The 72,089-nt window shown below is 46.8% G+C and overlaps 1 protein-coding gene across 1 annotated transcript; it reads right to left on the bottom strand.

Annotated features, from left to right (window-relative positions):
* Positions 1-30,718: 30,718 nt before the first annotated feature.
* On the bottom strand, positions 30,719-44,756 carry LOC136465499 (uncharacterized). Its single transcript, XM_066464206.1, has 7 exons — positions 44,680-44,756; positions 41,254-41,810; positions 36,603-36,932; positions 34,041-34,196; positions 32,730-33,034; positions 32,081-32,648; positions 30,719-31,525 (listed from the first exon to the last, which is right to left on the bottom strand). Exons 1-7 carry the CDS (start codon positions 44,754-44,756, stop codon positions 31,008-31,010), a joined length of 2,511 nt encoding a protein of 836 aa, XP_066320303.1. The 3' UTR covers positions 30,719-31,007.
* Between the last annotated feature and the right edge of the window lie 27,333 nt (positions 44,757-72,089).

Below are 72,089 nucleotides of genomic sequence, written 5' to 3'. Positions count from 1 at the left end.
GCCAGCCCTTGCTGTGCGTACGTCAAGGCCTCAATTTGCCACACAGCTGGCGTCAACTGATGACCACTCGATCAGTCTGCCAGTGTCTCCCACTCAGTTTAACGTCGGACAACGAAATGAATCCGTTAGTCGGCCGTCAAGCCTACGGAAAGTAGCGAGAATATATATGCAAAGTTATTGGTTGACGACCAAAAACTGACAAAGACTGATGTTTCTGGGAAAGCTGGACCATTCGGTTTTACAGACTGGGCCATCATCCTGTTGGCAGCGGCAGTCCAAGATGAAAGTCCGATCGAGTTTGGTATTGAATTTGTACAAGTTTTTACTCCTAATGAGGCAGAACATCATCACCAACCATGTAAATATAAAGAACCACAGCCAATTAAGGATATCAAATCGAACAAAAGATTCATTATTAGCACATTTCTTTTTTACCTCTTGCTAGTGGTGAGCACATAAGCCCACTCTCTCCACCAAAGGGGGTGCTCACACAAGAGCTCTAGCACTTCGATCCGACCGGACCACTTGGTGCTCTCACACCTCATTTCTACTAGAGTTGCTCTTCACGTCGCCTGCGGGGTGAGCACGGTACCCCTCACAATGCCTTCTCCGCAGCCACGCACAATCTCCTTGCGGGCTTCACAATGGAGATCACAAGCCAACAAGTCGTCTAGAAGGTGGCAACCTTCAAGAGTAACAAGCAACCCGGCTTGCAACTCAATCACCTAGTGTCACTCGATGCAATCACTCAATACAACGCACTAGGAATCGCTCACTCCACTATCGGAGATGAACTCTATTGATCACAAGTGAGTTAGAGGCCCAAGAGTAAGCACAACACTCGGGCAACATATCACCAAGGTGCTGAACCACTCAAATGGCCAGCCACGCCTCTATGTATAGAGGAGGGAGGCCAAACTAGCCACTAGGGGCTTCACCCCCAGCTTTGCGCGTCTGGCAGCCCGACCGCTAGCCTCCAAGGCTAGCGCGTGCACCAGCCCAATGACTACGAGCAGCCAGGGACCCACATGTCAGTGATCGCCCAGCGGTCCAACTGCCAACACTCATGGTCCAACCATGTGCTACATAGATAGGTCTGTACTCCGTGCAAGCGTCGGGCTGAGCCAACGTGGCCCAACGGACCATACTGTCCTGCCTTCATTTGAACCTAGGACCTTCCCGCGCGCGCCTAGGCATTGGCAGTCCCACCACCCTGCCTGGGACCACCAGGTGGGGTGACATGGCAAATGCCCAACGTTTGGTCCGAAGCCCCTGCGCGCGTCGGGCCGATGCACTTTCCCGCGTGCAATGGCACTTGGACCTGCCTGACGGTCCCACCGTCAGGGACAGTGTCCCTTATTTCTTCTCCTTTCTTCACGTGTTTCAACCAAATAGCATATAGTCCAATGGTTACAAAAACACCCCTCCAAGCATCATTTCAAACACTTTTTTAATGTGCTAACTTCCCAAGTGTTCCGCCAACTTATGTACGTGAGTTAGCCTTTCACAAATATTTTTCAAAGGATTTTTTCTCTTCTCAACCACCACCAGATCCTAGCAACGCATGTAAAGTTAGATCGCTCAAGTGGCACTAGGTGACCAATATACAATATAATATGGTCATCTATCCTAAATCCGGTCAAGCACTTCTCTACTCAACTTTAGACCAGTGAATTGAAATAACCTAAGATTATACTTTTGCCTTGTGCATTTCATTTCATCTCCATGTTGGTGATGCTACACAAGCATCTAACCTCCATGTTTATCAAATGATGAACAATGATCATCCATAGGTGTAGCCAACAACGCTACCTTTGATTATTGCCCATAGCATGAAGTTCCTCCATCATTCTTCATCAAGCCACTTGATCATCAACATAAATCAACACTTGGCCTTGTCTTCTTTGAATGATATGATCCACCTCATGTCACCATGTGGTCTTATTGGTTCATCGATCGTAACTTCGTTTGCTCTTCACCGTTGTCTCGATCTATCGATGCCAAGTCCTTACTCAAGCTTCACCGCCACGCGGTCTGTCACTCCAAAGTCTCTTGGCTTGTCCTTCACACTACAACCTGATCCATCGTAGCTAAGCCATGTCTCTTGATATTCTTCACCTATCCACATGACACTAGTCATGTCTCATATGCAATGAGCTCCTCCAACAAACAAGTTGAGCACCATCAATATGCACAAGCCATGTCTCCACCATGGCTATATGTGTTGTTCACACTTGTGCACCTATGGACTAAGCACTTGTGTATCTCAACATAAACATATATTAGTCCACCTAGGTTGTCACTCAATTACCAAAACCAAACTAGGGCCTTTCACCATGCCCACACCCATTGGGTACGAAACCTATGGGTACCCGCACACACGGATACGATTGACATCCCAACCTTAAGGTGATTGGGACAAGCGAGAGTACCCTTACTCTGGCAACATGCCTCATGGTCAAATGATGTGCCTCTCCACACATTGGTATTTGCGTGTGCGGTGTTCTGCTCTCATCGACACATCGTTAATTCAAAGCCACTTCCTAGCCTTCGCCCGCAAGCGAGCTGACAACAAGTCTCGTGAACTATGTCAGAGTGCAGTAATTATCAACAGTTCGACTTCAATCTAACTGCGTCCTAATCCAACTAGGTCCACCGATCTTCTCTAGGGACGTGACCTAGTGAGAAGCCAGAGCCTGAACCAAACCTAGATTCGTATTCAGATTTGAGAAGGGTAGAAATACTATTGTCGGTGTTTCAAGTAAACTCCAACGAGTAAATTTCTAATATTGCATGTCTAGCTCGGATAGTGTGCTAAGAGGACACGGAGTTTATACTGGTTCGGGCAAAATGTCCCTACGTCCAGTTCGTTGCTGCTACTCGTGTTACTAGCACTGAAAAGTTCATAGTAGGGGTTACAAATGGGCGAGAGAGGGATATGTCCCAAGTCTCTGGTGGAAAGAGCGAATGGGTACCGAGAGCTCGGTCGCTGCTCGGTTATGTATTCGAGGTTCGATGCTAGTGGTTTTTGATCTGATGCGGTGCGATGCCCCTTAATGGGACGCCCTGCTTTCCCTTTTATAGGCCAAGGAAAAGCACAGGTTACAACGGGAGAAAAGAGGAGAACGAGAGGGAGAGGAAGTCCTTCAGGGTCGCCGGGCCTTTCTTTTCCTTTGTGCGGTCCCCATAGACATGACAGGTGTTGACAGGGATAGCTCCACGTCGAGCGCCTGTTCATCGATGATGCCATGCCCTGGCGTTGTCAGCGGGTCGTAACATCCTACTCCGCCCCGGCGGGCGGCACGGCAAACCAGCGTGCTGATCAGCGGCCGTACAGGGAGTAGGTAGCATAGTGACCACACGTCTATCACTGTGGGTGATGTTAGTTCCCTAGAATGACATGTCACGGGGATGGGTCGTGTTGAGACGTGACCGCTTCCTGCATGATGCTAGAAGTTTGACCTTGGGTTGTACTTTCTGGCCCGTAGTGGTTGGTGGCGGCGTGAGCTTTCATAAGGAGCCATGCCCGAGGGATCGGGTGAGGTGGAGCCAGCCCTCAGACATCGGGCGAGGCAGAGCCCGCCCTCAGACGTTGGATGAGGCGGAGCCCACCCTCAGATGTCGAGCGAGGCGGATCTTGCCCTCAGGGGTCGGGCGAGGCGGAGCCTGTCCCCAGAGGTTGAGCGAGGCGGATCGCACGACCTTGGGTTGGGCGAGGCTGAGCCCGCCCTTAGAGGTCAGGTGAGGTGGAGGCCACCCCTAGAGGTCGGGTGAGGCAGATCGCACAACCTTGGGGTCGAGCGAGGTGGAGCCTACGGCCAGATATCGGGCTAGGCGGAGCCCACAGCCTTAGTGTCGGTTGGAGTTGTAGTCACACCTTTGACTGCCTAGATGGATTAACGTATAATGACCATTAGCCCCTCCTCTTCGGTACCCTAGTATTGGTCCTCAACAGTAGCCCCCGACCTTTCAAAGGAATAGAATACTCCTTTAGAGGGATTTCTGAACGAGAGGACTTTGAGGGCTTTGGCCTTCTTCTATAGCCCATGACGTAACCTGGGAACGGTGGTTCCCTTTTGTCGAGACTGGACCCTTCATGGGTATGTCCATGAGATTTGGTGGTTTGGAAAAGGTCTTTCCTGATTGGGGCCCTGGTATCCCATTTGCAGGGATCCGGCTAGGGCCAGCTGGTGACCAATTCCAGATTCTTAGCGGTCAATCCATATAGTTCTCGGGTCCGTTCGACCGGCCCCAAGGGCTCTCAACCTTCCTTAGGGAAAAACCATGGATCATATCTGACTGAGACTCGAATGTGGGCCAGGATGCCCACAACACTTGTGTGCCTAGATGCTGGTCGCTAGCGAACCCACCCCTTTCTACTTCCTTACCTTGAAGGTGCCCAAAGCGGTTGTTGAACCCGTCGATGGGCCAACCTTTGAGCTCCTAGGCCTAGATAGGCCATAGAGGTATTTTTAGATCTATACCCCTCATACTTCTGATGAGTCGTGACCCATCCAGAGAAGTGAAACATTCAGTGAGTTTTCTGAGGGAACGGATAGAGATTGCGTGCGCATATCCCGCGGCATGACATTGTGGCAGATCATGGCAAACATGGAGATCTAGGTGGGCGGTTGGTTTCCTCACGCCTGTCACCCCTATAAAACCAAAGGGTTCGCCTCCCCGGGTTTCATACCTTGCCTTCTTACCTTCACATCTGCAACAGTCGCCGCCAATCGCCTAGGCTTCCTGCGTCATGTCCCGCCACCATCGAGCTTGCTTCCACCCACCCCCATCTTCCAATGGATCCTTGGTGCTGCTCTGACATCACCTTCCAGCGCATGGAGGGCCTTGTCAATCGTGGCCTTCTCCGCATGAGAACCTTGGCCGAGGAGTGGCTGCTGCCCGGCGAGGAGGATCTATCATCACCGCGCCGACAGCTATGTGGTCATTCATGTACTTCCATGAGCGTGGGTTCGCTACCCCCACCCACAAATTTCTTTAGGGGCTGCTACATTACTACAAGATCGACTTGCAGCACCTTAATCCCAATGGGGTCCAGTAGATAGCGGCGTTCATCGCCTTGTGCGAGGGATTCCTAGGGATCAGCCCCCATTTTGATCTTTGGAGGTATTTCTTCACTATCACCCTCCAGAAGAAGAGGGAGAAAAGCGGCAGGCAAGAGCTGCACATACCGATGCGCCAACATCTAGCTCTGGAACAATCGGGTCGACGAGTAACCGCCGATGCGGTTGTCGACATCCAACAAGGGGTGGCACTCACAGTGGTTCTACCTCAAGAACACCGTTGCCGCCCTATCAGAGTTTACCGAGCGCCTGATCGAGGAGGCCCCGGAGTCGTGGAGAAAGTGGGGATTCCCGGAGAAGGACAAGAAGAAAATCCGGGATCACATCGCCGCCATCCAAATCCTAAAGGAGAGTGGCCTAAAGGGATCGGGCGTCATCAGGGCCTACCACATAAGGAGGGTGACGTCGTTGATGACGCGTGCACTCCCGCTATACGCGATGGCACCCGAGGCATCGTTCGATGGAACTGCGCTTGCCAAGTGAAGGGTCGAGATGGCGGACTAGAGGGGGGTGAATAGTCTTTTCTAAAATTAATTACGTCGGCTAACCAAAACAAGTGCGGAATTATAACTATCGGTCTAGCCAAGACTACACCCCTCTATCTATGTTCTCTAGCACCTTCCAAAGATACTAATCAAGCAACAAAGGTGTCGGGCTAGCTAGAGCTCACCTAACCAATTCTAGGAGCAAGGTCACACAAACCTATGCCTCTAGTACTTTAAGCAACAAGGGAGCTCCTACACATGCTAGTAAGCAAAAGCACAAAGCCAACTAAGCTCACTAGCAATGCTCAATAACAAGGCAACCAATGCTAAATTAGAGAGCGCAATTACTTAGCGACACAAACTAAGCAATGTGACTAACAAGGTTACACAAACCAAATTAGCCACGCAAGGGAGCTACTTCTATGCTACACAAGCAAGAAGATAATTAGGAAGCTACACAAGCTAACTAATTACTAAAGCAACAACACAAGCTCAATGTATATGAAAGTAATTGCAAGCTTGTGTAACAGGGATGCAAACCAACGGGAAGAACAAGGTTGACACGATGATTTTTCTCCTGAGGTCCATGTGTTTGCCAACACGCTAGTCCCCGTTGTGTCGACCGCTCACTTGGTGGTTCGGTGGCTAATTGGCATCACCTGCCAAGCCCGCACGTCGGGCGCCATAAGAACCTACCCCAGAAGTGAGGTAGCTCAATGACACGCTTTACTAAAGTTGCTCTTCGCGACTCCCGTGGGGCGAGCACAATGCCCCTCACAAGCTCTTCTCCGGAGCACCACACAAGCTTCTTGCGGGCTTCCATGGAGACCACCACCAAGCCGTCTAGGAGGGGGCAACCTCCAAGAGTAACAAGCACCACCGGCTTGCAACTCGATCACCTAGTGTCACTCGATGCAACCTCATGATGCAATCGCACTAGAATCACTCACTCACACAATCGGATGATCACTATCAAGTATGTGTGAGATGGAGGGCTCCCAAGCACTCTCAAGCATGGACACAAAGTCCCCCAAGGTGCTCAGCATGCTCTTCTTAGGATGTGTATTACCAACTTGCTTTCTGGCTTGACATGCACTACATAGCTTATCCTTCTCAAATGTGACATCTTTCAAGCCTCTAACTAAGTCATGCTTAATCAATTTGTTCAATTATTTCATTCCAACATGACCAAGCCTTCTATGCCATAACCAACCCATGCTAGACTTAGTGATCAAACATGTTGACAATTGAGCTTCTCTAGCATTGAAATCAACCAAGTATAGATTCTCATATCTAAATCCTTTGAATATCAAGTTAGAGCCATCTACACTTATGATCTCTACATCATCCACACCAAATATGCACTTGAAACCAAGATCACACAATTGAGCTACCGACAATAAGTTGAAGCTCAAGCTCTCTACTAGTAGCACATTGGAAATGCTCAAGTCATTAGATATTGCAATCTTACCAAGCCCTTTGACCTTGCCTTTGCCATTGTCACCAAATGTGATACTATCAATCCCATTGCTCTTGCTTTCATTGATTGAATTGAACATTCTTGGATCATCGGTCATGTGTTGTGTGCACCCACTATCAAGCACCCAATGCCTTCCTCCGGCTTTATAATTTACCTACAAAATAAGATCAATTCTTTTTAGGTACCCAAACTTGCTTGGGTCCTTGTAGGTTAGTTACCAAGGTCTTTGGTACCCAAATGGCCTTCTTCTTTGGGCCCACAATTGGTGTACCAATGAACTTAGCCTTTACACCATTAGCACCCTTGAAAAGCATGTAACAAGAATCAAATTTAATTGAGGATATATTAGGTAGCTTGTTCTTATTAGTCTTGCAATTTTGCTCTATATGCCCAACTTGCTTGCATCTATTGCAAAACCGACCATTGCCCTTCACAAAGCTAGCTTTGGGAGTGACAAAGGCCGCTTTGCCTTTCTTGGGGGTATAGCCTAATCCCTCTTTGTTGAGGGAAAACCTTTGGCTACCCAAGCACTTTAGCCAGTGGGCTTCTCCACCATAGGCATTGCCTAAGGCATGAGTGAGCTCATTCACCTCCTTCTTGAGGGTCTTATTTTCCACCATTAGTGAGGTTTCACAAGTGAGACCATCACTCAAAGGTGAAGTAGAAGTGATATTGCTACAAGAAGTATTAGTGGGAGCAACAAAAATAGATTCATTAATAAGATCACATGTTAGTCCCACATCACATGTTGTGATCACTTGCTCCTTCTTGGCTTCCTCCACTTTGACTTGCTCAATGAGAGAGGAGTGAGCCTTTTCAAGCTTAGAGTGAGCTTTGCCAAGCTTCTCATGGGCATCCATTAGCCTCTCATGAGTGGCACTGAGCTCATCAAAGGATTGTTCAAGAAATTTGACTTTCTTGTTCAATTCTTTACACTCTTTTCTCTTCATCTCAAAGCAAGTATGCACTTGCTCGCACATGTCCATAAGCTCCTCCTTTGAGTACTCCTCATCATCATCATCACTCCTACAAGCATCACTTTCACATTCATCATCACTCACATCATATTTTACCTTGGTAGGCTTTGCCATGAGGCATGTTGATGGAGTGTCGAAGATGGAGGGCTTGTTGTTGATGGCGATGCTTGCTAGTGCTCTCTTGATAGACTTCTTGCCATCATCACTAGAGTCATCACTATCCGATGAACCATCACTATCCCATGTGACCACATAGCCTCCACCCTTCTTCTTCTTTTGAAAGGTCATTCTCTTCTCCTTCTTCTCCTTTTCTTTCTTGTCCTTCTTGTGTTTGTTCTTCTCATCTTCATCATTGTCACTATTGTAAGGATAATTTGCTACAATATGATCGGGGCTCTTACAATTGTAGCATCTTCTCATATATTCTTTGCTCTTTGTGTGATCTCTTCTCTTTCTTGCTCCATAGCCCTTCTTCTTCATGAACTTGCCCATCTTGCGCACAAAGAGAGCCATAGCCTCATCATCAATATCACTTAGATCCTCATCATCACTTGATTCTTTCTTGGACTTGCCCTTGTTTTTGTATGATGATGAACTAGCCTTGAATGCTATGCTTTTCTTCTTCTTGTCATCCTTGTCATCCCCTTCCCTTTCCATACGGTATGTCTCTTGTGTCATGACATCACCTAGTACTTGGTTAGGGGTGATATCCTTTAATAATCCTCTTATGATAAGCAATCTCAACATCTCAAACCTTGGAGGTAGGCACATCAAGAATCGATGAGAGACATCATCATCCTTGATCTTCTCTCCCAAAGCCTTCAAGTCATTGACAATCACTTGTAATCGATGGAACATCTCTGGAATGCTCTCATCTTCCTTCATCTTGAAGCTTGTCAACTTATCCTTGAGAATATACAACTTGGCACTCTTCACCGCCAGTGTGCCCTCATATGTTTCCTCCAATCTCCTCCACACTTCATTTGCTCTTTCATAATCCTTGATTTGCTCAAACACCTTTAGATCAATGGCATTGTATAAGGTGTTGAGAGCTATTGTATTGCATTGCTTGTTGGACTTATCTTGGTTGGTGGGATTGTTAGGATCAATGATAGCATAATCATTCTCGGTTACATCCCCATACTTGATCATTGATTGAACACAACTTGAGCCATAATTTGACACCGAGGTTGTTAAGCCTTTAATCACACGGTGACCATGGCTCTGATACCACTTGAAAGGTCCTAATATGGCTAGAGGGGGGGTGAATAGCCTATTTAAAAATCTATAAATTAACTAGAGCAATTTGATTAGTATGACAAATAGCGTAATGCAAACTTGCTCTAGCTCTACAAGGGTTGCAAGCTACCTATTCAACAATTCTAGTTGCAATGATTACTTAGGCACACAAACTTGCTATGTAACTACTCACTAAGAGCTCTCAATCTTGCTACTCTAAAGAGCTCAACTAGATGAATGTAAATAATAAAGCAAGCTCTCAATTCTAATTACACTAAAGAGCTTGTATCAACTAGTTTGCAAGAATGTAAATAAGTGAGTAGGGTGATTATACCGCCGTGTAGGGGATGAACCAATCACAAGATGAATATATAGCCAATCACCAGGAGAATGCCAAAGACAAGAGACAATCGATTTTCTCCCGAGGTTCACGTGATTGCCAACACGCTACGTCTCCGTTGTGTCGACTAACACTGGGTGGTTCGGTGGCTAAGAGGTGTTTCACAAACCTCATCCACACGATAGGACACTGCAAGAACCGACCCACAAGTGAGGTAACCCAATGACATGAGCAATTTACTAGAGTTACCTTTCGACACTCCGCCGAGGAAGGTACAACTCCCCTTACAATCACCAGAGATGGCCACGAACAATCACCAACTCATGCCAATCCTCCACCGCTGCTCCAACCATCTAGGTGGTGGCAACCACCAAGAGTAACAAGCGAAATCCACAGCGCAACACGAATACCAAGTGCCTCTAGATGCAATCACTCAAGCAATGCACTTGGATTCTCTCCCAATCTCACAATGATGATGGATCAATGATGGAGATGAGTGGGAGGGCTTTGGCTAAGCTCACAAGGTTGCTATGTCAATGAAAATGTGCAAGAATAATAGCTTGAGCCAGCCATGGGGCTTTAAATAGAAGCCCCCATCAAAATAGAGCCGTTATACCCCTTCACTGGGCATAACGCGGGCTGACCGGACGCTGTAGTCCAACTGACCGGACGCAGCATCGGACGCTCCGGTCATGAATACTGGACGCATCCGGTCGGCATACCGCACATGTCCGGTAGCCCCAAACAGCCACGTGTCCTGTTCAAGACAAGGCTAGCCGTTGCTACCCATTCGTCGACGACTGGACGCTCAGACCGGATGTAGAAACTCAATTGACCGAACGCTGCATCGCCGAGTCCGGTCGAGTCCAGTAAGCCACTAGGGCCGACTGGATGCGTCAGTTAGAAACTGACCGGACGCTGAGCCTCAGCGTCCGATCGTGTACAGTAAGCATCCATGCTCGACCGAACGTGTCCGGTCACACCGGACCGGACGCTGCCAGCGTCCGATCGACTGCTCTACCAAACTCTGCCTTTTCTGATTCATACCAGACATGTCCGGTGTGGCGACCAGACGCGTCCGGTCGCTGAGTTCGTCGCCACATACCGGACGTGTCCGGTCATCATACCGAACGCATCCAGTCACTCTGTAACCAGCGCGACTAACTCCTTTTCAACTCTACCTTCTTCACCCTTGCTTAAATGTGCCAACCACCAAGTGTATCACCTTGTGCACGTGTGTTAGCATATTTTCACAAATGTTGTCAAGGGTGTTAGCACTCCACTAGATCCTAAATGCATATGCAATGAATTAGAGCATCTAGTGGCACTTTGATAACCACATTTCGATACGAGTTTCACTCCTCTTAATAGTACGGCTATCTATCCTAAATGTGATCACACTCGCTAAGTGTCTTGATCACCGAAACAAAAATGGCTCCTACAATTTTACCTTTGCCTTGAGCCTTTTGTTTTTCTCTTTCTTCTTTTCCAAGTTTAAGCATTTGATCATCACCATGCCATCACCATTGTCATGATCTTCGCCATTGCTTCATCACTTGGAGTAGTGCTACCTATCTCATAATCACTTTGATAAACTAGGTTAGCACTTAGGGTTTCATCAATTAACCAAAACCAAACTAGAGCTTTCACCGAGGGGGCGCTCTCTAATTCCAAGATTGTGCAACGCATCAAGGAGGCGATGGAGCCTTCGCGGGATGATGTGGGTGCCCCCCTCGGCTTCATTTATCCGGTGCCGGGGCATCCTCCTATGCGGCCAGAGCCCAGTTACATCGTCTTCGTAAGTTTCCCCTTTCCGTGTCTTTTCTTCAGTTGATTTCCTAACCTCTTGATACTAACTTTGAGGGGGACGGGACCAGCTGAGGGACCTCATCTTCATGGATCACCCGGCTCCATTGCCGAGGGATTCGCCTGTGAGGGTGATGAATTACGCTGAGGGCGAGCGACTGAGGAAGGCGAAGGAGGACAAGAGGAGGAAAAGGCAGCGAAAGCTGCAAGCATGGGAACGGGGGGAGGACACCGACAGCGACGATGATGATGATGATGGCGACGACAATGAGGTAGCCGATGATGTCGAGTGGGGCATCTTGGAGAATGAAGATGCGCTGACAGGTATTGGTTCGCCCTTGTAGGAGTCAGGACCCTTTCCATTCCATGGAGGGGAGGGTACGTCCGAGGAGCCGACGGAGGCGGGATGTACCGTCGGCCTCCCTTAGGAGTCAATAGGGGCGGGTGGATCTGTCGTCATGCCTGAGATGTCGGCGGAGGCAGGTGGCTTCGCTGTTGCCCCCTAAGAGTCAAGGGGAGTGAGCCCCTCTGCCTAGGAGCAGGGGGAGGGCTCGAAGCGACCACGCCCCAACGAGGCGGGGCAGAGGTCAAGGGGTTTGCCCCCCAAATGTATATGCCACCCGACAACACTGAGGTAAGTTATCAGTTCCCCTACTTCTATGTTTGGGTGGATTTCATCATGACTTATGTTTTTCATTTCTTGTAGTGTCAGGAGGCAGCGTAACCCGTTGGTGCTGGCTCCAAAGAAGAGCGTTGCCCATCATGCGAGGCGGCAGCCGTCAGCTAGTGTTGCGCCCATATCGGGTGGGAGCGGCCCTAGTGTGACCGCGCCTCTGGCCAGATAGGTGCTGCCCATGATAGTGCCCATGCCCTCGGCGGGACGGGCGGACATAGGGGTCCAAGGGGCGCCTTCAGAGGTCGCCAAGTAACCGGCGATGGCGGCGACACCGCTGCCAATGACGGGGCGGACAGGGCTACCGACCACGCTCGTGGCACCGATCATGGTGGGTGCAACACAGCTGGTCATGACCCTACCAATGTAGGTGGAGGTGGTGGTGGCTGTGATAAGTGGGTTACAGCCGGACGCTATCGTTGTGGCACCTGAGGTACCGACATGACCCGTGCTGTCGGTAGCCCAGGCAATGGAGTCTGGCATGGACCAAATGGAGGGGGACACAGCCAAGGGGTCCCCGAACATCATGGTGCTAGGAGAGAGGTCGGCGCCTGTACCGCTGACCCCTTCCATCACCGGAGGGGGCGTCCCGGTAGGAACATCGAGGCGAGAGGGCTTGGTGGCGCTTGGAGAGCAGGGAGTGATCCCTGGCCCTAATGTCGATGGGCAGCCACTCGCCTGCATGGAGTGAGCCCTTGCTTCAGTGGGCGAGTCTGGTGGATCCGACATCGATGCTTTTCACTCTCAATGATGCCACATGGAGCATGGAGTGGGAGAGCCTCGACATAGGGGTTGTGTCTGTGCTCGAAGCCCTAGAGCATGCCTAGGGTGCCTTGAGTGACGTTGTCATTCCCTCTGGCTAGGTATTCGCTTGACCCTGCTTCTTGCCCTTTTCTTTCTCTATGTGCTTTTTGTATCCTAACCATCGTCTTCCTGTAGTCCCTCATAGCTCATAGCTGGGGGAAGTCTCTGTTCCTTCATGATCAGAAGGAAACCTGGGACCGCCTCGTTGAGCAGGCATGACTACGTGGGGAGGTGACCGCTTAGCTTGTTGCCACCCAGCAGAGGGTGGTTGAGCTGACTCCTCTTGCTGAGGAGGTGGATAGTCTTCGGTCGCTGGTGGCCGAGGCCCGTCGACATGCTGAGAGGCCGAGAAGGAGTTCGAGGCCCTATCGATGAGATCGCACCGGGTCAACGAGGAGGCCGCCAAGGTCAGGATGGAGAGGGACAAGCTACTCTAGAAGGACACCGAGACCCACCAGTGCATCCTCGACCGTCTGGCCGAGGTTGAGTGGGAAAAGGAGCTAAAGATGGGGGCCAAGGAGAAGCTCACGACCCTAGAGAAGAGGGCGAACCTAGATGCCAAGGCAATCGCCCGGCTACACAAGGTGCAGGATTAGCTGCTCTAGACCATGAAGAGGCTTTGCTCAGAGTGTGGCATGGCTCACGAGGAGAGCGACTAGGCCATCCAAGAGCGTGACTAGGTCTGCCAAGAGTGCAACGACGTGTAGCAGAAGGTCGGCTCCCTCTGGGCGAAGCTCTAAAACATGATGACCCAGAAGCTAGAGGCCGAGAGCATCTCTACCGGGCTTGCCGTGCACCTTGCTGAGGCAAGGATGAATCTTCAGGTGAAGAGTGATGAGCATGGTCTGTGATGACCTTGAGGTGGTATGGTCGGAGGGGACTAGCTCACTTGTGGCCCATGCTGTCGAGATCATAGCTCGGGTGCGCCAGCTCGAGAGGAATGCGCTTCGTGCTAGGGTGAACTAATCCTTCACGATTGCTCGTTCTAATTATGGGGATAGCATCGACCTAGAGGCGATGAGCCATGGCTTTGCGCCCAGCTATGAAGCCCATGAGCTAGAGGAGATGAAGATGGTGGTGGCTCCCCTTTCGTAGGACCTGGCGGACAGAATAGAGAGCATAGTTCTCCCCTAGAGGGGTTAGTTAGCCAGATAGGTCGGGTAATCATTCTTGTAACAAACGGACAAGCTCTGACCCCTCTGTATCATTTAAACAAACTCATCATCTTGTTTTGTTGTGAACGAATTTGTTTTTCCTCCTTTTTTATGTGTGAAAAGGGGTTCATGTGTTTTGACCCTTCCGTTTGTTAAGACTGTAGGGCCCAAGGTGTAGGAGGGAAACTCTGATCATACTGGTAAGTAAGAGTGCCATAGCCGCTGGGGCGTAGCTTTCTTGCAATCCGACCAGCCTTGCTTAGTCGTTCATTTCTGTAGACCTAGCCACTAGGTTTAATCATGAGGAAGGGGTCGTGCATGGCGACTATTTCAGAAAGGGTGTATTTATACCCTTATCAGCCCCCGAGTAAGATCCAACCCCTTGCCGTTGCTGGGGTCGGGTCTCACTAAAGATCGAGGAGAGGATAGAGAAATTAGTAGGAGAAAACGTCTCCTATTTTTGCACATAACCTCTCCCTAGGTTTTGAGCCATCGTTCTATGACCATGTGTTCGGTTTCCTTGCAAGTCCAACTTTCCTCCAGCCCCCACGCGTAGCGGGGGTTCGGTCGAGGGTCGGCTCGTCTTTGCGATCTCTCCCTATCCATGGTTTCCACAACTGGAGGGTTTGAGCTAACATCACTTGCCTTAATGGCTTGAGTGATGCGCTTGGTGAGCTTACTAACTAGCATGTTTGAGTGGAATCTGGGTCCGTTGTTTGTGATGGGGTCAGCATAGCCCTCATGTGGCATTCCACTGCTCCTTAACTCACCTACCGGCAGATGCTCGAGCCATTCCAGGGAGCGACTCAGGTGGCCCGAAGGCCTCCCTACAATGGGGATTCTGTGGGGTCGGCTTGAGGTTAGGATCGAACGAGAAGGTTGAGATGACCCTATCCGCTTCTAAGTGGGTCGAGTGAAGGCCGCTGGGGCTCATCTGCATTTTCTCCCCTGGCTCTGTTTGACGCGAGGTGGCCTTGGGCCCTTCATGAGCGGCCTTCAAACCTCAGTCTCCCAAGTTCAGATTGGGTGGCTCGAGCCCTTGAGCCTCATGGGGCTCGATAGGGGTCGGTTGTATTTCATGCATCACCCCATCCTCGGTTTTCGCAATTGAAGGGGCTGAGCTAACGACACTTGCCTCGATGGCTCGAGTGTCGCGCTTGGTGAGCTCGCTAATAGAAACATCTGAGTGGAATCTAGGTCCATCAGCCACTGATGGGGTCGACATAGCCCTCATGTGTCATTCTACTACTCCTTATCCTGCCTCTTGGTAGATGGTCATGTCGCTTCGGAGCGACTCAGGTGGCCCGCTGGCCTCTCCTCGATGGAGATTCTCCGGGCTTGGCTTGAGGTTAGGATCAAACGAGAAAGGTCTAGATGTCCTTGTCTGCTTCTGAGCGGGGTCAGGAAAGGCCGCTAGGGCTCATCTAAGTTTCTCTCCTCTTGCTCCATTTGACATGAGGTGGCCTCGAGCCTTCATGGGCCGGCCTTCGAACCTTGATCGGTTGTCGCTCATGTCGAATGAGATGACTACTGCTTGGATGTATGGGATGACTATATGATGAATGGATGGATGGATGAATGAATGAATGTATGAATGATTGGATGAATGAATGTTTATCCACTTGAAAAGAAAAGTGGGGTTTGGTAAAGTTACCTCGACAGCTTGAGTGATAGGTTCAGGGAGCTCCTACCAGATATGTTCGTGTGGGGTCTAGGTCCGTTGTTTGTGATGGAGTTGGCGTAATGTGCATGCGGTATCCCACTGCCCTTTGCCCATATCTCGGCCACGACCTGAGCCGTCCGATCGGCCTCGGGTGACTTGACGACCTCTCCTCGATGGAGACTCCATAGGTGGGCCTCTCCAAATCCTTTCGGGGAAGGTGGAGGCTAAAGCTTGGCATGCGGGGATAAAAACTCTGATCACGCTAGTGAGCAAATAACGACGTAGCCACTGGGGCCAAGGTTTCTTGCGGTCCGACCAGTTTCACTCAGTGTTTGTCTCCGCATACCTTGCCTCTAGTTTTTTAACGTGAGGAGGGATTAGGTATAGAGAGTGTCTACCGAATAGACATTCCTGCTAGCCCCCGAGTGAGGCCTGACCCCTTGTTGTTGCTGGGGTCGGGGGCTTGATAGCGAAATTAATTAGAGAGAACGCGCGTAAAGTAAGAGTGACCCATTTCTCGGTAGCGGCCCAAATCGTTCGATCGACTTGGGTGACCCGCTGGCATAGGACTTACCTCGATGGCATGAGTGATGGGTTCGAAGAGCTCTTACTGGCTATGTTCGAGTGGAAACCGGGTTCGTCGTACATGACGGGGTTGGCATAATCCTCATGGGGCATCCTGCTGCTCCCTACCCGTCCCTCGGCAGCGGCCAAGCTGTCCGGTCAACTTGTATGATCTGCTTGGGACTAGACTTAGCTACTGAGATAAAGGATGAGAACACCCCATCCAAAAATTTAGTTAGGTAGATAAGCCTGGTGGCAAACTTGTAATAAATGGACAAGCTCTTAAATCTTGTTACGGCCAAATGCTTTTTAGCCTTTCTCCCCTTTTTTGTATAAAAAGGTTAGTGTGTTTCGACCCTTTCCGTCATTGAGGCCGTGAAGCTTGGGGTGCAGGTGAACGGACTCTGATCACACTGGTGAGCAAAGGCACCGTAGCCGCTGGGGCATAGGTTTCTCATAGTCTGACCAGTTATACTCAGAGTCTGTTCTCATAACCCTAGCTCCTAGGTCTTAACGTGATAGGGGGTTGGATATAGAGAAACATTTGCTAGGTGGATATACTCTTAGACGCGCATCGACTCTTGCCGTAGCAAAGGCCAAAAAGCCCGAGGTGCGGATAAAAACTCTGATCACGATGGTGAGCAAAGGCGCCATAGCCGTCGAGGGCATAGGTTTCTCGCAGTCTGACCAGTTATACTCAGGGTTTGTTTCCGCAAACCTCGCTTCTAGGTCTTAACGTGAGAGAGGGTCAAGCGTAGAGAATGTCTACCAAATGGATATGCTCTTATTAGCCCCAGAGTGAGGCCCAACCCCCTACCGTTGATGGGGTTGGGTGTCACTAATGGTCTGGGAGTTTGATAACGAAACTGATAAGAGAAAGTGTGTGTTTATTTAAGGGTAGAAGCGACATAGCTGCTCGATGTTCTAGGCATTGGTGAAGACCTCACCATTGATGGTCTTGAGCTTGTAGGTGCCTAGCCAAAGTACCTCTGCGACGACGTACGGTCCCTCCCATGATAGAGAGAGCTTGTGGTGGTCCTTGCTGCTCTAGACGAGATGGAGGACTAGGTCTCCGACGTTGAAGGCTCGACCCTGCACTCGTTGGTTGTGGTACCGGCGCAACGCTTGCTGGTACTTGGCCGAGCGGAGGCAGGCAACATTGTGCGCTTCATCTAGCTGGTCCATGATGTCCTCGAGGGACACCTTGTCTCCTTGTTCGTCATATGCCCTGACCTTTGGCGCTCCATAGTCAAGGTCGATCAGGAGGACAACCTTAGAACCATAGACTATGAAGAATGGTGTGCAGCCGATGGCCCGGCTGGAGGTCGTCCTCAGGCTCCACAGCACCGCAGAAAGCTCGGTGACCCATCGTCCGCCGAACTTGTTCAATCGGTTGTAGATCCTAGGCTTGAGGCCCTATAGGACCATGCCGTTTGTGCGCTCGACCTACCCATTCGTGTGGGGGTGCGCTACGGCGACCCAGTCGACGTGGATGTGATACTCATCATAGAACTGGAGGAACTTCTTCCCGGTGAACTATGTGCCGTTGTCTGTGATAATGGAGTTCGGTACTCCAAAGCAATGGATGATATCAAGGAAGAATAGCATGCCTTGCTCAGACTTGATCACGGAGATCGGTCGGGCCTCTACCCACTTGGTAAACTTGTCTACGGTGATAAGCAAGTAGGTATAGCTCCTGGGAACTCTTTTGAGAGGTCCAACCAGATCGAGCACCTAGACCACGAATGGCTACGTGATGGGGATCATCTGGAGTGCTTGGGACGGCAGGTGGGTCTATCGAGCGTAGTACTGACACCCATCATAGGTGCGCACAATCTGTTCAGCGTTGGCCACTATGGTCAGCCAGTAGAAGCCTTGGTGGAATGCGTTTTCGATGAGGGTTCTTGGTGTGGCATGGTGATCGTAGACCCCACCGTGGATGTCACTCAGCAGCCGCTTCCCCTATTCGACTAGGATGCAGCACTATAGGATCCCGGTGTGGCTTTGCTTGTTGAGTTTGCCCTCAACAAGGATGAAGGACTTGGCGCGACGGGTGAGTCATCGAGCCTCTGTCTTATCCATTGGCAGCGCCTCATGGAGGAGGTAGTCAAGGTAAGGTGCCTTCTAGTCAATCAGAGGGTCGGGCTCTGTCGCTGGATCCTTGTCAAGCTCCATGACTTCAGGGTCAGAGGAAGCCAATGGTTGGTCAGCCCCCAAGCATAGGGCGGGCGGCCTATCACCGGCTTGCTTTGGCTCCTCGTAGTCGACCAAGGGCTTTTGCTGATCATTGATGAAGACGCCTATCGGCATTGACTCTTGGCCGGATGCTGCTTTTGCCAGCGCATCAGCCGCCTCATTGAGACACCTTGAGATGTGATTGAGCTTGAGGCCATCGATCTTGTCCTCCAGCTAGCAGACTTCTCAGCAGTATGTAGCCATCTTGGCATTGTGGCAGCTCGACTCCTTCATGACTTGTTCGATGACTAGCTGGAAGTCACCCTAGATGTCATGACATCGGATACCAAGCTCGATGGCGATACGTAGGCCATTGATGAGCGCCTCATATTTAGCCACATTGTTAGAGGAGGGGAAATGGATGCAAACCATGTACCTCATGCGTACCCCAAGGGGCAAAATGAAGACCAGCCCTACGCAGGCACCTTTCTTCATCATCGATCCGTCAAAGTACATCGTCCAGTACTCTTGGTTGGCGACCACTAGTGGCATTTGGACCTCGGTCCACTCTGCAATGAAATCAGCCAACACTTGGGGCTTGATGGTCGTCCGAGAGACATACGCAATGCCTTGACCCATCAGCTTGAGTGCCCACTTCGCGATCCATCCAGTGGCATCTTGGTTTTGGACGACCTCGCCGAGGGGGAAGGATGCCACGACTGTTATCAGATGTGATTCAAAGTAATGGCGTAGCTTCCTCTTGGTGAAGAGGACGGCGTACAGGAGCTTCTGGATTTGGGGGTAGCGGGTCTTGGATTTGGATAGGACCTCGTTAATGAAGTACATGGGATGCTGTACTTTGAGGGTGTGGCCCTCTTCCTCTCGCTCTACTACCACTTGCATGGGGGCCACAATGTAGAGTAGAAGCGGTTCTCCGTCGGTCGGAGGGACCAAGATCAGGACCTTTGTCTAGAGCTACTTGACCATGTCAAGCGCCTCCTAGACCTCGGGCGTCCATTCAAAGTGGTCGGCCTTCTTTAGAAGCTGATAAAGGGGGAGACCTCGTTCGCCGAGGTACGAGATAAAGCGGCTAAGTGCGGCGAGGCACCCTATAATTCACTATACCCCTTTATGTTCTATGTAACACCTCTGGTGTTTTAAATACTAAAATATGCCTTGTCATCATATGCATTGCACATCATTTTTGAGTTAGTGAAAACTTTGATAATGCATTCACTAAAACAAGTTTACTTTTATGATTATATGTGTTGACTTGTATGGATGAATCAAGTTCATAACCTTAGTGTTAAATTTGAATTCCAAAACCCTAATTTCCAGCATTTAAATTCTACCCTAGAAAACCTAATTCAAAATCTATGCACATTTTGGGGTTGAGCCTAAAAGGAAAAGTGTAGAGATTGTCAATGTGTACAAAGTTAGTTTTTAGAGTTTTCTAAGTTGTTATGAAAAATTTGGAGTAATTTGAAAGGGGATAAATTCTTAAAGTGTCCCCTTTTGATTTCAAACTTGCATTTTCAAATCTAGATAGAATTTGGGTATGGTTATTAAAGAAAAGTTGTAGAACTTTGAATTTGGAACAACTTTTATTTTTAGAGATTTTTTAGTTTCCATACAAATTTGAGAGTAATTTGAGAAATTGAGCGAGTGGCAATTCGGTAATTTGCTTGAACAGTGCAAGCAGGCAGACTCTCACCGTCGGTGAGCTTCTACCGGCTTCCAGGCATGGCCATTGCCACCTCCTACATCGTGCTGACATGGGGGAGCTACTGCATGTTATCTCCGTGTTCCTTGGCCGCGCTATAAAGCCGGAACACCGTCGTCGTCCTCATCCGTTCCTTCCTCTGTTTTTCCCGTCAACGTCGCCTTGCTCCGATGAGCTCACGCCGGAGCCATAGAGCCCTCCTAGTCTCAGCCGAGCACGTCACCATGATCGCCATCACCTAGCGCCTCCAGATCACCCACTTGCCCAGCTTCTTTCCCTTTGGTTTGCTCGGCGTAACTCCTTCTCCAACCTCGGCAAGGCTCCGCCGAGATCAGTTCCACCATGGACAGGGAGTTTGGGTGGGATTCTTGCTTTAGCTTTTGCTGTTTCTTGATCTTCGTTCTCTCGTGATGCTCACGAGCTTGATCGTTGATCGTTTGGTCAACTGCTTTCCTCAGAACGGAGCTTCACCGTGAGTTCATGCCGCCGCCATCGTCTCCAACGTCGACGACTTAGCTCTGACTCACCGTAGCCATCGTTCTCAAGTGCATCAGCTTCGGGGTGAGCCACTGATCATGCCTATGCAGTCTTTTTAACCTCTACCATGCCATAGCCACCGGACCGCAGGACGTCGGTGAGTTTTGCTCCACCGTGCCGCTGCGCTCGTCGCTGCTTGCGTTGTAGAGCGTTGGGGGTTCTATTAAGGGCTCGGTTAAGTCCGTTAGGAGTTGCTGAGTACGCCGAACACCTTTGTATTGCCGGTGAAGTCATATATCACTAGGCGCACGTCGGCCATGCTCCGCTGAGCCGCCATCGTCGTCGGCAAGGTCGCTCTAGTGACCTAGAGATTCAACCTATGCCACCGATGTGTGCGCAATGTCAAGGAGGTCATGTTGGTCCGAGTCCCGTCGCCGGAGACCTCGCCGCCAGCGAGAACGCGCCGGTCAGAGGCTCGACGTCGCGCTGCTCTCACTGACGGGTGGGACCCTGATGTCAGTGACCGTTTATTTGAAAATGAAATTTTCTATTTTGCAGAAATGATTAAATAGTGTTGTGATTTGTTTATTTTGTGTAGAATTAAATAGAGCTCCAAAAATTATGAAAATTTTTGTGTGACCTCTCTGAGATGTAAACTTTTTAGAAAAAAAATATTAAATGTTACTTTTTAGTACATTTTGAATGTGATAAAAATTGCTCAAATTAATTAAGAAATGGGATTTCATGATTTTTCTAGGCTTGTATAATTATCCAAAAATTATGAGAATTGTTTTTACACTTAGTTATCATGTGATGAGCCTTCACAAAAAAATTGAGCTCAATTGGAAAAAGTTGATTTATTTCATAATTTTGAATTAATTGTTAATTAATAAAAACAAATATTGACTCTTAATGACTTAGGTTTTGTTTGAATTTGGGATTGAGTGATGACCTTGGGTCACAAGCATAAGATGATCCTTGGCATTTAAAGTAGGTGTTTGAGTTTATAAAAAAGGGGTTTAGTTAGTTTTTGGCTTGTAACTATACCGCGAAGGAAAGTTGTATTCAAGTTATTAACTTTTGCATCCATCGTCAAGCATCATGTTTATATCTCACATCATGTTAAACATAGCATTATTACTACGTGTTGTGAAGGAAAGTGAGAACATGGTAGTCAACCAAGTTGTTGAGGGAGTTAATCCACCTATTGAGGTCGGGTTTGATATCTGTGGAACATCTCCGGAACCGGACTTTTCCGACAATCAAGGCAAGCCCCGGATGTATTTAAACCTACCTTGTGTTTTACAAATTTATATCGCTTATGCTTTTAAATACTGCATTATGTGATTAGGAGTTGAGTGGAAACCTAATTGATGGATTACCAACCTTGTTTTTCCATATCAACCTTGCTACCAGTTTCAATTCGAGAATGCCTAATTATGCTTAGCCATGCTTAGATTGATCGAAGTCGGGTGATTACCTGTCACCTGCAAGATATAAATGGATTTTGGATACGATTGGTTATTTATGCTATCATGAGGTATAATCATGTGGAGTAATAAATATAGACCGGGTGGACTCGGTGTATGAGAGTCACAAGATATGGAGGTCTTGTGAGCGGGTTCTTTCCGCCTGTGTCGATTAAGAACCGTCCGTTGTTGAATTGCATGAGATGAGACTTTGTAGTACTAGCCACATACTTCGGTAAGCCTTAACTCGGCTATTCTATTATGAGAATGGCTACTCGCGCACTAGGAGTGAAGAGATGGCGAGAGTAGCGTGTACCCACATGGCAATGGGCTGGATTGGTGGAGTACTGTATTCTCGGGTGGCGCGGACCTGTTCTTGTTTTAGAGAATCTGAGGATAGGTTGGAATATGTAGGTCAGGGACCTGCATATGTCATATTGTTGGGAATCCCCAGCTGGGTTATAATTGGTTCGAATCATCGTTGCTCCTCGGTTATGGAGACTCAACTCACTGTTCATCATTGTAGTTAATAAATGAAACTTGAGGAAGATTTTAGAAAGGGTTTGATATGAAGTTCATGATCTCAATACGGATCATGGCAGATTCATATATGATCTTGATAAGGGTTATATGTTGAAAGAAAGAATCTTATGATCGAGCTTTTATGCAAAAGAACTTTGATTCTTGCTAAAGCCTTTCCTTGAATCCCCGAGCCTGCATTCCTGAGTTTTCTCCATTTATACGTCAGTTTAGTCTTGTTGAGTACTTTTGTACTCAGGGTTCTTTAACCCTTGTTGCAGGTGAGCCTCATGGGCAGGTCTGCCTTGGACCGTGCTGCATGATGGTTGTTCAAATTGAAGATGTTGAGTAAATGTGTGGCCCTTGGGCAGGGCACTTTAATTGTGTGTTTTGTTTCATGTTACTTAGGCTACTCCACTACTATGGTTTGTAATAATAATCGTACTTAGTTTGTGAAACAACTATTTTGTAACTAAGTTATTGTAAGACTTCCGCTATTTTACTCTCATGTATATTAATGAATAAACTGTTGTAATACTACAATGACTCTGTGATGGATCCTGCTCAAAAGAAATCGTGGATGATTCGGGTTTCCTAAGGACACCCGACAGGCTTCTTAAGTTACCGGGAACATATGCATAGTCGTCAGAAGTCATTGAACAATGACAGGTGCATGTGGGCCCTATAATTTAGGAGGTTCTGCCACGTTCTGAATCGGGCCCATCCTTATGATGGTCGAGATCTTCTCCAGGTTGGCCTCGATGCCATGCTCGGAGATAATAAAACCTAGCAGCATACCCCTCGGGACCCCGAAAACACACTTCTCGGGGTTGAGCTTAATGTCGTTCACTCAGAGTTTGGCGAAGGTTTGCTCAAGGTTGGCTATGACCTAGTCAGCCCATTTGGACTTGACCACGATGTCATCTACATAGGCCTCAATGGTTTGCCCGATGAGGTCACTAAAACACTTGAGCATACAATGCTGGTACGTAGCCCTAGCGTTCTTCAAACCGAACAACATTGTGATGTAGCAGAACGATCTGAATGGGGTGATGAAAGACGTCGCGAGCTGGTCAGACTCTTTCATCGTGATATGATGGTACCCAAAGTAGGCATCAAGGAAGCAAAGGGTTTCGCACCCTGAGGTGGAGTCGACTACTTGGTCTATGCGTGGCAAAGGGAACGGATCCTTTGGGCATGCTCTATTGAGACCCATATAGTCAACACACATCCTCTATTTCCCACTCTTTTTCATACAAGAATGGAATTTGCTAACCACTCAGGGTCCTACACTTCCTTGACGAATCCGGCCGCTAAAAGCTTTATGATCTCCTCACCGATGGCCCTGCGCTTTCCCTCATTGAAGCAACGTAGGCGTTGTTTCATCGGCTTGGAGCCTAGCTTGATCTTCAAGGTATGCTCGGCGACTTCCCTTAGAATGCCAAGCATGTCCGAGGGTTTCCATGTAAAGATGTCTTTGTTGGCGCGGAGGAAGTCGACGAGCATGCTTTCCTATTTGGAGGAAAGCGTAGTGCCAATGCAAACCACCTTGCTCTTGGAGCCGCTGGGGTCCATGAGGACCTCCTTAGCACCCTCTGCCTGCTCAAAAGACCCGGTCGTCCGCTTGAGGTCGGGTGCTTCTTCGGTGACCTCCTTCCTGATGGCCGCAAGCTTCTTGGAGGCAACGATTGCCACGGCATGATGGCAGCACTCGACCTCACACTCGTAGGCACGCTGGAAGGAGGCACCGATGGTGATGACCCACCTGGGCCTAGCATCTTCAGCTTTAGGTAGGTGTAGTTGGGGATGGCCATGAACTTCACATAGCATGGACGTCCTAGGATGGCGTAGTAGGTTCCATGGAACCCCACCACCTCGAAGGTGAGGGTCTCTGTCCTATAATTGGATGGATCCCCAAAGGTGACGAGCGGATCAATCTACCCAAGTGGCATGGCCTGCTTTCTAGGTACAATGCCGTGGAAATGCACTCTAGTCGGTCGGATGCGCGATCAGTCAATGCCCATGGCGTCGAGGGTCTCGGCGTACATGATGTTGAGGCCGCAGCCTCCGTCCATTAGTACCTTGGAGAGCCGCTTTGTGCTGATGATTGGGTCGACCATGAGCGCATACCTCCCCGGTTGTGGGACGCTCGCCGGGTGGTCGGTCTGATCAAAGGTTATGGCAGACTCCAACCACCGGAGGAAGGTAGGCGCGGCTGGCTTGGCCATATAGACCTCGCGGCACGTGAGCTTTTGACGACGCTTGGAGTCATAGGCTACCGACCCCCAGAGATCATGAGGCAGCCATCTGGCATCGAAAAGCCGCCGTCCTTCCCCTCGGTGTCATCCGTGGTCGGGTCAGGGTCCTTCCCGTGCTCCCCCTTGTTGGAGCCTCCGGACAAGAACCGCTTCATAAGGCCACAGTCCTTGTACAAATGCTTGATGGGAAAGGCATGATTCGGGCATGGCCCCTCGAGCAGCTTCTCAAAGTGGTTCGGAGTACTCTCCGTGGGCTTCCGACCCCCTCTACGGTCGGTAGTTGCCACGAGCGAGCCCTCGCGTTGCTGTTTGTTCTTCTTTTTGATGGGACAGTTGGAGGCACCCTCCTCGGCGTCCTCGTCCCGCTTCGCCTTGCCTTTGAGGCGGTTGAAGATCGCTCCGACCGCTTCCTCACCCAAGGCATGGCTGGTGGCGATGTCAAGGAGTTCCTTAGTGGTTCATAGGCCCTTATGTACTAGCTTGTGAACCAGGGACTCGTAGGTGGTCCCAGATAGGAAAGCTCCTAAACGTCAACGTCGGCGACGTTAGGCAGCTCGTTGCACTACCGGAAGAAGCGTCGGATGTACCCACCGAGGGTCTCTCCGGCCTTCTGCTGGCAGTTCTTGAGATCCCATGGGTTCCCAGGATGCTTGTATGTTTCCTAAAAGTTCCCCATGAAGATCTCTTTTAGGTCCGCCCAACTTTAGATTCTGTTGGGCGGAAGGTGTTCCAACCATGTTCGTGCCGAATTGGCCAGGAATAATGGAATGTTGTAGATAATGAAATATCTGCCCTACTGGCTTGGCAGGCAAGTCAGTAATCCTCGAGCCATAGTCTGGGGTTTGTTTCCCCAAAGTATTTTGGGATGTTGGTTGGTGGTCGGTACCTTGGCGGGAAGGCAGCGTTGAGGATGTGTCGGCCGAAGGCCTGAGGTCCTGGTAGGCCGTGGCTCAGGCTTTGGTCCTCGCTATTGTCGTAGCATCCACCATGTCGAGGGTGGTAGCCGTGGCTGGCCCCCTCCCCCGCATCACCGTGGGTACACCTATGGGAGTCAAGGGTGTCGCGTGTGTCACGGTTGCGGCCGAGGCGCTCATGCACCGAAACTGTGATGCGTTGCCTGCCGCCTTGTGGCACCTGGTGGACTGATGCGTCCTTGTCAGGACGCTCTAAGGGCATGTGTTGGCTAGCGTCGAGCTTGCGTCACTGAGACAGCGAGCTCTCGGCCTGCTGCGCCGCTGCACGCTTGAGCAGCATGCGAATCTCATGATGGACCCGACAGTCATTGGGCGTCGTAGCCCCCGGAAGCCCACGGAGCAAGGCTGTCGCAACAGCGATGTTCTGGCTTGCTCGAGTGAAGTGTGGGAGGGCTTCATCATCCTCAATGATCCTCTGGTTCAAGTCACGAGCCATGGCGCGTGTGCGCCCACCATCTCCGTGGCGCTTGATCTCGCGATCGAGCTCCATGCATTCCTGCTTGAGCTGGAGTCATGCTTCCTCGAGCTCTCAGTGCCAGGCCTTCAGTTGCTCCACCCACAGGCGGGGTTGGGCCCCTGCATCACCCTCGACCTCGTTGTCGAGGTCATTCATTGGGGTAGCCTCCTCCTCACGGATGCTTTCGACGTGTCCTTCGGAGGTACCTGCCATGAAGCATTCATGAGAGGGGTGATGGCTTTTCCTACTAGAGACAGAGCTAGAGGGAGACTCCGTTTCTCCCACGAGAAGGTCGTGGAAAGACTTCGAGACGTACTCGGTCACCCCCACAAACTCATCGTTCAAGGGGGATGGAGGCATGTGTGGCGCCACAAGGTGGCCAACGATCTCTGCGACGTTACGGAGACCAAACAAGAGCACTGTCGGGGCACTCCGGATGAGGTATTCCGAGGAGACGGGCTCTCCCCTGGTGAGTTGTGCCATGACATTGGCGAACGAGAAGGTGAGGTGGCGTAGGTCCTCCCGAGACGGTCGGGGTCCTAAGAAGGCACCAAGCTAGCGCTCTATCCTTTCATTGTCGAAGCCGAGGAGCTGGCTACTCCCAGGGGTGTGGGCCTCCGATGTGTGCAGCCATAGCTCCTTAAGCGCCTCAGCGTTCGCATCGAGGCCAGCGGAGTGGAGAGGCTGAATGATGATGGAAGCCAGTGCCAGCTCTCCCTCCATCGTGACGGTGAAGTCCAGGTCCTCAAAGCGCACGTGCGCTCTTGGGACCTAGCTGATATTGTGATTGGCCATCCAAAGCCTGGTGTGGATGTCGAGACTCCCAAAAGGCCCCTACCTGGCACGCCAACTGTCGGTGTTTCGAGTAAACACCAACGAGTAAATTTCTAATATTGCGCGTCTGGCTCGGATGATGTGCTAAGAGGACACGAGGTTTATACTGGTTCGGACGGAATGTCCCTATATCCAGTTTGTTGTGTTGCTCTGTTACTAGCACTGAAAAGTTCGTAGTAGGGGTTACAAATAGGCGAGAGAGGGACAGGTCCCAAGTCTCTGGTGGAAAGAGCGAATGGGTATCGAGAGCTCGGTCACTGCTCGGCTATGTATTCGAGGTTCAATGCTAGTGGTTTTTGATCTGATGCGGTGCGATGCCCCTTAATGAGACGCCCTGCTTTCCCTTTTATAGGCCAAGGGAAAGCACGAGTTACAACGGGAGAAAAGATGAGAACGAGAGGGAGAGGAAGTCCTTCAGGGTTGTCGGGCCTTTCTTTCCCTTTTGTGTGGGCCCCGCAGACACGACATGTGGTGACAGGGACAGCTCCACGCCGGGTGCCTATCCGCCAATGATGCCATGCCCTAGCGTTGTCAACAGGTCGTAATGTCCTAGTCCGCCCCAGCGGGCGGCGCGACGAACCAGCGTGCTGATCAGCGGCCGTACAGGGAGTAGGCAGCATAGTGACCACGCGTTTGTCACTGTGGGTGATGTGAGTTCCCTGGAATGACATGTTGTGGGGACGGGTCGTGTTGAGACGTGACCGCTTCCTGCACGATGCTAGAAGTTTGACCTTAGGTTGTACTTTCTGGCCCGTAATGGTTAGCGGCGGCGTGAGCTTCCATTAGGAGCCCTGCCTGAGGGATCAGGCGAGGCGGAGCCCGCCCTCAGACGTCGGGCGAGGCGGAGCCAGCCCTCAGACGTCGGGCGAGGTGGAGTCCGCCCTCAGATGTCGAACGAGGTGGAGCCCGCCCTCATACGTCGGGCGAGGCAGAGCTCGCCCTCGGGGGTCGAGCGAGGCGGAGCCCGCGGCCTCGGTGCCGGGCGATGCGGAGCTTGTCCCCAGAGGTCGGGCGAGGCAGATCGCACGAGCGAGGCGGAGCCCGCCCTTAGAGGTCGGGCGAGGCGGAGCCCGCCCCCAGAGGTCGGGCGAGGCAGATCGCACGACCATGGGGTCGGGCGAGGCGGAGCCCGCGGCCAGAGGTCGGGTGAAGCGGAGCCCGCGGCCTCGGTGTCGGTTGGAGCTGTAGTCACACCTTTGACTGCCTGGATGGATTAACGTATAACGATCATTAGCCCATCCTCTTCGGGTACCCTAGTATTGGTCCACGACAACTATGGTACTTCCAACCATAAAACTATGAAATAGTTTCTATACTTGTCAATTAATATGAACGCTACACATGGAAATTATACTCCCAATAAATAGTTACTACATTGCAACCAATCATCTATATTCTCTCTCCTATCATCTACCTATCACAGCTCTTTCTATCTTGGTTTCCATGTAGATATTATTTCTTGTATGAGAAACTATTTTCTTATCTTTCCTCTTTAACCCCAATGCTATGTCAGCATTTTGTCTACTTTGCACCTTAATAATGACATGAAAACCATTCATTAGGATTGCCCTTATGACTGGTTTAAGCCGCAAGTAATCATCAATATGCTCATGTCGGTGATGCTCATTATTGTAATCATAGATGCAATGCCCCAAATGTATCTAGAAACATCCGAAATAATTCATGCTGTAATAGATATAAAATGAAGGCCTGTGAGCACCTTTGCAACTGTTTAGATGATGTTCACCACTGCTTGTCCTCTGTTAATTCGTGCTCTCTCCAATATTGTTCACGTCAGGCACTGTCCGTTCTTCCTGTACAACACTATTCGTAATGTTTTGCTGTTGAACGTTGGTCACTGTTCAAAAATTGTTTTACTGATCGCTGACTGTTCATGTGCTCTACCATAACCGGCGCTGCGGCAACGCGCCTGCCTACCCAGCATAATCGGTAATGCCGTCCGTCGGACGGACAGCCCCGTTAGTGGCGGTAATGCCCACGAGGCTTTCTCATCCTCTCCTATGTCCGTTCCCCTTCAGACACCATAATTTGTTAAAAAAAATATCGCCGCAGCACTGTGTCCGTGACTTCGCTCCTCGACCACGCTCTGCTGCACTCCCGCCCGCCTTCCTCAATGCCGCCGCGCCCAGCCACATGCTACGCTGCCCTGCGCCCCGTGCCATGCCCTCATCCACTTCGCCCGTCGCAGAAGGAGAGGCAGGGGAGGCCTGTGCCTGCATCCCCATCTAGCACGCCTGTCGACAGGAAGGAGAGGCCTACGCGCTGCGCTGGGGTGTACACTGGACCGTTGCTCTCGACGTCCCCCTACCCCAAGCTTGCTGGCTACGAAGTTCCCCACCATGTAAGCTGTGGCCGCCGGCAATGCTGTGTTTCAATTATTTCAGGCGTTTCAAACTTATGTTTCAAGTGTTTCATCTGGATGTTTCAAAAATAGATCTGAGATGTTTCATATGTTGCAATGACAATATACGCATGTTTCAAGCCTATGTTCAAAGTGTTTCAGACGCATGTTTTAAGTGTTTTTATCTGGATGTTATATATGTTTGTTATAGATGCACACGCATGTTTCAAGCGTTTGTTTTCACGTGTTTCAGATGTTTCAGACTTATGTTGCAAAAATGGATTTGGATGTTGCATATGTTGCTATGGTTATACATGCATGTTTCAAGAGCATATTTTAAATGTTTCATCTGTTTCAGTTGTATGTTGCAATTGTTTCATCTTTATATTTCAAAGTAGATCGGGTGTGCATATGTTGCAATGCGCGCTGGTGGTTGGCGAGCAGCGGCCTGCCGTAGGCACCTGGTGTTGCTGCCGAGACGCCGCCGCGGTTAAGTGCGGGCGCGGCAGGCCTGGTGCTGCTGCCGGAGCGCCGCCATGGTTCACGTGCGGACGCGGGGGTGTGGTTCTAGATGCTGGCGCGCGATGTGGGCGAGCGGGCGATGCAATGCGGGCGTTGGGTGCAAGCGCAGAGATCCGTTCGGATGGACGCTGCCTCCGCAGCGGGATTTAGCGCGAGATGAAGGGAGTCGCGTCAGACATGGGTGTGGGAGCTTCGTCCGAACGAACGCCACGGTCCGGACGCTAGTCGTCCCGTAGCATAGGACGCTAGTCGTCCCGTAGCATAATTGAAACATGTATAAGCAGAATACCAAGTTGTGGACCAGACTTCGACTTGCATAACTCCGTGTCACCCAAAAAAATAAGAGTTTGAGCTTGAATCAGGCAGGCCGTTCTATCTGCAAGCACAGAGCTCCACAAAGCACGTTAAGCATATATACGCAGTGTGGTAAATCTTAAAAGCCACATATTCACGTTCTGCCACAACAACATTCAACGGATGCAATAATCCAAAAAAAACAACAATGATAATTCACACGACTAGAGCGATTTTTTTTTAAATGAAGACTCAGATGACGATTTAACATGACTGACGATAAAACATTGAGCTTCCAAGTTCCAACCATCAAAATTGGAAGTCGTATGCCGATGCCGATAAGCGACAATAAGCTCAGAATCAGAATGAGCAAGACTTAGAGCTGGAATGCAATTACCTCGCCTGCTATTATTACTTTTACGAAAAGCTCGACACATACTAGTAATACACAACGGACGATAGTGAGACGAGACCTGTGATATGATGGTAATAAAAAAGAAATTACACTAGTTACAACAGTTTCCCCAACAACAAATGGCCCAATAGATACATCACCCGCCACCTAAATTATCACATCTCCCAACGTTCTGTGACCTCTTATGAAACAGTTGCCTGGTTCCGCTGTCCCCCAGACGATATACCGGTAGCCTATGATTTTGACATGAATGTACACTTCACATTCTCCTGTTCCTCTCCCTATTCCAATCTCCTGCAGATCCTAGAGAAGAGGTCAGTGTTGCTTTCCTCAACTTCTGCTGGTTCTCATACTCCTTCTCAAGCCGTGCTTGTGATGACACCTGGACCGGATGCCTTCCGCCGTTTCCATGGGGCTGCCTCGTATCGACCATAAGACCCCGCTCGGACCTGACAGGAGAAGCACTATCTTCAACAGGCACAGGCCACTTTATAGTTCCCTTACCAGGGTTATTCAAGCGTGCAGAATCATTCTTCCTGTCAACAATTTTCTTGGTAGAGTGACTGCTCCCATTCCAAGTTGCATCATTGTTACGAGAACCTGATGAGCTCTCAGTTGTACCAAACTGGGATGAGGGCTTCCGGGCTTTCATCACCTTTTCAGATGGTGATTTTGGCCACTTAATTGCCCCATTGCTGTATCCTTGGCCACTCCATGATTCAGTGCTTCTTTTCATATCACATAAGATCTCAGCGGCACGCTGTATCTTTGGCGATACTGCTTGTGAGAAAGGAAAGCTCACATAAGTAAATCATCAAAAGTAAGATAAACTGAAAATGAGCAATACCAGATGAATGCCCAGAAAACAGTATTTTCGGATACAGGACGAGTGCCTAGCTATAGAGATAAAGAATTCCTAGGTACTTCTATTCTGGCTTAACTTGCAAATGCTACATGACACAAGAAGGCATAATATGGTTCAATATAATATTGAACATGTGAGGCCAACAAAGCATTTGTACATCTAGAATAGTGATCTATAAGCATGTCGAATTATTCAAATTTAATTTCTTAGCAATTACTCCCTCCGTTCCAAATTGTAAGTCATTTTGGCTTTTCTAGATACATATGGTATTTCTTAGCAACTACTCCCTCCGTTCCAAATTGTAAGTCATTTTGGCTTTTCTACATACATGTACATATATCTAGGTGCATAGCAAAATCTACGTACCTAGAAAAGGCAAATCGACTTGCAATTTGGAATGGAGTACTATTTCCATCAAGGTAATATGAATACCAAAGTAACTTATTCCAAAATAGATTTTGGCCTACCTTGAGAAGTTTTTAAAAGAGAATGCTCACTGTCATGCTTCTGGAAACCATCTAAAGAGTCAACATGATCCAGGGGTTGCAGTTGCTGAGAACCATGCTCACCCCCAATTTTTCTTGAGTGAATGTTCTGTACAAGTGATCCGGAAGTTGATTCCGTGCCACACAAATTATATTGTCCATCACATGAATCCGTTATACATAATTTCACTGCATCCATCTCTTGAAGGAGATCATCAATTCTATGGACAGACGTATCTTCATAATCTAGAGGAGTGAGGTTGGATCCAACCCGCACCCATTGCCACTGGGAGTTACTCCTACTTGACCCATGTTTACCACAGTCAACACTTTGTCGACAGCCCCCAGCCTGTGAGTGTGACCAAGGAAATGGTGGCAAACTAGCTCCATGAACTGTCATGGAAGGCATATAAGGCTTAACTCCAGCTGTGCTCTCACTTCCAGATGCTAAAAGAGAGTCCAGATCTTGTCGATGAGGAAGTGTTAAACGGCTTAAGATATCTTTTGGATGACGAAGTGCAGTATCACAGACATTGATTTGTGATGAGTCCTGGGTAGTAGTATTAAAAAGGTCCAACAAACTTTGAGGCACAGACATGATATTGGTAGTAACACTGAATATTTTACTTACCTTAACCAAGGGAGATGGCTTGTCACCACATTGCTCTTTGATATCACAGCTAGAAGTGCTTGCAGGAGGAAGTTTAGGGCTCAGAATGATATTAGAGTCCTTTCCATGGCAATAGTCCATGTCAGAAAGCATAGAAAAAGCTTTTCTGACAGAGACTAGGAGTTCCTCTTTCGTGCGCAATACCTTCTTTCCTTTCTCTCTTCCTAAGCTGGAATACTTGTAAGTGCCATCGAGAAGTTCGCTCAATGAGAGGTTCTCAATGTGATTTGTGATGTCACGAACATCAGATTTAAGGCCATGTGCTCCTGAATAAATATGTCAACCACTGTAAGTTGATGCAAATCGGTTTGACCATAAGGCAGAGATTTTTGAATGTTATCCATGCTATATGAGATGGGGAAAGAAAATTTTATACTACGAAGGCCACATGGCATAAATAATATAGAAGCATACACTGCAAAAAAAAGGCATCAAGACCTAAATAACATAGCATTGTTAAGATTGTATGTAGGCCTGCCAAATTAGTTTATGCAAGTAAAGGCATACAAAGAAACAAACAAAGTATCATCAAACACACACAAAAAAGACTACATAATAAACATTTTTGTTATTAAAAAGCAGGGATCTAAAGAGAGACATGGAAATATTGATAACTCAAAGAACCACATCATGCCTACTGCTACTGCCAATCCTTGAATGAGTGTGAAAACAAACTCCAAAGAAAATAAGATGAGAAGAGCAATTGGAAACCTTTTTTGGAAAGATTAAACAGGAAGAAAAAATACTATTATGATCAAGGGTTACAATCACATTCACGCAAGATTCAACTGAACTTCAATCCCTAGGAGTTGATTCCAAAACCCACACGATGGAATGGACAAATCGATAAAGAAAATGGAAACAGCTCATACATACATACAACTAACCATAATTGCTTGTAAGTGCATAACTAGAGTCCATTATCATATATAAGTTAAGAGGATGAGGCTTTGAAATATATGACCGGGACCAGAGCTTCAGAAATCTTTGGAGAATGGCATGGTCAAAAGTAAGCAGACTCTGAATAACATGTACCAGTGCAGCATTTAGTATGCAAAAGCTAGATACTGCTAAATCAAGAGTTAACCTTCCTATAGAATTATTTAATATGTCTAAGTACCACAATGTTAGGAAAACAATTAGCAGACCTTCATACAGAGACATTTGACATCCACCTATCCACTAAGCTCGTGTGATCAGACTTAACAAAAGAAATAACTAGCAGTGCTAAGATATAAATGCATGATGTAGATGCAACCAGTTACTACATACCAAGTACGCTGTTTCCTGAGAAACCAGAATCAAAATTTGCTAGACCAGCCTTTGATGAGAAACAATCATATTTTGATCTGACACCAGACCTAATATTCTTCTTATCAATTCTCTTTGCATCAGAAATGCGCTTCTGCTTGAGCAACCGAGATTTTTCTGTGTATAATTAGGATAAGTGCAAAATTATTTATTGTCAGAATATCAAACAGAACAGCAGCATGTGCATTAAAGCGAGTAGAACAAATGAGCACTCAACTATATCAAATCAAATGTGCATAAAGATTTTAAAAAAAGTATGGCAGGGAGTAATTAGTACTGCAGGTCTGGTTAATGAGTGGCTATTAATTTTGTACGAGCAAAATGGCTAGTAAGTAGCAGGAAGAACAGGCACATATTTCTTCTTCCTTTTGGCTCATTCAATCTGCAGCCTGATTTCTAGACTTACTATAATTAGAAAGGTAAAATCCATTTCCTAATGGAATGTCCTGACCCAGTGCCATTAAGCCCCCCCCCCCCCCCCCCCAATTACCAGCCAGAAACAAGAAAATACAACAACAAAGCCTTTAAGTACCAAACAAGTTGGGGTGGGCTAGAGTTGAAAACCAGCATAAGCAATCAAGGTTCAAGCACGTGAATAGCTGTTTTCCAAGCACTCCTATCTAAGGCTAAGTCTTTAGGTATATTCCATTCTTTCAAGTCTCCTTTTATTGCCTCTACCCAAGTCAACTTCGGTCTTCCTCTGCCTCTCTTCACGTTACTATCCTGGCTTAGGATTCCACTACGCACCGGTGCCTCTGGAGGTCTCCGTTGGACATGTCCAAACCATCTCAACCGGTGTTGGACAAGCTTTTCTTCAATTAGTGCTACCCCTAATCTATCACGTATATCATCGTTCCGAACTCGATCCCTTCTTGTATGACCGCAAATCCAACGCAACATACGCATTTCCGCGACACTTATCTGTTGAACATGTCGTCTTTTCGTAGGCCAACATTCTGCACCATACAACATAGCAGGTCTAATCGCCGTCCTATAAAACTTACCTTTTAGCTTCTGTAGTACCCTTTTGTCACATAGGACACCAGATGCTTGGCGCCACTTCATCCACCCTGCTTTGATTCTATGGCTAACATCTTCATCAATATCCCCGTCTCTCTGTAGCATTGATCCTAAATATCGAAAGGTATCCTTCCTAGGCACTACTTGACCTTCCAAACTAATATCTTCCTCCTCCCGAGTAGTAGTGCCGAAGTCACATCTCATATACTCAGTTTTAGTTCTACTGAGTCTAAAACGTTTGGACTCCAAAGTCTCCCGCCATAACTCCAGTTTCTGATTCACTCCTGTCCGACTTTCATCAACTAGCACTACATCGTCTGCGAAAAGCATACACCAAGGGATGTCCCCTCGTATGTCCCTTGTGACCTCATCCATCACTAAGGCAAACAGATAAGGGCTCAAAGCTGACCCTTGATGTAGTCCTATCCTAATCGGGAAGTCATCCGTGTCTCCATCACTTGTTTGAACACTAAAATAATTTTTAAAAATATGACAAGTAATAACTAGTACGGCAGATGGGGTTAATGAGTGGCTATTAATTTTATATGAGCAAAGTGGCCAGAAAGTAGCAGGAAGAACAGGCACATTTTTTTTCTTCTTTTTGGCTCATTCAGTCTGCCATCTGATTTCTAGACTTACTATAATGAGACGGCTAAAATCCATTTCCTAATGGGATGTCCTGACCCAATGCCATCAATTAGCAGCCAGAAACAAGAAAAAGGTGAACCAATCTTTACCTGACCAAAGCCCACTAAAGCAGTTAATCAACTGCTGTTAGATACTTAAACCATTTGAATATAGTCTCTTGATGATGGGTATAGTTATTCAGCAACATTAATTACTTCGTTTAAATCATTTTAGCATATTAAGACAACAAAACCAAGGCATACTCGGACTGCCACAGATGAGTTAGCTGTTACCCAAGCCTATGGAAACAGTGTCATAAGAGGAAAACTAATAGGAAAGACCACCTCAAATCAGGGAGGTTTCAAACATTACATGATATAAACTTCATAGGAATAAGAGATAAAAGGACGAGAGCACCCTCCACAGGAAAAATAACCAAGCTATCCCATTCTACCTGTGCACTCCCCTTTACAAAATTTAGTCACAGTTATACAAGACTACATCATCCTTGCAATCTGCTTGGCAAACATAGTTCCATTGCTGCCGAGATTGAGAATGTCCCACACAAACTTAGCTTCCATTCCAGCTTTGGATATTTGCCTTGTAATTGTATGAATCAAAGCAGATGTAGCTTACTCTAACTTTTGAAATGGAAATCAGCAAGCAATTGAAGGTTATCTATGCGAAGAAATTGAATAAAAGCAAGGCCCCAAGGATGAGAGATGAAGCAGCGAGGAATTCAGTGCAATCAAGAAATAATGTTGAATCAAAACACGATAGCATGGCAATAAAAGTGGATTGTCCTAACATGGGCAATAAAAACGAACTACATCAAATTGGACAATTGCAAATGAATAAAGAAAGTTTATAACTTACCAGATGCTGCGCATGGTGTCAAATCAGGCACATTCTTCTGTGATATGAATTCATGTCCCTTAGCCTCAGCATCTCTACCAGTTTGTACTGGCTCAAGCTTCGGCCTTTTTGAATAAGGTGGAACGTCCAACAACTTCATGGTCTTTTTTGTCACTATCTTACTATCTTGCTTATGCAAGGATTGAACCGTATCATTTGCAACATAATCCCGTTTGCCGTTTTCAGACTTCAAGCCAAAACCAAGAGATTTCTGCATAGGGACTTCCAAAGACGTCCTTTTACTTCTATAAGACGGAAAGCCTTCTGCATTCTGGTTGTGCTGCTTCACATCTGCACATGTGTTTTTAACATACAAATGAGTAGCGAATTAGTTTAAAGAAACAGTATACATAAATAAAACGTTTAGAGAGATAATATAATTGCCAGAATACTCCAAAAACATAACAGAAAATTTTGTAAGGAAACGTATTCTTCACTTTAATTTTAAATGGAGGATACGAAGATATTTTCTCAGAATACTCCAAAAACATAACGGAAAATTTTGTAAGGAACCATATTCTTCACTTTAATTTTAAATGGAGGATACAAAGATATTTTCTCAGGGTATGAGCAAGATTCATGGATGAATGGGCCAAAAGAAAAAAGCAATTCAACATCCAAGCAAGCCCAAAAGGAGGGAAAAAAATTATATGCCTACGTGATGCCCGTGAACCCCCGTACAGCACCCCTCGTACGCCATCAGATCAGTCTCCGTGTGCGATTAAGCCGTGATTCGCGAAATCAGCGGAGATATTCCAGGCAGCATGCGGCCATGCGGATGCGTGGTGGACCAGCCAGGCGTTGATTAGGATGCTCCAACGGCACAGAAGAGGTGTTGTATATAGGTTCGCATGTATTATAATTTTTTTCCCCAAAAGGAGGATGAAGTTGTATATGGTTTTGAAAGTGGGCAAGTATATTCTATTTCTGAAGGTTACAAGATTCACATGCTTTGACATGTGCGTTCCTTGCCAATCAATCTAAACGCTCTCAAAGGAATTTTTGCGTTCAATGGTAATTAACTCATCCCATTATCAGCCATCAGAAAATCCTCTAGTCTAAAGGAAGTTCATGAATAAATTCCTACTAAAATCATGGCTATTAAGGCGTCACCTAGGCGATAAGGCACGCTGGAAATCTGGGTGACCCCATCGGCATGACCAAAAGTCAGCGAAAGAGAGCGAGGGAGGGAGAACAGAGGAAGAACGGGAGGGTAGAGAGCAAGCAAAGCCAAGAACCTGCAGCCGCTGCCATCCCCACTGTCTCCAGTGCCAGTGGGCGGCACAGCACTTGCTACGGTCAACTGCGGCACAGCCGATCTGGAAGGAAACTGCAGCAGTAGTTGATTTGAGGGCGTAGAGCAGTGAGGAAGAAGCAGGAGGGAGAAGTTTTAGGTGGCGGCGGTGCATCTGGAGAATGAGAGGAGCAAGCTGCGCTGAGGGAGGGAGCACTCACACAAGAGGCAGAGAGCGAGCGGCGGCGCTGGGAATCGGGGCCCCCATTAAATGTATCCATGTAGGTCACCCAGGGGAGGGTTACATGGCAGCTGATGGGCTGAGCCAGCCCCTTCTTACTCCTCCCTCCTCCTTTTTCTTTATTATTTTCCTTTTTCCTCAGCCACATGTGTTAGATTCATATGGCGTAGCCTTTACTCACCTTATGACCGCCTAGGCGTCACCTAGGCAATTGGAAGGGGGTGGCTCGCCACAACTCAGCCCTACTGCCTTAAGAACCATGATTAAAATCCCTCTAAAGTAACTTAACACATTACTTTCATGGGAAAACTAACCAAAAAAATGAACTTATATAAGGTTTTAAAAGAAGAGAGAACAAAGACCATGACACAACAGTTGCATTGTGGAACTTTCCGTTACATAATTGTAACAGATTACAGAAAAAAAATAAGACAAAACAGATAGTAAAACACCCATTAAAAATTTAAGTTCCACCTATCTCCCCAGTCTATGGCCAAATGACCAACACATGAAAAGAACGTAAGTCCAAAGTACATACGACAGTAAATAAAACCATGCATGCAAATATCACAATCAGCAAGGATGACCAGTGTTTGTGCGTGCGTGTCTAAGTTTGATCATCACCCCTAGGGCTCTGTAAGGGACCGGCCCTTTCTTTGATTCTCTGATAAATGACAAACAGCTCTCTTGCATGTCCCGAAAAAATATAAATATAAATATAAGAAACTTAAGAGGAAAGTAGAATTGAACCTCACAGAAAATACTCAATATTCACAAAGAAACACAAATAAAAAAGTTTAACAAAACTGTTCATTTCATTGCTGGAATCCAATATGCAACCAAGTAAAATGCAGTCTGCATAACGTACAACCAGAATCAGGGTGCAAAACAACTATGATGCAGTGTTTGGTTTCATGTTCCAATAAGGAAAGGTCACTGCATGAGTTCTGTTTGAGGGCAATTATTCAATTTCAACTGCAAGGAGCTCCAAGGAACTGACTCCAATGGACATGCAGCTGAGCGAAATATATCGTAGTCCTTTATGCGATAAATCGAACAAAATAATAACTTGTCCCAAAGGGAACCTGCTCAGCGCAAAGCAATAGCCAACTTTTGGAAGGTTGAATTGTTGCAAATTCTGCCCATTTTTCGCAACACTGATACACTCACAAACAATCATGCACAGATTTGAGGATCGCGACATACATATACAGATTTGAGGATCACAACATACATATTTGAGGATTTCTTGACAGGAAATGGGATTATCAAAGTAGCACCAAGTCAACCAGAACTACCCAATCCAAGCAACATAAGTAAACGGGCATAAAATATAGCATATGCGTTTCTATTGTAAATAAAGAAACCAATGCAGTATGAAAAGACAATGACAAAGATAATGGGCACTGACGCACGGTCCATGCTGCGAAGTGACACAAAGGAAAAAGTTTCATGGAATCAAATGAAGCAACATGGAAGGCTTTGAAGGGAGGGAACAGGAGTGACAGCAAAGTGATGTTTCTAAATGACATGGACCAAGTAAATGCCACTACAACAACCAGAAAAGACAACTATAGACCACCAGATAACAGGGGCACTAGACAATCAATTGCAAGCACCTCAAGATCACATAATAAACATAATAAAGAGGACTATGTACACAGACACAAGCATTTACAAGCTGCCAAGAAAAAGAAAATAATATGTAATCTATTGCAGACAAGAACATATAACCAACACAGACCGCAAACAATAGATCAGCTGATACATGGGGGAAAAAAACATCAAAGCTGCAGGCAGGGGGCGGATATGGGCCTAGGGCCACTAGGGCCGTGGCCCTAGACGTGGCCCAAAAACCCCACTTAGCACCCTTCAAGTCTCAGGGCTCAATCGAGGTGGCCGAAACTTTGTCCTAGTAATTCTTCGTGCCCCAGCCCAGCAACAGCCTGCCCTGTCTTCTCTTTTAGTTGCGCTCGTTCCAATCCAGAACCCCAGCACAGAATCACGTAGCGTCCGCCGATAGCGCTGGCCAAATCGAACGCCAGTGTTCCGCTGGCCAAAATCGAGCGGCGGAACACGGCCACATGAAGGGCTCAGCGACCATGGTCATCGGTGCTGCTACTTCAAGGAGACCGGGCAGCCGGTGGCGCGCTGCCATATCGAGGAGCTGGCGCTGGTAAGGGTCCGCGGCGCCGGTATGCTGCAGGGACGGGTCAGGCGGTCAGCCACAGATGGCCAAGGGCCAGCGACTCTTACATTGCTGTCTGCTGCAGGCTGCAACAAAGGCAAAACCGCACAGCACAAGCTGACCAACAGCTTTTGGCCTCCTGCACTGCAGACCAGTAGCACACCGCCGCGGCCGGCCAGAACAAGCTAGTACTAGCAGTCAGCACATCGTTCACTTGTTCCTAATTTCCAAATATGCAATGTTAAATGTTTCATTTCCAACTTTGTTTTCAGTTGTTTCTGGCCTAAGTAGCACGCTGTTGTTGATCCAGATACAGGAGGCGAGGATAAAGGCATGAAGCAAATCACTTTAGTTACATACTTATTTTGTACCGTGTTATTGTTTTACCAAATTTCTTGTATGATTAAGCGGGGAATTGATATATCACTAAATTATGCATCTTTTCGTTCACTTTTGTGAATTATCTGTGAATGGCTGAGCTTGGGTTGTTTAGGTGCGCGCTTAGATAGTGGCCCTAGGCGTCGAGATTCACGAGCTCCGCCACTGGCTGCAGGCATCATCATGGGAAGAGCTCACAAATCTGCTAAGTAAGTCATCGAACTGGCTTCCCCTTCCCATGCCATAATTCATTAACATACATCTCTGCACGGCAGCCGGAAACTCATCCTCATCCAAGCACACGTGATCAATTAGCAACAAAACAATCCAGACACAAAATGGAAGCACCGTGCTCCCTGTCCACCTCCACCACAGAAATGGAAATTACTTACTACCTGCTAAATAACTATAGCATCCCCACTAATAACAGCAGCAGAAGCAGCGTGAATTTCCGTTACATAGTACAAGCAGACACAGGAGCAGTGAAATTAACTCCCCCACCAAAAATCCAAATCACACCGAATCCTTCCACCATGACGACAACTAAACAGAGGGAGAAGAGGGGCAATACCACCACCGTGCCGCCGATCCGCGTCGGCGCAGCGCCTGAGCACCTCCCCGCCCCCGCCTCCGGGGCCACCACCTCCGGCGACAGCCCCGTCCACCCCCTCCTCCGCGGCTGCCGGCGCCAGGATCTTCCCGAACTCCACCTTGGCTGGTAACGGCAGCTCCACCGCATCCACCCACGGGGCCCCGCGAGGCCCAGGACCACCGAAATCGCACCTCCCCCACCTCACCTCCAAAACCGCCTCAAATCGGCGCCGTTCCCGGCGAATCGGGCCACGGAGAGGCGCGGGGCCTCCGATTCGCGCGAGATCTGGCGGGATCGGCGCGGGGCGCGGGCGGCGGCGGCGGCGGCGGGGCGGCGGGGGCAGGAGGTGGGGGAGGGGGACATCTAGGGCTTGGGAGCCGCGGGAGGTGGGTGGGTGTGAGGGAGGAAAGGGAAAGGGGAAGGGGAGGGAGCGCGGAGGTATATATAGTTTTCGGGAAAATACAAGGCCGGAGTGGGGGCCAACGGCCGGCTCACGCACTCGCTGCGCCCCGGGGCAGCTCAGCGCCCGTGGTTTTCTGGGATTTTAATAATTCTTTTTTCTCTCTTTATTTAGTTTGGAATTTCTTCTATTTATTTATTATCTACAAGTATAGTATAGTACTAGTGTTGGAAGTTTCTTGTTGAAGGTGTTCTGGAGGAACCGATCCTGGATATCCGCTGAGATAGGAATTCATGCCTATCCTTTTCTGTTGCTTGTCTCCCTCATCAACTTTAGGTAACGGAGTGGAATGTTGCACATGGACATGGGACTGGATCACCAAAATTAAATGCAACAAGAGGGTAGAATCTTCACTCTTCGATGGCAAAACAAAAAGATACATAGTAATAGTAATAAGTATAAGACGATGGAAATTAAATTACACAAGACAAGTTTTTTCCCCAACCTACAGACAAAAGTGATATTTATTATGGCTATTATAGGGGGGAACGTATTTAGAAGCAAACGGTCTTAGGGTCTGTTTGCTCTGTTGCCACAGTTGGCTGCACAGCGACGCCAAAAGTGTCACGCTCGATTTCAACACCATACTTTTGGCGAGAAACGGTTTGGAAATAAACTAGGATGTGGTTGCAAGGCTTGCGGCATACCGCAATTGCGAAAACGTGCCAAAAGCGTGCACGATGCGGCGCGGTGAAGAAGCGAATTAAACGCGTCCTTAGTACGTTATATGTGTTTTAATAAAATAATTTTTTGTTTGATGCATCTTTGATAAAATTACATTAAAACCAGAAATATGTGCATTGTCACAAAAAAAATTCAACCCACAACCGTATGCGCATGGTAAATTTGGATTTTGTAGTTTCAACCAAATCAATCCTACTTTGTGGCAAACCAAGGTTAAATTTGAGGACCTATTTAGTCGGAGAAGCTACACTTAGGCGGATTCACCCTTCTAGTATAAAAAATGGTTTCTTTCCGCTATATCTTCTCTTATAGAGCCATTTCATGAGCGCATTTGGAAGGATTTTACCCAAGTACAAAAAGCTCCGTCAAAGAGGATCTGAGTGTCTTGTAGAATATATGGTACTTTTCTCATTGTTTCTCTTAAAAATATATTTTTAAGACCATATGGCGCTCCTAGCATTAGTAGGCACTGTGTTATTCAGCTTGCCAAAGTCATCACGAGGTCCTAAAACTCGATCATTGGGGAGAGTCGTCGTATATCCTTGGTGTTTATAGTTGAGAAGCTTTACGGTGCTGCGTCCGTGCTCCGTCGTGCCGGCAGGCATCTTTACCGCACTCTGAGCGTGGCCGCTTGTCTTCCTTCCTCTCCATCGCGTCTCCTGCCTGCCACGATCGCCTGTCTTCCTCTTGGCCCTTGTGTCATCCTCGGCTTGCTCCGATGCCTGATGTGGCTGCCTCTCCGGCCACTTCCCCTGACACCCCATGGCACAGTCCTCTGCCCGATTGCGCGAAGTAGATGAACTCCTCAGCCACAGGCGTACGCAGCCGCGCGGACCTCCTATTTGTTATGCGTCGTGTTCTGCCAGCTGCCTTGATGCGCCTCTGGCCCCCTCCTCACGCAGACGACCTTTGCGTCGCCCGTGCTGATGGGCGGCCTGCTCGTGGATTGTCTTGGATGGTAGCGATATGGTGGCTTGCGCAGCGGGGGGCGTCGTGCGGCAAGCAACAAGGGATGTTGCGCTGAAGCGCTTGTTGCAAGCGTATGTTTCAATTATTTCAGATGTTTCAGAGGTATGTTGTAAGTGTTTTCACATGTTGTTGCAAAAATAAATCAAGATGTTACATATGTTGCAATGGCTATACACGCATGTTGCAAACGTTCGTTCCAAATGTTTATTTGTTTACCAGACGTATGTTGCAAGCATTTTATCTGGATGTTGCATATGCTTGCAATGGCTTTCAAGTGTTTTCAGGTGTTTACAGTGTTTCAACCTTATGTTGCAATTGTTTCAACTGTTTTGGATATATGTTGCAAGTATTATCTGGATGTTATGTATGTTTTGCAATGGTTTTTAAGTGTTTTAGAAGTATTTCATCTGTCTTCTTTTAAATGTTACAACAGTAGATCGGGTGTTGCACTGATATGTGCGTGTGAAGCGCGAGAGAGGGCATGAGCAGTCCTGCGCAAGCGACGTCCGGATGGCGTGGGCCTCCACGTGGGCACGCGAAACGCAGGCGCGGACACACGGGCAATGTCTAGCCAACGTGGGCCCAGCATGAAAAGCACGAAACGGGATGCAAAAAAGACCGCAACCATGGGCATTCGGACGTCCAGAGGCTGCCATCCTTGATCTAACTTAGAATGCAGAACTTTCAATCCCCCCACCCCCAGGATTCAAACGACGTACTTTTAAATTGGTTCTTTTGGTTTGCCTCGTGACAAACCAAGGTTCAAACAGAAGCATACTCCTTCGGACGTGCGGGTGCGGCCTAGCTGTGAAAGGGAGCGAGCCACTGGAACGTGCACCGATCGAGAAAACGCGAGTTCACAGTTCACACGGCGATGCGCTGACAACTGACACTGTGCATGGATGGAGTCCGCTGCCGCACGAGCATCAGAACTCAGAGATACAGAATTACAGAGCACAAGACTGTAGGCATGTTCAGCATCAGCATGCGCACCACCACTCCAGCCCCGTATGATGTATAGCAAGGCGCGGACCGTTTGTGGTAAAAAAAAGGAAGAATACAGTGTTAGCACCCAAGGTGCCGAAGGAATACAGGAAGAACAGATTACAAGAATAAGCTACCAGGAATGATTAAACTGAATTCGAGTTTACATTTTCTGTTCATGTCCCCTCTTTCTCCAATCCTCCTACTACTTATACATTGGTTCCTAGTTGATCTAGGATGGGCCGGTCACCCTAGAGCTGGGCTTCATGATTCTCTTGGGCCTGATTGGAAGTGGGCCGGTAGGCAACCTGGAAGTGGCATCTTCTTGATTAGGTGCCGCGCGGGCCAGAGCTGCTGACAGTCCCCGGGTCTTCAGAGCCGGCATGTCCCCAAGCCAGCGCACACGGAAACTACTGTCACAAAATGACAAGCGGCTCCCAGGTAGCCAACTCTGGTGGAGTATGGGACCACTGTATGAGACCTTGCTCCATGGGATGATCTCCCAAAGTCTAGCGACGCTGAAGAACACGCAGTGGCATTTGGAAGGTTTGCAAGTCAAAAGGCAAGGTAGAAGATACCTGTTGAGTTCTAGGCGACAACTTCAGCTGGGACACATGAAACACCGGGTGTATCGAGGAGGATGGTGGTAACTCCAATTTGTAGGCTACGGGTCCAATCTTCTCTAGGATGGTGAAAGTCCCAAAGAAACGAAATGACAGCTTGTGGTTTGCTCGGCGCAATAGAGAAGATTGTACATATGGCTATAGCTTCAAGAACACTTTGTCACCTACTGAGAACACCCTCTCTGATCGACCCTTGTCAGCTTGACACTTCATGCATTCCTGAGCATGCAGCAAGTGTTGCTGGATAAGCTCTTGCATAAGCCTGCAACCAGCCAACCAAGATTCCAAATCTGGAACAGGAGCAACCGATTCCACATCCAGTCCCATGTGTCGGGGTGGAAAGCCATACAGGACCTCGAAGGGGGACTTGCCCAATGCGGAATGGAATGATGTGTTATACCAATACTCCGCAAAGGGACAGCCAACGATGCCACTGGGAAGGGCAGGAATGAGCAAAACAGCGGAGAAAGGTTTCGAGGCATTGATTTACCCGTTCGGTTTGGCCATCCGTCTGCGAGTGGTATGAGGAGCTGAGGCAGAGAGAAGTACCAGCTGCCTTAAACAGAGCCTGCCAAAACTGACTGGTAAAAATCTTGTCGCGATCAGAGATGATGGAAGTTGGCAGACCATGTAGGCGATAAACATTGTCTAGGAACAGCTAAGCCACAGTCTTGGCCGTGAAGGGGTGCTTCAAAGCAATGAAATGAGCAAATTTAGAAAACTTATCGACAATGACTAAGATTGCATTGGCAGCTCCTGATGCTGGAAGGCCCTCGACAAAATCCATGGAAATGATCTCCCAGGAGGTTTGAGGAACCGGCATAGGCTGCAACAGTCCTGGGTAACAAGCACGGTCAGGTTTAGCCTACAAGCAAACGGAACAGGGCTGCACCATGTGCCAGACATCGGCTTTCATGCCCTTCTAGAAGAAAAGACGCTTTAGTCTAGAGTAGGTAGCTGGTGCACCGGAATGACCCCCCATCGGGCTAGCATGAAAGGCTGTCAAGACTTGTTGTTGGATAGCTTTACTGGATCCTAGCCAAATGCGCCCCTTTGAAAGCTCTAGTTTGGTTTTGGTGAATTGATGAAACCCTAAGTGCTAACCTAGTTTATCAAGTGATCATGAGATAGGTAGCACACTCCAAGTGGTGAAGCAAATGAAGATCATAGCATGGTGATGATCAAGTGCTTCGACTTAGAAAGAAGAAAGAGAAAAACAAAAAGCTTAAGGCAAAGGTATATTTTGTAGGAGCTATTTTGTTTTGGTGATCAAGCTTGGTGGGATTCAGCGCTTTCGGGAAAATGGAATGCCTATTTTCTATTGCGCCGGATGCAAATTCTTGTGGTTAGCACATTGGAGCAAGGGTGAAAAAGTTAGAAGTGAAAACGAGTTGATCGCAAAGACGCTGGCGTCGGTCAACTGATCGGACGCTGGGTCTGAAAACATCTGACGCTGGACCTGAGATGCACCGGACGCTGGTTTCTGCGTTCGGTCAAACTGACATGGCGACACAGTGACTAGGGTTTAGCACCGGACGCTGGTCTGTGTCCGGTCAAGGTGGACCGGACGTGTCCGATCAAAGAAAACCAGATTTGGACCCTTACTGTAAATGACCGGACGCTGGTGGTTCAGCGTCCGGTCAGTTTTGCTGGAGCGTCCGGTCAGCAGACGACCGTTGAAATCTGACGAACAGTATTTGAAGCAGAGGACACGTGGCGTGAATCACGTGACCGGATGCTGAGGGCTAGCGTCCGGTCGATCGGACCGGAGCGTCTGGTCACCCCGCGCTGTGCCCAGTGAAGGGGTACAACGGCTCTATTTCATGGGGGCTTCTATTTAAGCCCCATGGCTGGCTCAAGCTCACTCTCTTGTACATTTTCATTGACATAGCAACCTTGTGAGCTTAGCCAAAGCACTCCCACTCATTTCCATCATTGATTCATCATCTTAGTGAGATTGTGAGTGAATCCAAGTGCATTGCTTGAGTGTTTGCATCTAGAGGCACTTGGTGTTCGTGTTTCGCTGCAAATTTCACTTGTTACTCTTGGTGGTTGCCGCCACCTAGACGGCTTGGAGCAGCGAGGATCGTTGAGCGGAGGGTGGTGATTGTCTCCGGCTCCGATCGTGGTGATTGTGAGGGGTTCTTGACCTTTCCTCGGCGGAGCGCCAAAAGGTACTCTAGTGGATTGCTCGTGGCTTGTATGATCCTTATCTTGTGTTGGTTATGCGGCACCCTATTGAGGGTTTGGTGTGTGAAGCCAATTAGCGCGTGAACCTCTAAGTGAGTGAATCGCCACAACGAGGACTAGCTTGCCGGTAAGCAAGTGAACCTCGGTAAAAATCATTGTGTTCATCATTGATTCTGAGGTGATTGGTCTTCATTGTTATTCATCTTTGTGATTGATTGGGACTTCATCTACATGGCGGTATAACTATCCTAATCACTCTCTTTACTTTACCGTAAACTAGTTGACAAGCTCTTTAGTGTAGCTAGTTGTGAGAGCTTGCTTGCTTGGTTGGTGTGGCTCTTTAGTTAGTCTTTGAGAGCACACTAACATAGGATAGTGTCTTTGATATTGTGTGAATAGACACTATCTAAACTAGAATTGTGGTAGGTGGCTTGCATTTTAAGTAGGCTAGCGCAACACTCGCTTCGCCTCATAATTGTCTAACCACTTTGTTAAGTGTTGTTGTAGAAATTTTATTAGGCTATTCACCCCCCCCCCCTCTAGCCATTAGGACCTTTCAAGTGGTATCAGAGCCGAGGTCATTGTTATTTGAGGCTTAACAACCTTTGGTGTTAAAATGGCTCAAATCAACAACACCAAGAAGCCACCCTAGTTTGATGGCTCAAATTATCCTTATTGGAAGTCAAAGATGACCACACATATCAAGTCAATCAATAGAAAGGTGTGGAAGGTGGTAGAAACCAAAATTGAGATTGGTGATCCGAAGAATCCCACCGCGGCCGAAGAAGTACTTCTCCAAAACAATGACATTGCTCTAAGTGCTATTCATGATGCAATTGATGAAAGAACATTTGAGCAAATCAAGAATATTGAGATGGCACATGAAGCTTGGAAGAAGTTGGAAGAATCATTTGAGGGCACTCAAGCCGTGAAGGGTGCAAAGGCATACATCCTCAAAGAAAAGTTTGCAAGCTTCAAGATGAAAGAGGATGAAAGTGTGCCGGAGATGTTCCATAGGCTTCAAGTGCTTATCAATGATCTCAAAGCACTTGGGGAAGAGGTGAAGGACAAGGACTTCTCCCACAAGTTCTTGAGATGCTTGCCTTCAAGATTTGGTACATTGGTCACCATTCTAGTGAGAAGCGGTTTGGACACCATGACACCAAACCAAGTATTGGGAGATATAATGACCGATGATACCTATAGAGATGATGATAAGAAGGAAGAAAAGAAGGAGAAGAAAGATAAAAAGAAGGATGAGAAGAAGAAGAGCGTGGCATTCAAAGCCACATCATCCAAGGGTAAAGCTAAGCAAGAAACATCAAGTGAAGAAGATGAATCATGGGATGATGATGATGATGAGAAGATGGCTCTATTTGCCAAGAGATTTGGCAAGTTCATGGTGAAGAAGGGCTACCGTGCTAGAAGAAAGAAGTCTTCATCCAAGAACAAAGAAGAGTCAAGAAGATGCTTCAAGTGTGGAAGCAAAGATCATCTTGTTGCTCAATGCCCATACAATAGTGACAATGATGATGACAACAAGAAGAACAAGAAGAAGGACAAGAAGAAAAAGAAAGAGAAGAAGGACAAGATGACCTTCAAGAAGAAGAAGGGTGGTTCATATGTAGTCACTTGGGATAGTGATGCTTCCTCAAGTGATGATGATGATGATAGTGATGATCACAAGACCACTAAGAAGAAGGTTCTTGCAAGCATTGCCATCAATGAGAAGCCTTCTCTCTTCGACTCTCCATCATGCTTTATGGCTAAGGCCACTAAGGTACAAACTTGTGATGATAGAAGTGAAAATGAACATGATAGTGATAGTGATAATGATGATGATGATGAACCTACTAAAGATGAATTAATTAACATGATAGAAGATGCTAGAGAACACTTTGACATCTCAAGAAGGGAATGCAAAAGCTTACGAAAGGAACTAAAAGCCCTTAAGCAAGCATTTGATGAGCTCAATGCATCTCATGAGAGGCAAGAGGATGCCCATGAGAAGCTTTGCAAGGCTCACAAAAAGCTTGAAAAGGCTCATTCCTCTCTACTCGATGAGCAAAATAAAAAGAAGCATGTCGAAACTTGCAATGTAGGTTTAACTTGTGATCTAATTGATACATCACTATCTATGCCTATCATTGTTACTCCTACTAACCCTTCTTGTAGCACTTTCACTTCCACCTCATCTAGTAGTGATGATCTCACTTGTGATACCTCACTAGTGGTTGAGAATGAGAACCTCAAGAAGGAGGTAACTAAGCTCACTCACACCTTGGCTAAGGCTTATGGTGGTGAGGACCGCTTGCTTATGGCCTTGGGTAGCCAAAGAGCTTCTCTCTACAAAGAGAGATTGGGCTATACCCCCAAGAAAGGCAAGGCGGCCTTTGCTCCTCATAAGACAAGTTTTGTGAAGAATAATAGTCGGTTTTGCACTAGTTGCAAGCAAGTTGGTCATAGAGAGCATGAATGCACCAACAAAAGCAAAAATGCTAATGTATCCTCCATTAAGCTTAATTCTTCCTATATGCTTGTTAAGGGTACAAATGGTGTGAAGGCTAAGTTCATTGGCAAACCATGGATGGGCTCAAAGAAGAAAGCCATTTGGGTGCCAAAGAGCTTTGTTACTAACCTTCAAGGACCCAAGCAAGTTTGGGTACCTAAAAAGAATTGATCTTCTTTTGTAGGTCAATTACAAAGCCGGAGGAAGGCATTAGGTTCTTGATAGTGGGTGCACTCAACACATGACCGGAGATGCAAGAATGTTCAACTCAATCAACACCAATGGCAATGATGGTTATGATAGTATCACATTTGGTGATAATGGCAAAGGCAAGGTCAAAGGGCTTGGTAAGATTGCAATATCCAATGACATGAGTATATCTAATGTGTTGCTAGTAGAGAGCTTGAACTTCAATTTACTATCCGTAGCTCAATTGTGTGATCTTGGATTCAAATGCATATTTGGAGTAGATGATGTAGAGATCATAAGTGTAGATGGCTCTAACTTGATCTTCAAAGGCTTTAGATATGAGAATCTATACTTGGTTGATTTCAATGCTAGTGAAGCTAAATTATCTACATGCTTGTTCACTAAGTCTAGCATGGGTTGGTTATGGCATAGAAGACTTGGTCATGTTGGAATGAAACAATTGAATAGATTGGTTAAGCATGACTTAGTTAAAGGCTTGAAAGATGTTGTGTTTGAAAAGGATAAGCTTTGTAGTTCTTGTCAAGCCGGCAAACAAGTTGGAAACACCCATCTTAAGAAAAGCATGATGAACACTAGTAAAGCATTTGAGTTATTGCACATGGATTTGTTTGGGCCAACACAATACACTAGCATTGGTGGTAACAAATATGGATTTGTGATAGTGGATGAGTACACTAGATACACATGGGTATTCTTTCTAGTGGACAAAAGTGATGTATTTGCAACATTCAAATCATTTGTCAAGGGCATTCACAATGAGTTTGAAACAACCATCAAGAGAGTTAGAAGTGACAATGGTAGTGAGTTTAAGAACACTAGAATTGATGAGTTATGTGATGAATTTGGAATTAGACATCAATTCTCGGCCAAGTACACACCTCAATCAAATGGCCTTGTTGAGAAAAAGAATAGAACACTCATTGATATGGCAAGGTCTATGCTTAGTGAGTACAATGTGAATCAATCCTTTTGGGTCGAAGCTATCAACACGGCTTGCTATTGTAGCAACCGTCTCTATTGTCACAAGTTGAAAGAGAAGACACCATATGAGCTCTTGAATGGTAGAAAGCCCAACATTGCATATTTTTTGGTCTTTGGTTGCAAATGCTATATCTTAAAGAAAGGCACTAGATTGGGCAAGTTTGACAAGAAATGTGATGAAGGATTCCTACTTGGTTATTCCACTACAAGCAAAGCATATAGAGTATGGAATTTGGATAGTGGTACTCTTGAGGAAGTTCATGATGTTGAATTTGATGAAACCAAGGGTTCACAAGTAGAGAATGAGAACTTAGAAGATGTTAGAGGCATTTAACTTTCAAATGCCAAGAAGAACATGGATATTGGTGAATTGAGGCCTAGGCAAGTGATTGATGATGAAGATGATCAAGTGCAAGTGCTCTCCAACTCAAATGTGCAAGATGATACAAATCAAGCTAGTGCAAGTAACTCTCATGACATTGATCAAGATCAAGTAGCTAGTACATCATCTCAACCCAATGATCTAGCAAGTGCAAGCAATCAAGTTCCATTGCTCCAACCAACAAGTATTGCAAGAGATCATCCTTTGGATACAATCATTGGTGATATTTCAAGAGGTGTACAAATAAGATCAAGATTAGCATCATTTTGTGAACACTTCTCTTTTGTGTTATCCATTGAACCAAAGAAGATAGATGAAGCTTTGAAGGATGTTGATTGGGTGAATGCTATGCATGAAGAATTGAATAACTTCACAAGAAATCAAGTATGGGAATTGGTAGAAAGACCAAAGGGACACAATGTGATTGGAACCAAATGGGTCTTTAGAAACAAGCAAGATCAAGATGGGATAGTTGTAAGGAACAAAGCAAGATTGGTAGCACAAGGCTATACACAAGTTGAAGGTCTTGACTTTGGAGAAACATTGGGTGAATGCTATGCATGAAGAATTGAATAACTTCACAAGAAATCAAGTATGGGAATTGGTAGAAAGACCAAAGGGACATAATGTGATTGGAACCAAATGGGTCTTTAGAAACAAGCAAGATCAAGATGGGATAGTTGTAAGGAACAAAGCAAGATTGGTAGCACAAGGCTATACACAAGTTGAAGGTCTTGACTTTGGAGAAACATATGCCCCGGTTGCTAGATTGGAAGCAATTAGAATCTTGCTAGCCTATGCTTGTGCCCACAACATCAAGCTCTATCAAATGGATGTCAAGAGTGCATTTCTCAATGGCTACATCAATGAAGAAGTATATGTTGAGCAACCTCCCGGTTTTGAAGATGACAAGAAGCCCAACCATGTGTACAAGTTGAAGAAAGCATTGTATGGCTTGAAGCAAGCACCTAGAGCATGGTATGAGAGATTGAGGGACTTCCTCCTCTCTAAAGGGTTCACAATGGGCAAGGTTGACACCACTCTTTTCATCAAGAAGATTGGAAAAGATCTATTTGTATTGCAAATCTATGTAGATGACATCATATTTGGATCAACCAATCAAGAATTTTGTGATGAGTTTGGAAAGATAATGGCTAATGAATTTGAGATATCCATGATTGGAGAATTAAGTTACTTCCTTGGTCTTCAAATCAAGCAATTGAAGAATGGTACTTTTGTGAGTCAAGGCAAGTACATCAAGGACATGATCAAGAAGTTTGGCATGATTGATAGCAAAGTCATTAGCACACCAATGGGAACCAATGGCAACTTGGATAGTGATGCAAGTGGAAATATGGTGGATCAAAAGTTGTATCGGTCTATGATTGTAAGCCTACTCTATGTGACCGCATCAAGGCCGGATGTAATGTTTAGTGTATGCATGTGTGCAAGATTTCAAGCCTCACCAAGAGAAAGTCATTTGAAAGCTACAAAGAGGATATTGAGGTACTTGACGCATACACCAAATGTTGGTTTGTGGTATCCCAAAGGAGCAAAGTTTGAGCTAGTTGGTTACTTCGACTCGGATTATGCGGGATGCAAGGTTGAAAGAAAGAGCACATTGGGCACATGTCAATTGTTGGGAAGATCACTTGTTTCATAGTCATCAAAGAAGCAAAATAGTGTTGCATTATCAACCGCCAAAGCCGAATACATATCCGCCGGTAGTTGTTGTGCACAAATACTTTGGATGAAGGCCACTTTGAGTGACTTTGGAATCAAGTTCAAGAAAGTGCCATTGTTATGTGACAATGAGAGTGCAATCAAGTTGACCAACAATCCGGTGCAACATGCAAGAACAAAGCACATTGATGTCCGCCACTATTTCATAAGAGATCACCAACAAAAAGGGGACATTTGTATTGAGAGTGTAGGTACCGAAGATCAACTTGCCGACATATTCACCAAGCCATTGGATGAGAAAAGGTTTTGCAAGCTAAGAAATGAGTTGAACATATTGGATTTCTCAAATATGTGTTGATGCACCCCCCACTCATATGACATGCCTCTCCTTCGAGCAATCCAAGGTAAAAGTTGATTGGCATGGCATACATCCTTGCTAAGGACATGTTTAGTGCATTTAGTCATATTTTCAATCTTATTAGGACTTTTCAAGTGGTTCTATTCTATTAGGCTCATTCATGAAAATCAAATGATTTTGATGCTTATATGGTATCACTATTGCTTCTATGCTTGACATGATCTAGTGATAGCATATGACATGTTTATGGGCTTGTAAACCGAGTGTTTAATCTAGAAAATGAACTATAAGTGTTTAACTCAACATGGTACAAGATAACCCTTATTTAGAGGCGTGAAGAAGCTTGTCCTTGGATCAAACCGAGTTAAATATCTTTGGCAAATAATCTAGATTAGACCAAATATGGGAAAATGATTCTCACCCCATTGATTGACATTGATAATCTCGACCCTACAAGTAATACTATCTATAGTTAGAACCTTTGTGGTCATTGATGACAAAGGGGAAGAGAAACAAAGATAGTAGTAAAAATAGTGAAAAAGGGGGAGAAATATCATAAAGGGAGAGAAACATAAAGATATCTTGATATATGAGAGAAATGAACAAAGGAAAGGGATCAACTAAAATTTTGAGCACACAAGTAGGGGGAGCAAGCTCATGAACTTGTTTGGTGCATTTGAATGTGCATCTCATATGTTTGCTTGCATGGCATAAGTTTTAAATTTCAATATCCATGCTTGTGTGATGTATGCTAGTTGTAGGATTGAATGATGAAATGAAAAACTAGCATGCATAGGATATCTAATGATTTCATTTCCAAAGTATTTCCAAGTGGTATCTAGCTAACCATGGTGCTAAGGATGGTATAATGGTGCACTCCGATTGGTATCACGCTTCAAAGGTCTATCTTTTACACCTTAGCATCATGTGGTAGACATTGTTTCCTATATTTCCTATCTAAGCATATGTGCAAGCTACAATCCAAACTCTTAGCACATATATAGGGGGAGCAATTGCTACCATTTGGGGTTCATGAAACTTATCCATATTCTTTTACATATGGTAAATATGCTTGGGCAAGCAACATGGATTCAATTGAATTTTAATTCATATCTTTGTATAAGGGTTGTCATCAATTACCAAAAAGGGGGAGATTGAAAGCTCTAGTTTGGTTTTGGTGAATTGATGAAACCCTAAGTGCTAACCTAGTTTATCAAGTGATCATGAGATAGGTAGCACACTCCAAGTGGTGAAGCAAATGAAGATCATAGCATGATGATGATGATGGCATGGTGATGATCAAGTGCTTCGACTTAGAAAGAAGAAAGAGAAAAACAAAAAGCTTAAGGCAAAGGTATATTTTGTAGGAGCTATTTTGTTTTGGTGATCAAGCTCGGCGGGATTCGGCGCTTTCGGGAAAATGGAATGCCTATTTTCTATTGCGCCGGATGCAAATTCTTGTGGTTAGCACATTGGAGCAAGGGTGAAAAAGTTAGAAGTGAAAACGAGTTAATCGCAAAGACGCTGGTGTCGGTCAACTGACCGGACGCTGGGTCTGAAAACACCGGACGCTGGACCTGAGATGCACCGGATGCTGGTTTCTGTGTCCGGTCAAACTGACATGGCGACACAGTGACTAGGGTTTAGCACCGGACGCTGGTCTATGTCCGGTCAAGGTGGACCGGACGCGTCCGATCAAAGAAAACCGGATTTGGACCCTTACTGTAAACGACCGGACACTGGTGGTTCAGCGTCCGGTCAGTTTTGCCGGAGCGTCCGGTCAGCAGACGATCGTTGAAATGTGACGAACAGTATTTGAAGCAGAGGACACGTGGCGTGAATCATGTGACCGGACGCTGAGGGCCAGCGTCCGGTCGATCAGACCGGAGTGTCCGATCACCCCGCGCTGTGCCCAGTGAAGGTGATAAGTACAGGCCCGATCTTCCGAGAGGTAGCCGATAAGTTCGATTTTGTGGAGATCTCGACGTTGGCGATCCGGCTTCAAATCAGACGCGATTCGAACCCTGCAACCGTTACACCACTGCTCCGTTGGTTATCAACCAAGCACAACTTGATTGACCTCGCCAAGAAGGCTTTTCCTGCAAGCGAATCGAAGAGCACAAGCAAGAAGGTAAAACACGCAATCTGAAATTGCAAATATGAATGACGCGAATATCAATAGAGGATTCAAGAACTCGGTTCCAAAGGACTAATCGACACAGTGGAGGAGATCACGAACGGGGGCCCTGGATCACTGTAAAAGGATTTGTCACCACAGTTACAATAAACAATTCAGTTTCTCGATGGAAAACTAAACTCTAAACAAAAACCCAATTGTGTAGCAGCGGCGGCGGCTGTGTTTATAGTCTAAGACTTGACCTAGGGTTGGGGACGGCCAGGGGTTGGGCGCCCACAACTTGGGCTTAAGGTCCGACACGATACATGGCCAAGTTGGCCCAAATAGGTGACGCAGCACCTTGCCGTGGTCACACAGAATGATCCACGGACCTTCTGGAGCTGGGACCAGATCCAAAACGACGGCGGCGTCGTCCCCTTTCCAATGCATCCAAGAACGGCCCGTTTCGATGTCGTATGAGAAAGTTATGACCGAAACAGTGACGACGTGTCTGCTGAATCCGAGGGCGACGTGGCAGCTGAGTTGGGAACGAATTGCAACTTGGGGAAGACCATGGTGTCGGTGTGTCCAGCGTGGCGATGTCCTCATCATCCTCCTCTTCTCGAATTGGAGTCGTCCTCGACTCCATCTTGGCGATGTCCTCATCATCCCCTCCTTCTAGAATTGGAGTCGTCCTCGACTCCATCCCATCATCAGCGAACTCCTGCAAAAGGTTAGTGACAGCAGGCAATGCACCAGACATAAAAGGTTGACAAAACATAGTATAACATGGTGCATCAGGATTATCACATAACTCAGCAGTAGTAGAAGTTGTAGCAAGAAAAGCACCTCCTTTTAACTTAATCCCATTATTTTTAGCAATGTCTGTTGGAGGTTTATTTTTAATCTCATTAGCATGTTTAATAATATCCGTAGGAGACAAAGGCAGCAATGTAATTTTCTTGTCCTTATGTATGATAGTGTATGTATTAGTTCTACCATGGTGTAAAGCATCATTATCAAATTCCCATGGGCGACCTAACAAAATGGAACAAGCTTGCATAGGGACAACATCAAAATCAGCAGTATCATGATAAGAGCCTATGAAAAAGCTAATGCGTGCTGATTTAGTTACCTTAGTCTTACCACTATTATTGAACCATTGAAGTTTATATGGATACGAATGTTGTCGTGTGGTCAAGCCAAGCTTGTCAACCAAATCTGAACTCACCAAGTTGTTGCAACTCCCGCTATCAATGATAGTGAGAACACGACAACCCTGCACAATGAGATACATGTGGAACAAATTGTGGCGTTGGATCTTCATCTCTTCTTCGTGTCCCACATGTGTACTCAACACACGCTGCACAAGAAGGCTAGGGTAGTCCGCGGCAGCAGCCACGGAGTCAATGGTGATGGCCTCCTTGTCTTGATCGCCCTTGGTGGGATCTGCATCAATGTTAGCAGCAAGGGCTAAATCATCTTCAACATCACTAGCACTTACATATCCATCCTCGGTAGCAATGAAAGCGCGACGACTGGGGCAATCCTTCATGACATGTCCCATGCCTTTGCATCGGTGGCAAATGATTTTAGAGCTGGACGAGGAGGAGCTAGTAGAAGCACCCGGAGTGCCACCTTTCGTTAGCTGTGGAAACTGCACATTAGACAATTTACTTACCCCGGAAGAAAATGGAGGTGTAGATGACTGTGGTGCAACAGGAAGCTTGGGCGTCTCCGACTCGGAACGCTGCTGAAAATTCCTCCCATTGTTAGACCTAAAAGGCTGGTATTGTTTGCGTCCCTGTACTTCTCGTTCTGCCTTAATAGCAAGATGATACAATTGGGAAAAATTGCGCCATTCTTTGTAATCAAGTATGTTCTGTATATCATGGTTTAAACCACCAAAAAATCTAGCACTAGCATCATGATCATCTTCATTTATACCACAATGTGCTAAACCAATAAGCAATTCTTGATAATATGCTTCTACTCCTTTATCACCTTGTTTTAAAGTTTGTAGTTTCAAACGTAAATCACGTTGGTAATAAGGAGGAACAAAACGAGATTTCATACGTTGCTTTAAAACATTCCAAGTTTGAGGCACAGCAGCAGCATTATTGGCATTGCAAAGATCACTCCACCAGAACAAAGCAAAATTAGTAAACTCACTAGTAGCAAGTCTAACTCTATGCTCAGCAGGAACATTATGAGAATCAAATTTTTGTTGAACAGCAAGCTCCCAATCAAAATATGCCTCTGGATCAACATTACCAGCAAAAGGAGGTAGACTAAATTTAATTTTAGCAAAAGGATTATTATTACCATGATTATTACCTTCCATACCGCGATGATTGAAGTTGAGGCGACGACGGGCACCACCGTCAGCATACGCATCTTCATCACCAAAAGCATCCGTATCTTCATCATCAGCACGATAAGGTGGAGGGCGTTGCTCAAGCTGTTCAATGCGGGAGACCAGATTGTTCACGTTGCGCGTCAGCTTGGTCATAAGATTGCGTTGTTCAGTCATGAACGTTGTAAGCTCGCCCTTGGACACGCACTCATTGAAGTCCGTCGGAGTTCCTGCCATGGTTAGAAGATAGAAAAAGACAACATCAAAGTATTATCCCTATCAACTAAAAGGAAACAAGTGGTGGTGGTGGTGATGGTGGTGAAAGTGGAATGCAAAATCACAAGCAGCTTACCACCGTCTTGCCTGTATTCTTACCAACGCCAAACAGGAGCAAAACCAAAGTGGCGAAGCAATCTGTTGTTGAGCGTGGGTAACAGTTGCAAGAGGAACCTGTGCTGACAGAAGAATATGTGGAGCTATGGGTAGGCACACAATATGACAGCAAGGGTTAGCAATTAACGAGTGCAGAGTAACGATTGTTCAATTCGGATCCAAAGTACAAATCACAGGTGCTGGCTAAGACGTGTCGAGATGTAGCGCAACAAGGTGAAAACAAAGGACGATCGAAAGAACTCACAGAACAAGCAAATAGCCCGGACTTCTCCTTTTTTCCTGATTTTTTTCCCGGATTTTTCCAAAAGGCACTAGTAGGAAACAAACTTTTTTTATTTTTTTCACTATTTTTTTATATACTTTTCTCTGAACAAGGATCACAAAAGATGCAACCACAAAAATTGGCACCTACAACTGAGGTGGGATGTGGTCTACAGAAATTCAGCACGTTCTCTGAAAAGCGTGCAAAAACTTTGACAATTTTTTTTCTATATTTTCCCGAATTTTTTTGGCAATTCTGATGAAACTAAACAGGGCATAGCCGAGTTTGGGTTGGCTCCAAATGGTGTCAAGAAGCTGCTGTAAAAAATTTAGATTTTTCTGATAAACGAGCGAAAAGTTATGCCTGTTTTACCGAAGGTATCTCAAGGTATGTTTTCCGGGAGGCACAACACGGCGGCGGCAGTTAGGGAAAAGCATCCCTAAACTCTAACATCGATCACAGGATCGTCACTGAGACTAACAGTAGTAGGTATTCGCCTGATGATGTAAGGAGGGCTGCGATGCAGGCAAAATAAGAGCGGCTGGCAACCTATCTAGGGTTTGCGCGGCGGCGAGAAGTTACACAAGGCGGCTAGCGGGGCAAGTCGAGTAATGTGGTGGCTTCGACTTGTTGTTTGGGAACGGTGGATGGGATAGCGGCGGAAAACAAAAAATCACAGCAATGGGCGATTGAACTACGACCATGAACACAATCCTAAACCAGCAACAAGACTCGACCACGGACACAAACTCAACAACACGAATCTGAAACGAAATTGCAAAGGCACAAAGGGCGATAGGACAGCGGAAATTGAAATATTTTTGGGCTTTTTGTGGACTCTAGGTAATGAACAAATATGAATCTAAGGCAAACGAGATTATACCTCGCGGTAAACCTGAAATATCTAATACCAATTGATAAGTATAGGCCCGATCTTCCGAGAGGTAGCCGATAAGTTCGATTTTGTGGAGATCTCGACGTTGGCGATCCGGCTTCAAATCAGACGCGATTCGAACCCTGCAACCGTTACACCACTGCTCCGTTGGTTATCAACCAAGCACAACTTGATTGACCTCGCCAAGAAGGCTTTTCCTGCAAGCGAATCGAAGAGCACAAGCAAGAAGGTAAAACACGCAATCTGAAATTGCAAATATGAATGACGCGAATATCAATAGAGGATTCAAGAACTCGGTTCCAAAGGACTAATCGACACAGTGGAGGAGATCACGAACAGGGGCCCTGGATCACTGTAAAAGGATTTGTCACCACAGTTACAATGAACGATTCAGTTTCTCGATGGAAAACTAAACTCTAAACAAAAACCCAATTGTGTAGCAGCGGCGGCGGCTGTGTTTATAGTCTAAGACTTGACCTAGGGTTGGGGACGGCCAGGGGTTGGGCGCCCACAACTTGGGCTTAAGGTCCGACACGATACATGGCCAAGTTGGCCCAAATAGGTGACGCAGCACCTTGCCGTGGTCACACAGAATGATCCATGGACCTTCTAGAGCTGGGACCAGATCCAAAACGACGGCGGCGGCGTCCCCTTTCCAACGCATCCAAGAACGGCCCGTTTCGATGTCGTATGAGAAAGTTATGACCGAAACAGTGACGACGTGTCTGCTGAATCCGAGGGCGACGTGGCAGCTGAGTTGGGAACGAATTGCAACTTGGGGAAGACCATGGTGTCGGTGTGTTCAGCGTGGCGATGTCCTCATCATCCTCCTCTTCTCGAATTGGAGTCGTCCTCGACTCCATCTTGGCGATGTCCTCATCATCCCCTCCTTCTAGAATTGGAGTCGTCCTCGACTCCATCCCATCATCAGCGAACTCCTGCAAAAGGTTAGTGACAGCAGGCAATGCACCAGACATAAAAGGTTGACAAAACATAGTATAACATGGTGCATCAGGATTATCACATAACTCAGCAGTAGTAGAAGTTGTAGCAAGAAAAGCACCTCCTTTTAACTTAATCCCATTATTTTTAGCAATGTCTGTTGGAGGTTTATTTTTAATCTCATTAGCATGTTTAATAATATCCGTAGGAGACAAAGGCAGCAATGTAATTTTCTTGTCCTTATGTATGATAGTGTATGTATTAGTTCTACCATGGTGTAAAGCATCATTATCAAATTCCCATGGGCGACCTAACAAAATGGAACAAGCTTGCATAGGGACAACATCAAAATCAGCAGTATCATGATAAGAGCCTATGAAAAAGCTAATGCGTGCTGATTTAGTTACCTTAGTCTTACCACTATTATTGAACCATTGAAGTTTATATGGATACGAATGTTGTCGTGTGGTCAAGCCAAGCTTGTCAACCAAATCTGAACTCACCAAGTTGTTGCAACTCCCGCTATCAATGATAGTGAGAACACGACAACCCTGCACAATGAGATACATGTGGAACAAATTGTGGCGTTGGATCTTCATCTCTTCTTTGTGTCCCACACGTGTACTCAACACACGCTGCACAAGAAGGCTAGGGTAGTCCGCGGCAGCAGCCACGGAGTCAATGGTGATGGCCTCCTTGTCTTGATCGCCCTCGGTGGGATCTGCATCAATGTTAGCAGCAAGGGCTAAATCATCTTCAACATCACTAGCACTTACATATCCATCCTCGGTAGCAATGAAAGCGCGACGACTGGGGCAATCCTTCATGACATGTCCCATGCCTTTGCATCGGTGGCAAATGATTTTAGAGCTGGACAAGGAGGAGCTAGTAGAAGCACCCGGAGTGCCACCTTTCGTTAGCTGTGGAAACTGCACATTAGACAATTTACTTACCCCGGAAGAAAATGGAGTGTAGATGACTGTGGTGCAATAGGAAGCTTGGGCGTCTCCGGCTCGGAACGCTGCTGAAAATTCCTCCCATTGTTAGACCTAAAAGGCTGGTATTGTTTGCGTCCCTGTACTTCTCGTTCTGCCTTAATAGCAAGATGATACAATTGGGAAAAATTGCACCATTCTTTGTAATCAAGTATGTTCTGTATATCATGGTTTAAACCACCAAAAAATCTAGCACTAGCATCATGATCATCTTCATTTATACCACAACGTGCTAAACCAATAAGCAATTCTTGATAGTATGCTTCTACTCCTTTATCACCTTGTTTTAAAGTTTGTAGTTTCAAACGTAAATCACATTGGTAATAAGGAGGAACAAAACGAGATTTCATACGTTGCTTTAAAACATTCCAAGTTTGAGGCACAGCAGCAGCATTATTGGCATTGCAAAGATCACTCCACCAGAACAAAGCAAAATTAGTAAACTCACTAGTAGCAAGTCTAACTCTATGCTCAGCAGGAACATTATGAGAATCAAATTTTTGTTGAACAGCAAGCTCCCAATCTAAATATGCCTCTGGATCAACATTACCAGCAAAAGGAGGTAGACTAAATTTAATTTTAGCAAAAGGATCATTATTACCATGATTATTACCTTCCATACCGCGATGATTGAAGTTGAGGCGACGACGGGCACCACCGTCAGCATACGCATCTTCATCACCAAAAGCATCCGTATCTTCATCATCAGCACGATAAGGTGGAGGGCGTTGCTCAAGCTGTTCAATGCGGGTGACCAGATTGTTCACGTTGCGCGTCAGCTCGGTCATAAGATTGCGTTGTTCAGTCATGAACGTTGTAAGCTCGCCCTTGGACACGCACTCATTGAAGTCCGTCGGAGTTCCTGCCATGGTTAGAAGATAGAAAAAGACAACACCAAAGTATTATCCCTATCAACTAAAAGGAAACAAGTGGTGGTGGTGGTGATGGTGGTGAAAGTGGAATGCAAAATCACAAGCGGCTTACCACCGTCTTGCCTGTATTCTTACCAACGCCAAACAGGAGCAAAACCAAAGTGGCGAAGCAATCTGTTGTTGAGCGTGGGTAACAGTTGCAAGAGGAACCTGTGCTGACAGAAGAATATGTGGAGCTATGGGTAGGCACACAATATGACAGCAAGGGTTAGCAATTAACGAGTGCAGAGTAACGATTGTTCAATTCGGATCCAAAGTACAAATCACAGGTGCTGGCTAAGACGTGTCGAGACGTAGCGCAACAAGGTGAAAACAAAGGACGATCGAAAGAACTCACAGAACAAGCAAATAGCCCGGACTTCTCCTTTTTTCCTGATTTTTTTTTCCTGGATTTTTCCAAAAGGCACTAGTAGGAAACAAACTTTTTTTTATTTTTTTCACTATTTTTTATATACTTTTCTCTGAACAAGGATCACAAAAGATGCAACCACAAAAATTGGCACCTACAACTGAGGTGGGATGTGGTCTACAGAAATTCAGCACGTTCTCTGAAAAGCGTGCAAAAACTTTGACAATTTTTTTCTATATTTTCCCAAATTTTTTTGGCAATTCTGATGAAACTAAACAGGGCGTAGCCAAGTTTGGGTTGGCTCCAAATGGTGTCAAGAAGCTGCTGTAAAAAATTTAGATTTTTCTGATAAACGAGCGAAAAGTTATGCCTGTTTTACCGAAGGTATCTCAAGGTATGTTTTCCGGGAGGCACAACACGACAGCGGCAGTTAGGGAAAAGCGTCCCTAAACTCTAACATCGATCACAGGATCGTCACTGTGACTAACAGTAGTAGGTATTCACCTGATGATGTAAGGAGGGCTGCGATGCAGGCAAAATAAGAGCGGCTGGCAACCTATCTAGGGTTTGCGCGGCGGCGAGAAGTTACACAAGGCGGCTAGCGGGGCAAGTCGAGTAATGTGGTGGCTTCGACTTGTTGTTTGGGAACGGTGGATGGGATAGCGGCGGAAAACAAAAAATCACAGCAACGGGCGATTGAACTACGACCACGAACACAATCCTAAACCAGCAACAAGACTCGACCACGGACACAAACTCAACAACACGAATCTGAAACGAAATTGCAAAGGCACAAAGGGCGATAGGACAGCGGAAATTGAAATATTTTTGGGCTTTTTGTGGACTCTAGGTAATGAACAAATATGAATCTAAGGCAAACGAGATTATACCTCGCGGTAAACCTGAAATATCTAATACCAATTGATAAGTATAGGCCCGATCTTCCGAGAGGTAGCCGATAAGTTCGATTTTGTGGAGATCTCAACGTTGGCGATCTGGCTTCAAATCAGACGCGATTCGAACCCTGCAACCGTTACACCACTGCTCTGTTGGTTATCAACCAAGCACAACTTGATTGACCTCGCCAAGAAGGCTTTTACTGCAAGCGAATCGAAGAGCACAAGCAAGAAGGTAAAACACGCAATCTGGAATTGCAAATATGAATAACGTGAATATCAATAGAGGATTCAAGAACTCGGTTCCAAAGGACTAATCGACACAGTGGAGGAGATCACGAACGGGGGCCCTGGATCACTGTAAAAGGATTTGTCACCACAGTTACAATGAACGATTCAGTTTCTCGATGGAAAACTAAACTCTAAACAAAAACCCAATTGTGTAGCAGCGGCGGCGGCTGTGTTTATAGTCTAAGACTCGACCTAGGGTTGGGGACAGCTAGGGGTTGGGCGCCCACAACTTGGGCTTAAGGCCCGACACGATACATGGCCAAGTTGGCCCAAATAGGTGACGTAGCACCTTGCCGTGGTCACACAGAATGATCCACGGACCTTTTGGAGCTGGGACCAGATCCAAAACGACGGCGTCGTCGTCCCCTTTTCAACGCATCCAAGAACGGCCCATTTCGATGTCGTATGAGAAAGTTATGACCAAAATAGTGATGTGTCTGCTGAATCCGAGGGCGACGTGATAGCTGAGTTGGGAACGAATTGCAACTTGGGGAAGACCATGGCGTCGGTGTGTCCAGCGTGGCGATGTCCTCATCAAAAGGGGTACAACAGCTCTATTTCGTGGGGGCTTCTATTTAAGCCCCATGACCGGCTCAAGCTCACTCTCTTGTACATTTTCATTGACATAGCAACCTTGTGAGCTTAGCCAAAGCACTCCCACTCATTTCCATCATTGATTCATCATCTTAGTGAGATTGGGAGTGAATCCAAGTGCATTGCTTGAGTGTTTGCATCTAGAGGCACTTGGTGTTCGTGTTTCGCTGCAGATTTTGCTTGTTACTCTTGGTGGTTGCCGCCACCTAGACGGCTTGGAGCAACGAGGATCGTTGAGCGGAGGGTGGTGATTGTCTCCAGCTCCGATCGTGGTGATTGTGAGGGGTTCTTGACCTTTCCCCGGTGGAGCGCCAAAATGTACTCTAGTGGATTGCTCGTGGCTTGTGTGATCCTCATCTTGTGTTGGTTGTGCGGCACCCTATTGAGGGTTTGGTGTGTGAAGCCAATTAGCGCGTGAACCTCCAAGTGAGTGAATCGCCACAACGAGGACTAGCTTGCCGGCAAGCAAGTGAACCTTGGTAAAAATCATTGTGTTCATCATTGATTCCGATGTGATTGGTCTTTATTGTTATTCATCTTTGTGATTGATTGGTACTTCATCTACACGGCGGTATAACTATCCTAATCACTCTCTTTACTTTACCGTAAACTAGTTGACAAGCTCTTTAGTGTAGCTAGTTGTGAGAGCTTGCTTGCTTGGTTGGTGTGGCTCTTTAGTTAGTCTTTGAGAGCACACTAACATAGGATAGTGTCTTTGATATTGTGTGAATAGACACTATCTAAACTAGAATTGTGGTAGGTGGCTTGCATTTTAAGTAGGCTAGCGCAACACTCGCTTCGCCTCATAATTGTCTAACCACTTTGTTAAGTGTTGTTGTAGAAATTTTATTAGGCTATTCACCCCCCCTCTAGCCATTAGGACCTTTCACCCTTGTAGCGAATCACACCTTGAGCCAGAGAGTAGGGAGGAACAGACTCCGGGTTGATAGCTAATTGAGACAACAGCTTGGTAGCCTCCAAATCAGCTTGATAGCTAAGCACCACTACCTCTAACCACTGATGGGTAATAGAAGATATAGCCATGAGTTGCCCAAGATGGTGACACCGAGACAAGGTATCAGCAGCACCATTCTTAGTGCCTTTCTTGTAGAGGATCTTGTACTGGAGACCCATGAGACGAGCAAACACCTTTTGCTGCCATGCAGTATGAAGGCATTGGTCATTGAGGTGTGTTAAACTTTGATGATCGGTGTGAATGTAAAACTCGGCCTGGAGCAGGTAATGGCACCAATGATCCACTGCCAACAAGATTGCCAAATATTCCTTCTCATAGACAGTGAGGCCTTGATTCCTCTTGCTAAGTGGTTTGCTAATAAAGGCAATTGGATGACCGTCCTACTGTAGCATAGTGCCAATTCCTGAACCCGAAGCATCAGTCTCGATGTGGAAAGGCTTGGTAAAATTTGGAAGAGCTGGTGCTGAACATAGAGCAGCTTTGAGCAGTTCAAAGGCTTCAGCATGAGCAGGAGTCCACACAAAGATTTGATCCTTCTTGAGCAATTCAGTGAGGGGCTTAGCAAGAATTCTGAAATGTTTGACGAATTTGCGATAATAGCCTGCTAGGCCGAGAAATCCATGGAGCTCTCTGATGTTGGATGGTACTAGCCAATCAACAACAACGCAGATCTTCTCAAAATCAGTAGACAAACCAGCTGCACTAATCACATGGCCGAGGTAAGAAATGGACTGTTGAGCAAAACTGCATTTGGATTGTTTGAGCTTCCACTGGTCACGGCGTAGCCAGTCAAAGACTTATTACAGATGGAAGATATGAGCCTCAAAGGAAGGACTGGACACTAATATGACGTCAAAAAAAACAATGACGAACTGGAATGTTCCTGGTGCTCCAGTGAGTCCAAACACCATCACTTGGAACTCGTACTGGCCCAGGTGGGTTTGGAAGGCCATTTTAAATTCTTCACCTTCACGCAACAGAATCTGATGAAAGCTAGCCCGAAGGTCCAAGGTAGAAAACCAGTAGGCATTTGCAAGCTCATCCATCAGTTGATCGAAGACCGGAACAGGAAACTTGGACTTCAAGGTCAAGGCATTGAGGTGCCAAAAATCCACACAAAATCGATAGCTGCCATCCTTTTTACGAACCAGGAGCACCGGAGAAGAAAAGGAGCTATGGCTATGCCGAATCAACCCTTGTGATAACATTTCTTGTACTTGTTTCTCAATCTCGTCCTTAAGCTTTGGAGGGTACCAATACAGTCTCACCAGTACAGGAGCTGCTCCAGGAATTAGAGGTATCTCATGATCACAGGCTCTGGAAGGTGGCAAGGAAGTGGGTGGCTCGAACAAATCAGAGTAAGTATCCAACAACGACTGTATCTCAATCAGTAACGGCTGCAAATCCTGTGCAGCGCTCTCAACAACAGCTAGTGAAGCAATATGAAGCAACAGTTGCTGAGGAAATGAAGTTGGAAGCCCTTGCAACACAGTTATCTGTCCCTTGTATGGTATCGCCATCCACTTTTCCTGCCAATGAATCTGCATGGGACTGTAAGCTACTAACCAATCCATGCCAATCACCACATCAAAGGTACCCAGTGGTAGCATTCGAAAGTCAGACTGAAAAGAGCAAGCACCCACTGACTAAGGAACATGAAGCAGAACTATTGAGGTGGTGAGCTGAGCCCACCAGCAACCAAGACAGAGCTACACACTGGGACTGAAACCACACCGGACAAGCGAGGAACCAAGGCTTGATTCACAAAGGATGAGGAGCTACCTGAGTCGACTAGAATCTGCACTGGTATTGACTGTAACATGCCAGCGAAGCAAATCGAGCGAGCAGCTGTCACACCGGAAAGGGCAGACTTGGAGAGGGCTAAGCAACACTGCTCCGTAGGTGGAAATTCCTCAACAGAGTCAGCCAACGAATCTTCTAAAGAAAAGGACTCCCAGAGAGCATCGACTGTATGCAGGACCTCTGGAGCACAGACATGATCCTTACTCCACTTGGCGTTGCATTTGAAACAGAGACCCAGAGCCCGCCGATACTCCTTGACAGCCGCCATAGTTTGATTGGTGGTCTGAACGTTCGCCCTAGCCGGAGTAGCAGCAACTGGAGCCACTACCTTGTCAGCCTAGGGTGGAGGTGGGGGTAGCGGTAGAGGAGATGCTGCGGTCGCTGGCAATCTGGGCCGAACAGCAGCAAACCAATCACCTCCACGCTGGGCTCGCAGATTAGGAGCCATGGCCACCTCTTCCTGTAGTAAAGCGAGACGAACAGCAGCATTGAAATTTTGGGGATGCTGAATAATAATAACTACTCTAATGTCGGAGCAAAGTCCATCGATGAAACGCTGAGTGAAGAATAGTGGGTCGGTAGTAGGCGAATAGGCAATGAGCTGATTGACTAACTGGGAAAATGCAGAGACATAAGCGGAGACCGAAGTAAGTTGACGTATACTGAACATTTGGCAAAGGAGATGCTCATGCTGATCACGATCGAATCGTTCGTGAAGCATTTGACAAAAGGAGTCCCAAGTGGCCGAGGGTAGCTGGGGGCGACAGATTGGTATCAAATCGCTGCTGGACCCTCCATATAGTGTTCAACTAAACCAATCCAGATAGAGGGATCGACAGCATATGTGAGGAAATACTTTTCACAGAGGAAACGCCAACGTTTTGGATTGACCCCATCGAACGTTGGAAACGGAAGTTTCGGAAGCCGGCCAGTCAGCTAGTTGGGGCGGTTGAGCTCAGGGTAAGAAGGGTAAACGATCGGTATAGGAGAGAGATTCTGAGGATGGAGTGGTCTGTGCGGAAAATTGGGATGGGGTAATGGAGGGGGTGAAACAGATGTGAAGGTGGATGGTGAACTAGATCAGGCGCCTGACGCGGATGAAGGATGGCTGACGGTGGACGAAAATCAGGTACAGAATGACGAGAGTGAGGCTCGGGAAGCATACCATTGGCCGGGACATGGGTCCAAGTCGTAACGACTCCGGACCCAGCATCCCATGGACTGATGTCGACGCAGTGCCCGCTGGGTGGTGTGGCGTGCAGACCTGTTGCTGGAGCCAACGTAGTCGCCGCCGGTGGTGAATGAAGTGCGACCGGCCGGTGAGACGAATCGTCGAACACCTGGCGATCGAGAGTCTTCACCAGCTTCTGGACGTCCTTCTGGATGTCATCCAGGATGGCATCCACGCCTGGGTGCCACGCTTCTGGATCCACCGAGACCTTCGTGAGCGCTGCCACCCGCGGATCGAACTCTGGCTTGACGGTCGCGTCGGTGCTGGGCTCCAGAGTGGTGGTGTGGTGGCCGGGCCTGTCGACGAAGAAGGCTTCGAGGGAGGCGAGGCGCTGTTCGACGGACGCAGACACCGGATCCAAAAGCCACGACTCGATCCCCGCCAAGCGCCGCTCGAGCCCAAGAGCTTGGGTGGAAATGGAAGTTTCCAGAGTGGCGAAGCGGGAGTCGACGGAGCCGGTGCGGTCGGCGAAGGCGCGGTCGCGGTCATCAAGACGGCGGGCGAAGTCGTCGAAGCGGGCGTTGAGCGCGTCGAGGATTTGCTTTAAGGAGGGCTCCATGGCGCCGCGAGCGCGATTTAGCCGGGTGTAGTGGTGGTGCGGAGTTGGGGGCGGCGGCGGAGGAGGTGGCAGAGATGGAACGGCCAGGATTGGTAACAAGACGTTTGATACCAGGTGTTAGCACCCAAGGTGCCGAAGGAATACAGGAAGAACGAATTACAGGAATAAGCTACCAGGAATGATTAAACTGAATTCGAGTTTACATCTTCTGTTCATGTCCCCTCTCTCTCCAATCCTCCTGCTATTTATACATTGGTTCCTAGTTGATCCAGGATGGGCCAGTCACCCTAGAGCTGGGCTTCGTGATTCTCTTGGGCCTGATTGAAAGTGGGCCGGTAGGCAAACTGGAAGTGGCATCTTCTTGATCAGGTGCCGTCAGGCCAGAGCTGCTGACATACGGCTTACACATCGGCGTAGAATCTACAGGCTGGTTGGCTCAGGCTTAGGCCCCATTCGGCTTGCTGAAACTTGGTTGAAAAATACTGTTCTAGTTGAATTGTTGGGAGATAAAAATACGGTTCCGACTGAAAAAGCAAATTGAACCGTGCGGATTATAAGATAAGCTGAACGGGCCTTAATAATCCATTCACGACTTGAAGCCATACTGTATTACTGTTGTTGGCTTTTTGGCTCCGATGGCCCTTGGCAGTGGGCATCCAATACGGGCCTGGATAACGCGACGACACGGGCGGAGCTGCGTAGAGGCGAAGCTGGGCTCCGGCCCCACGGCATATTCTGAAGCGAGTAGAGATTCACGAAGCAGGCTCAGTAATATGCGTACTCGCTAAGGCAGTCGCAACCGTTGGAACGAGTTCTTTTCGTCAGTGAGTCAGGCTTCCGCAGCTCCGGTTTTACAGTCAATTACCTCGTGGGTTGCAGCATTAGTCAGATGCCGTTTCTATTCTGTCAAATGCCGGCTACTATTAGGCTTACTGGGAGTGTCTATCTAATTTAGCGTGCACCCTATTGATGATATTCTCAACTAAGACTTGGTTGAGAAGTTGACAACAATGCTTCATGCTTAGACAGTAGTTACGTCCTAATAACTTTATATATAACTGATGCTTTGGCAGCTAACCGGCAAATTACTGTAGCACAACTGAATAATTGCCACATTTTGTACCACGCTCCGCCACTGCGCGACGATATTGTTCCGCCTACGGAGCATCCTCGGCAGATCGAAAATATTTCACTCTAAAATGGAGTTGTTACTGGAACCTTTTATAATGGATCTCTGACACTCGTGTCCTGTCCCGAAAATGTTATAAGTTAGAGTTAAATGTACCGAAGGTCTATTAATTTTTGATGATTTGTTATCTATGTCCATCAACTTTCAAACTGTATTTTTTGGTCCATTAATTTTTGATTTTGTGTCAGTCAGGTCCATCAACTTTAAAACTGTATTTTTAGTTCCATTAACTTTTGGTGGTGTGTCATCGAGGTCCATCAACTTTTAAATTATATTTTTAGGTCACTAGATCCATATCCCTTCGTTTAGTGAATAGATCTGACATGGCACGTAAAAAAACAGCCACCGTGAAGTATATGACGGGATCATAATCCGGAGATAATCTTCAATACGAAGAACCTGATGGGGATCACCATCTGGGTTTTTTTTGAGCGGCGGCTTGATGGTGAATAAACTCCACAATAAAATATAGTCTGATCTATCCGATATAAGGCCGAAGGCCACAAGTATATGCACGCAGGCCACTTGACCAAACAAAACTCGGACTCTACCAGCTCAGCTAGGACCGATTGACCCTGAGTCCCTGATTCGGCTAACATGCACGGCACGTCAAACATAGCCACCAATTTGATTCATGTACATAGGTGCACATAGGCACTAAAAGCTAAATGCTAGATAAAAAATCGTGTATCACAACTGGATAGAAAACTAATGCATAAAAATAATAAAATACTATGACAAAGATGCTAATCATGTTGAGAAAATTCCACTGATGATCTCCATCTCTTTCGAATTAGTACTGATATATTTTGTTGACTTTATTTTCTCATCCTTTCCACGCAATAATAAGGCACCTCTATAAAATATCTTTGATGACAATCCAACTGTTGTAAATTTCTCAATATCCATAGTATATTTATCCTTAAAAATAATAGTCCTAAATTTAAGACCAGAGGGTATTAACGAATTACCAGCTGCTACATTTGAATTATTGCTAAACAAGTCTCCATGAACATCTTGAGGAGCTATGCACTCATCACCTACTCCACAGTGACTGCTTATTTTGCGTGCCATTTTAGATCTATTCGCTAAATGAAGGGGTATGAACCTACGATGAACCAATTAAAAAGTTTAGGGACCCAAAAATACAATTTAAAAGTTGATGGACCTGGATGACACACCACCAAAAGTTAATGGACCCAAAAATACAGTTTGAAAGTTGATGGACCTGGATGACACACCACCAAAAGTTAATGAACCCAAAAATACAGTTTGAAAGTTGATGAACCAAGATGACACACCACCAAAAATTAATGGACATACGGTGCATTTAACTCAAGGTTATATTATAAGAACTATTTTTCTTTCTAATACAATGAAACGCAGCTCTCCTGCTTTTTCAAAGAAAAAGAGTTGCTAGGAAGGTCTTAAAAACTTTTGGGGTTCAAGAGATCCTTCCAACACTTGACTAAAAAAATTCCCACCCTAAAATAACTATCCTGGCATATGTGGCCCATTTGTCATCCAACTACCCTCCTCTCCTCGCTGCCCCCCATCTACGTGCTACACCTCTGTTGCCGCCCTTCCTCTCCTCCTACGCAGGGACGTAGCCAGCGGTGGGGAGCCCCCCTACCCATCCTGAGTACGTGGAGTTTTCCTAAGTTCTCTCTTAAAATTTTATGCATACATATATTATGTAGGAGAGGCTAAGATTAAAAGAAAATAAAAAAAACCTCTATTCTTTTGTTCAGCCCCTCCTAAATTTTTTTCTGGCTACGCCTCCTTCGCTATTGTCCTGTCGTGTCCCATCCGCGCCTCCTCCGTTGGCACCATGTTGTGGCTCACTCACGTCCCCTTTATCGGCCTCGAAGCAGCTCGCCACCGTCGGAAAAAGGACGCCAAATGGCCACAATGACTCATGTTGGCAAACGACATTTATATCGATATTGCTTCACCTCCCCTGCTCTGATCCACGTCACTTGGGCCCTGCGGTTGTCTTCCAC

The sequence above is a fragment of the Miscanthus floridulus genome, chromosome 7 (genome assembly GCF_019320115.1).
Source record: "Miscanthus floridulus cultivar M001 chromosome 7, ASM1932011v1, whole genome shotgun sequence".
In the NCBI taxonomy this organism is placed as follows: domain Eukaryota; kingdom Viridiplantae; phylum Streptophyta; class Magnoliopsida; order Poales; family Poaceae; genus Miscanthus; species Miscanthus floridulus.
Note: the sequence above shows the minus strand (reverse complement) of the source record. Positions and strands in the feature narration are given on the sequence as shown.

What these genes read in the sequence shown, in the direction of transcription:
- LOC136465499 (XM_066464206.1), bottom strand. Translation starts at nt 44,756, where the DNA reads ATGCCGGCTCTGAAGACCCGGGGACTGTCAGCAGCTCTGGCCCGCGCG. An exon ending in CTCAGGAAACAGCGTACTTG is followed by an intron (nt 33,035 to 34,040) that starts GTATGTAGTAAC and finishes ATATTTATTCAG; the next exon opens with GAGCACATGGCCTTAAATCT. An exon ending in TCTTTTAAAAACTTCTCAAG is followed by an intron (nt 31,526 to 32,080) that starts GTAGGCCAAAAT and finishes TCTCACAAGCAG; the next exon opens with TATCGCCAAAGATACAGCGT.